The 72,089-nt window shown below is 47.7% G+C and overlaps 1 protein-coding gene across 1 annotated transcript; it reads left to right on the forward strand.

Moving 5' to 3' along the window:
• The first annotated feature begins 9,123 nt into the window (after positions 1 to 9,123).
• LOC147972232 (uncharacterized) lies at positions 9,124 to 30,538 on the forward strand. The gene is given in 13 exon segments (XM_087524265.1): positions 9,124 to 9,236; positions 9,450 to 10,150; positions 14,747 to 14,813; positions 14,875 to 15,016; positions 15,718 to 15,814; positions 15,910 to 16,076; positions 16,163 to 16,342; positions 16,468 to 16,584; positions 16,651 to 16,709; positions 16,824 to 17,121; positions 17,207 to 17,302; positions 18,335 to 18,373; positions 30,380 to 30,538. Coding segments are annotated over 13 exon segments (2,235 nt in total).
• The last annotated feature ends 41,551 nt before the right edge of the window (positions 30,539 to 72,089 follow it).

A 72,089-nucleotide genomic window follows, 5' to 3' on the forward strand; every position in this document is an offset into this window, starting at 1 on the left:
ATGAATAATAAACATTTATCATGATTATAAGGAAATATATAATAACTTTATTATTGCCTCTAGGGCATATTTCCTTCAGTCTCCCACTTGCACTAGAGTCAATAATCTAGATTACACTGTAGTGATTCTAACACCCATGGAGCCTTGGTGTTGATCATGTTTTGCTCGTGGAAGAGGCTTAGTCAACGGGTCTGCAATATTCAGATCCATATGTATCTTGCAAATCTCTATGTCTCCCACCTGGACTAGATCCCGGATGGAATTGAAGCGTCTCTTGATGTGTTTGGTCCTTTTGTGAAATTTGGATTCCTTTGCCAAGGCAATTGCACCAGTGTTGTCACAAAAGATTTTCATTGGACCTGATGCACTAGGTATGACACCTAGATCGGATATGAACTCCTTCATCCAGACTCCTTCGTTCGCTGCTTCCGAAGCAGCTATGTACTCCGCTTCACATGTAGATCCCGCTACGACGCTTTGTTTAGAACTGCACCAACTGACAGCTCCACCGTTTAATGTAAACACGTATCCGGTTTGCGATTTAGAATCGTCCGGATCAGTGTCAAAGCTTGCATCAACGTAACCTTTTACGGTGAGCTCTTTGTCACCTCCATATACGAGAAACATATCCTTTGTCCTTTTCAGGTATTTCAGGATGTTCTTGACCGCTGTCCAGTGATCCATTCCTGGATTACTTTGGTACCTCCCTGCTAAACTTATAGCAAGGCACACATCAGGTCTGGTACACAGCATTGCATACATGATAGATCCTATGGCTGATGCATAGGGAACATCTTTCATGTTCTCTCTACCTTCTGCAGTGGTCGGGCATTGAGTCTTACTCAATTTCACACCTTGTAACACAGGCAAGAATCCTTTCTTTGCTTGATCCATTTTGAACTTCTTCAAAATTTTGTCAAGGTATGTGCTTTGTGAAAGTCCAATTAAGCGTCTTGATCTATCTCTATAGATCTTAATGCCTAATATGTAAGCAGCTTCACCGAGGTCTTTCATTGAAAAACTTTTATTCAAGTATCCCTTTATGCTATCCAGAAATTCTATATCATTTCCTATTAGCAATATGTCATCCACATATAATATCAGAAATGCTACAGAGCTCCCACTCACTTTATTGTAAATACAGGCTTCTCCGAAAGTCTGTATAAAACCAAATGCTTTGATCACACTATCAAAACGTTTATTCCAACTCCGAGAGGCTTGCACCAGTCCATAAATGGATCGCTGGAGCTTGCACACTTTGTTAGCTCCCTTTGGATCGACAAAACCTTCTGGTTGCATCATATACAACTCTTCTTCCAAAAAACCATTCAGGAATGCAGTTTTGACATCCATCTGCCAAATTTCATAATCATAAAATGCGGCAATCGCTAACATGATTCGGACGGACTTAAGCATCGCTACGGGTGAGAAGGTCTCATCGTAGTCAATCCCTTGAACTTGTCGAAAACCTTTCGCGACAAGTCGAGCTTTGTAGACAGTAACATTACCATCAGCGTCGGTCTTCTTCTTGAAGATCCATTTATTCTCAATTGCTTGCCGATCATCGGGCAAGTCAACCAAAGTCCATACTTTGTTCTCATACATGGATCCCATCTCAGATTTCATGGCTTCAAGCCACTTTGCGGAATCTGGGCTCACCATCGCTTCTTCATAGTTCGTAGGTTCATCATGATCTAGTAGCATGACTTCTAGAACTGGATTACCGTACCACTCTGGTGCGGATCTTACTCTGGTTGATCTACGAGGTTCAGTAGTATCTTGTTCTGAAGTTTCATGATCATTATCATTAACTTCCTCACTTATTGGTGTAGGTGTCGCAGAAACAATTTTCTGTGATGTACTACTTTCCAACAAGGGAGCAGGTACAGTTACCTCGTCAAGTTCTACTTTCCTCCCACTCACTTCTTTCGAGAGAAACTCCTTCTCAAGAAAGTTTCCGAATTTAGCAACAAAGGTCTTGCCTTCGGATCTGTGATAGAAGGTGTATCCAATAGTTTCCTTTGGATATCCTATGAAGACACATTTCTCCGATTTGGGTTCGAGCTTATCAGGTTGAAGCTTTTTCACATAAGCATCGCAGCCCCAAACTTTAAGAAACGACAACTTTGGTTTCTTGCCAAACCACAGTTCATAAGGCGTCGTCTCAACGGATTTTGATGGTGCCCTATTTAACGTGAATGCGGCCGTCTCTAGAGCATAACCCCAAAACGATAGCGGTAAATCAGTAAGAGACATCATAGATCGCACCATATCTAGTAAAGTACGATTACGACGTTCGGACACACCATTACCTTGTGGTGTTCCGGGTGGCGTGAGTTGCGAAACTATTCCACAGTTTTTCAAATGTACACCAAACTCGTAACTCAAATATTGTCCTCCACGATCAGATCGTAGAAACTTTATTTTCTTGTTACGATGATTTTCAACTTCACTCTGAAATTCTTTGAACTTTTCAAATGTTTCAGACTTATGTTTCATTAAGTAGATATATCCATATCTGCTCAAATCATCTGTGAAGGTGAGAAAATAACGATATCCGCCACGAGCCTCAATATTCATCGGACCACATACATCGGTATGTATGATTTCCAACAAATCTGTTGCTCTCTCCATAGTACCGAAGAACGGTGTTTTAGTCATCTTGCCCATGAGGCACGGTTCGCAAGAACCAAGTGATTCATAATCAAGTGGTTCCAAAAGTCCATCAGTATGGAGTTTCTTCATGCGCTTTATACCGATATGACCTAAACGACAGTGCCACAAATAAGTTGCACTTTCATTATCAACTCTGCATCTTTTGGCTTCAACATTATGAATATGTGTATTACTACTATCGAGATTCAATAAGAATAGACCACTCTCCAAGGGTGCATGACCATAAAAGATATTACTCATATAAATAGAACAACCATTATTCTCTGATTTAAATGAATAACCGTCTCGCATTAAACAAGATCCAGATATAATGTTCATGCTCAACGCTGGCTCCAAATAACAATTATTTAGGTCTAATATTAATCCCGAAGGTAGATGTAGAGGTAGCGTGATGACCGCGATCACATCGACTTTGGAACCGTTTCCCACGCGCATCGTCACCTCGTCCTTAGCCAATCTTCGCTTAATCCGTAGCCCCTGTTTTGAGTTGCAAATATTAGCAACAGAACCAGTATCAAATACCCAGGTGCTACTGCGAGCATTAGTAAGGTACACATCAATAACATGTATATCACATATACCTTTGTTCACTTTGCCATCCTTCTTATCCGCCAAATACTTGGGGCAGTTCCGCTTCCAGTGACCAGTCTGCTTGCAGTAGAAGCACTCAGTTTCAGGCTTAGGTCCAGACTTGGGTTTCTTCTCTTGAGCAGCAACTGGCTTGCCGTTCTTCTTGAAGTTCCCCTTCTTCTTTCCTTTGCCCTTTTTCTTGAAACTAGTGGTCTTGTTGACCATCAACACTTGATGCTCTTTCTTGATTTCTACCTCCGCAGCTTTCAGCATCGCGAAGAGCTCGGGAATAGTCTTGTTCATCCCTTGCATATTATAGTTCATCACGAAGCTCTTGTAGCTTGGTGGCAGTGATTGGAGAATTCTGTCAATGACGCAATCATTTGGAAGATTAACTCCCAATTGAATCAAGTGATTATTATACCCAGACATTCTAAGTATATGCTCACTGACAGAACTGTTCTCCTCCATCTTGCAGCTATAGAATTTATTAGAGACTTCATATCTCTCAATCCGGACATTTGCTTGAAATATTAACTTCAACTCCTGGAACATCTCATATGCTCCATGACGTTCAAAACGTCGTTGAAGTCCCGATTCTAAGCCGTAAAGCATGGCACACTGAACTATCGAGTAGTCATCAGCTTTGCTCTGCCAGACGTTCATAATATCTGGTGTTGCTCCAGCAGTAGGCCTGGCACCCAGCGGTGCTTCCAGGACGTAATTCTTCTGTGCTGCAATGAGGATAATCCTCAAGTTACGGACCCAGTCCGTGTAATTGCTACCATCATCTTTCAACTTTGCTTTCTCAAGGAACGCATTAAAATTCAACGGAACAACAGCACGAGCCATCTATCTACAATCAACATAAACAAGCAAGATACTATCAGGTACTAAGTTCATGATAAATTTAAGTTCAATTAATCATATTACTTAAGAACTCCCACTTAGATAGACATCCCTCTAATCCTCTAAGTGATCACGTGATCCAAATCAACTAAACCATGTCCGATCATCACGTGAGATGGAGTAGTTTCATCGGTGAACATCATTATGTTGATCATATCTACTATATGATTCACGCTCGACCTTTCGGTCTCCGTGTTCCGAGGCCATATCTGTATATGCTTGGCTCGTCAAGTATAACCTGAGTATTCCGCGTGTGCAACTGTTTTGCACCCGTTGTATTTGAACGTAGAGCCTATCACACCCGATCATCACGTGGTGTCTCAGCACGAAGAACTTTCGCAACGGTGCATACTCAGGGAGAACACTTCTTGATAATTTAGTGAGAGATCATCTTATAATGCTACCGTCAATCAAAGCAAGATAAGATGCATAAAAAGATAAACATCACATGCAATCAATATAAGTGATATGATATGGCCATCATCATCTTGTGCTTGTGATCTCCATCTCCGAAGCACCGTCATGATCACCATCGTCACCGGCGCGACACCTTGATCTCCATCGTAGCATCGTTGTCGTCTCGCCAATCTTATGCTTCCACGACTATCACTACCGTTTAGTAATATTACATCGCGATTGCATTGCATACAATAAAACGACAACCATATGGCTCCTGCCAGTTGCCGATAACTCGGTTACAAAACATGATCATCTCATACAATAAAATTCAGCATCATGCCTTGACCATATCACATCACAACATGCCCTGCAAAAACAAGTTAGACGTCCTCTACTTTGTTGTTGCATGTTTTACGTGGCTGCTACGGGCTTAAGTAAGAACCAATCTCACCTACGCATCAAAACCACAACGATAGTTTGTCAAATAGACTCCGTTTTAACCTTCGCAAGGACCGGGCGTAGCCATACTTGGTTCAACTAAAGTTGGAGAGACAGTCGCCCGCAAGCCATCTATGTGCAAAGCACGTCGAGGGAACCGGTCTCGCGTAAGCGTACGCGTAAGGTTGGTCCGGGTCGTCTCGTCCAACAATACCGCCGAACCAAAGTATGACATGCTGGTAGGCGGTATGACTTGTATCGTCCACAACTCACTTGTGTTCTACTCGTGCATATAACATCAACATAAATAACCTAGGCTCGGATACCACTGTTGGGTTTCGTAGTAATTTCAAAAAATTTCCTACGCACACGCAAGATCATGTGATGCATAGCAACGAGGGGGAGAGTGTTGTCTACGTACCCAACGCAGACCGACTGCGGAAGCGATGACACGACGTAGAGGAAATAGTCGTACGTCTTCACGATCCAACCGATCAAGCACCGAATCTACGGCACCTCCGAGTTCGAGCACACGTTCAGCTCGATGACGATCCCCGGACTCCGATCCAACAAAGTGTCGGGGAAGAGTTCCGTCAGCATGACGGCGTGGTGATGATCTTGATGAACTACAGCAGCAGGGCTTCGCCTAAACTCCGCTACAGTATTATCGAGGAATATGGTGGCAGGGGGCACCGCACACGGCTAAGGAATAGATCACGTGGATCAACTTGTGTGTCTTTGGGGTGTCTCTACCTCAGTATATAAAGGAGCCAAGGGGGGAGGGGGCACCGGCCAAGAGAGAGAGGCACAGGAGGAGTCCTACTCCTTCCGGGAGTAGGACTCCCCTCCAATCCTATTCCAACTAGGATTCCCCAAGTGGGAAAGAGGGGGAAGGGTGGCCGGCCACCTCTCCTAGTCCTAATAGGACTAGGGGAAGGGGGGAGGCGCGCAGCCCTAGTGGGCAGCCCTTTCACCTTTTCACTAAGGCCCATGAAGGCCCATATGGCTCCCGGGGGTTCCGGTAACCCTCCCGGTATTCCGGTAAAATCCCGATTTCACCCGGAACACTTCCGATATCCAAATATAGGCTTCCAATATATCAATCTTTACGTCTCGGCCATTTCGAGACTCCTCGTCATGTCCGTGATCTCATCCGGGACTCCGAACAACCTTCGGTTCATCAAAATGCATAAACTCATAATATAACTGTCATCGTAACCTTAAGCGTGCGGACCCTACGGGTTCGAGAACAATGTAGACATGACCGAGACACGTCTCCGGTCAATAACCAATAGCGGGACCTGGATGCCCATATTGGCTCCTACATATTCTACGAAGATCTTTATCGGTCAGACCGCATAACAACATACGTTGTTCCCTTTGTCATCGGCATGTTACTTGCCCGAGATTCGATCGTCGGTATCCAATACCTAGTTCAATCTCGTTACCGGCAAGTCTCTTTACTCGTTCCGTAATACATCATCTCACAACTAACATATTAGTTGCAGTGCTTGCAAGGCTTATGTGATGTGCATTACCGAGAGGGCCCAGAGATACCTCTCCGACAATCGGAGTGACAAATCCTAATCTCGAAATACGCCAACCCAACATCTACCTTTGGAGACACCTGTAATGCTCCTTTATAATCACCCAGTTACGTTGTGACGTTTGGTAGCACCCAAAGTGTTCCTCCGGCAAACGGGAGTTGCATAATCTCATAGTCATAGGAACATGTATAAGTCATGAAGAAAGCAATAGCAACATACTAAACGATCGGGTGCTAAGCTAATGGAATGGGTCATGTCAATCAGATCATTCAACTAATGATGTGACCTCGTTAATCAAATAACAACTCATTGTTCATGGTTAGGAAACATAACCATCTTTGATTAACGAGCTAGTCAAGTAGAGGCATACTAGTGACACTTTGTTTGTCTATGTATTCACACATGTATTATGTTTCCGGTTAGTACAATTCTAGCATGAATAATAAACATTTATCATGATTATAAGGAAATATATAATAACTTTATTATTGCCTCTAGGGCATATTTCCTTCAATGTGTTGCTAGAGATCCATGCTGCGATAGAAAGAAAAAATACGAAACGTTATTTCCACGATAGCCGCTTTATTATTAGTGAAAAGATTATTAGTATCACCTCGTTTATATTACAATTTTGTCTATACAAATCATAAAAACGTATTATGACATGAGAAGAAAGTGTATTGTGACGGTGAATCCACGGAGTCAATTCGTGCTTTATTATTAAGGAAAGATAGAGAGAGATAAAGAAAGGGCTGATCCTTTCCTTTCCGAAACCATAGTTTTTGGACAGGGCCGGAGCCAGATCTATGTTTTTTTTGCTGAAAAAATAATATGTTTTTTGTTTTGTTTTGGAAAAGGTGTTTTTGCATATGTCTATAACATTTTTTTTAGCAACTGCATATGTGTATAACAGAGAGTGACAATGTGGTCTCTAAGAGTGTGGCTGAACCTCTAAAATCCTTGAAATTGTGGGGGAAAAGAAGTACACACACTATCGGTCTACCGGTCCACCACTGCGCTCGGCCTCCACACCTGGCCCAAGTTACCACTTGGGCTGTGGGCCTTAGCCTGGTTACATTCCATTTCAGTGTCAGAGTCTGAATCCACCCATGCCACTCATCTCACTGATCCGGCGACACTGGAGGCTCTGGCTATTCGAGAGGGACTGGCTCTGGCAGAAGATTTGAATCTAAATCAAATACAGCTCGCTTCAGACTGTGAAGGAGTGGTACGAGATGTGAGGTGTGGAACTGCTGCTGATTTTGGAGCGATCATCAAGGAAATACAATTAAATTCAATGTCTTTCATTTCCTGTAATATAGCCTATGAAAGTAGGAACTCAAATATTGAGGCTCACAATTAGCGAAACACGCATTAAGGTTAGGGCTTGGTCGTCATGTTTGGTTGAGCCAACCCGATGGTATTTATTTCATACCTGTAAACATTATGATGGTTTGAATAAAACTTCGCGAGATTGTCTTAAAAAAAATCTCACCCCTCCGCAGGGAAAGCAAAAAAACCTTCTCGTGCGCCATTGCGCCGCACCAACTCTCGCCGGCGGCCGGCAGATCGTAGCCCGTGTCCGTGAGTCCATCGCAAGCAGTATCTTTTACTTTTGTTTATTATCTATAAATCCCCTATTACTAATACTATTCCTTATTGTAGTTTTTGTAAATTACTACTACTCGGTCTGCAATCTGACTAGATTATCAAATACATCCACCTCTCACTTTACTTATCTGTACTGAGATTTACACCTTGTTCTGTATTTTCTCTAGATAGATTGACATGTTACCTACCGTTACAAGAAACAGTTTGTATTGTGCATCTGTAATTCTGTATGCATTACATCTTGCAGTCAAAGGATTGAGTACTATGAGTACTGATCAGGAAATCATGTGCCCACCATTGCATTTCAGGTGCCGAACGATCTTGCCGAATGCGCCGGCCTCCTGCTGAAATTTGAGATGGGCTCTAGGCCCATATAGCAATTTCTGAAAAATTTCTAAGGGCCCATGTGGGTTATATGGCACTAGGTGTAGTGGGAAATTTAGTTCCACCCCGCTAGTGGGAGGAGAGTTGGAGTGGTTTATAAGGGTTTCTCTTCTGCATGCTATTGGAGCTTGAGAAGAGAAGAGGCCCTCGCGCACTCCTCCTCCGCCGCCCGCCTCAGCGCGCCGCGCCGCGGGTTGCGGGATTGAGCCGAGCCGAGCCCACACCTACGCGCTTATTTTTGCCAGTCACTAACGGAGATTTCTCTGACAACATCGGATCGTAGGCTGTCACGGACTCGGACGTGGGTCGAGCCCACTGCGTCTATATAAGTGTGCGGTGTCTCCTAACTCTAGACGCCACGAACAGATCACATCTGCTCACGCCCACCCTTATTCCCTTGCTGCTGCTGCCGCCGGTGACTCCATCCCGTCCGCCGCGTACACGGTCGACGGGAGAGCAGGTCTCCGAAACCACGCCCTTCTGGTTCCTGTACGGGGGGAGGGGCGAATAGGTTTTTGGGCAGCGATTACGCGACTGCTCGCTTCCGATCGTCTACTTCCTCTACGTCCGCGTCGCCTTCATCATCACCATGTCCACCGACACCGAACGTGCCGCCGCCGAGAAAGCTGAAGCCGACAAGAAGGCCGTCGAGGACGCCGCTGCCGCCACCAAAGCCGCGGCCTCTGCATGGCCTACTGGAGGGTATAACTCGTTTATCCCGCTCCTACTGTTTTCTGTTTTAGCCATGCTAGCGTTATACGTAGATCTTTCTGCAATTAGCGTAGTATGTGCTAGCTTGACTGAATATCAGTATGTGTTTATTTGTGTCAATGTCGTGCTAGTGATTTACTCGCGGATTAATTTAATCGAGAAATTGCCTATTTACTCAACAATCCAAAAACCTATTCTGTGTAGGAATTTTTCGGCAAGTGGCTTTGCCGCTGCACTGAAACCGGATAAGTTTACCGATACATACTTTAAGCGTTGGCAGACTAAGACCACGTTATGGCTCACGGCTATGAACATGTTCTGGGTCACCGGTGTCTCCACGGGAACGATTGCTTCTGAACAGGAGAAGGCGTTCAAGGAGGCTACCGTTGTGTTTCTCGGAGCAGTTCTTAGCGTGATCGGAGATAAACTGGTCGATGCATATTTACATGTGCATGTCGCCAAGGAGTTGTGGGAGGCGCTCGAATCTAAATTCGGGGCCGCCGATGCAGGGAGCGAGATGTATATTATAGAGCAGTTCCACGATTACAAGATGGTTGAAAATCGTCCTGTATTGGAGCAGGCTCATGAGATAATATACATTGTTAAGGAGCTTGAACTTCTTAAGTGCGAGTTACTAGGCAAGTTTGTCGCGGGCTGCATAATCGCTAAGCTCCCTAATTCCCGGAGGAACTTTGCCACCACTCTGAAACATCAGAGGCGTGAATTCTCTATGGAGGATGTCATTGGCCATCTGAGTGTTGAGCAGAATTCGAGGGCAAAAGACTCGCATGGAAAAGGGACCGAAGGGACTTCTGTCACCAACATGGTGAACCAGAGGAACCATAACTCCCACAAGCCCAAGGGAAAGAACGGTGTCCAACAGAATACCGACTTTAAGAAGAAGGGTAAGAAAACCTTCAAAAAGAACAAGAAGGATGAGGGCTACTTTACTTGTGGTTCGGTTGAACATTGGGCCAACAAGTGTCCAAACAAGTACAAGAAGCCAGGACAGGACTCCAAGTCTGTCAACATGATTGTGGGCAACAATGAGAATGGTGCATCTGGGTACGGTAATTTATTTACTGTTTTTTCAGTGTTTCAACCCAACGATTGGTGGGTGGACACAGGTGTAGGTGTTCATGTGTGTGCTGACATTTCATTGTTCACTTCTTACCAGGTCATAGGTCACGGGTCCATATTGATGGGGAATGGCGCGAGTGCTTTTGTTCATGGTGTTGGCACGGTCAATCTGAAGTTTACTTCGCGAAGGATCGTGCAGCTGAAGAACGTGCAGCATGTCCCCGCCATCAAGAAGAACCTCGTTAGTGGCTCCCTTCTATGTAGAGAAGGGTTTAAGTTGGTTTTCGAGTCTAATAAATTAGTTGTTACGAAATATGGACTCTTTGTTGGAAAAGGTTATGAGAGCGGAGGGATGTTCCGCCTTTCCCTCGTAGATTTTTGTAATAAAGTCGTGAACCATATTCATTCGAATGTTAATGAATCTGAAGTTTGGCATTCACGTCTTTGTCACATTAGTTTTGGTGTTATGACGCGGCTAGCCAAGTTGGATTTAATCCTGAGTTTCACCTTAGCCAAAGGTTCTAAGTGCCTTTCATGTGTGCAAGCTAAGCAACCTCGCAAGCCTCACAAGGCCGCGGAGGAGAGACACTTGGCACCATTAGAACTCATACATTTTGATCTTTGTGAGATGAATGATGTGTTGACTAAAGGTGAAAAGAAATACTTCATGACATTGATAGATGACTCCACTAGATATTGCTATGTGTATCTGTTAAACACTAAAGATGAGGCTCTACACTACTTTAAAATCTATAAGGCAGAAGTTGAGAAACAACTTGAAAAGAAAATTAAACGAGTCCGGTCAGATCGTGGTGGAGAGTACTTCTCGAGTAAGTTTGATTCTTACTGTGCGGAACATGGCATTATTCATGAGAGGACGCCTCCCTATTCACCTCAGTCAAACGGGGTTGCCGAGCGGAAAAACCGTACTCTAACTGATTTGGTTAACGCCATGTTAGATACATCGGGTTTATCCAAGGCATGGTGGGGGGAGGCTATATTGACGGCATGTCATGTCCTGAATAAAGTTTCGACAAAGGATAATGAGATCACTCCCTATGAGAAATGCGCAAAGAGAAGGATAACACTCTCGTACTTGCGTACTTGGGGCTGTTTGGCGAAAGTCAATGTGCCGATCCCCAAAAAGCATAAGCTTGGACCAAAGACTGTGGACTGCGTTAATTTGGGTTACGCTAAGAACATCGTTGGCTATAGATTTCTATTAGTGAAATCTGTGGTACCTGACCAGAAGGTTGGTGCAATTATGGAGTCTAAGGATGCTACATTCTTCGAGGATATTTTTCCTATGAGAGATATGCAAAGCACTTCTAGACAGGAATCTGAGGAGACTCCTGAACCTGCCATTACTATGGAATATTATGAACAAACACATTATGAAAATCCTGAGGAGGATGACGAGGAAACCCTTGGTAGGGGCAAGAGACAAAGGGCTGCAAAGACCTTTGGTGATGATTTCTTCATGTACCTCATGGATGATACTCCCACTTCTATTTCAGAAGCGTATGCCTCTCCAGAAGCTGACTACTAGAAGGATGCGGTCCGTAGCGAGATGGATTCCATCATGGCTAACGGGAAATGGGAGATCACTGATCGTCCCTATGGTTGCAAACCACTGGGGTGTAAGTGGGTGTTCAAAAAGAAGTTTAGGCCCGATGGTACTATTGAAAAGTACAAGGCTAGGCTTGTGGCCAAGGGCTATGACCAGCAAGAAGAGGAAGATTTCTTCGATACTTATTCACCTGTGGCTAGACTGACCACCATTTGAGTATTACTCTCGTTGGCGGCCTCGCACGGTCTTCTCGTCCATCAGATGGATGTTAAGACAACTTTTCTAAATGGAGAGCTAAAGGAGGAAATCTACATGCAACATCCTAATGGCTTTGTGATAGATGGTCAGGAAAGAAAGGTGTGTAGGTTGATAAAATCTTTATATGGCCTGAAACAAGCACCTAAGCAATGGCATGATAAGTTTAATACAACTCTGACATCTGTTGGTTTCGTTGTTAATGAGGCTGACAAATGTGTATACTATCGCCATGGTGGGGGCGAAGGAGTTATACTGTGCTTGTATGTTGATGACATACTGATATTCGGAACAAACCTCAAAGTCATTGAGGAGGTCAAATCGTTTCTATCTCAGAACTTTGAGATGAAAGACCTTGGTGTGGCTGATGTTATCTTGAACATCAAGCTACTGAGAGATAATGAGGGTGGAATTACACTTATGCAATCCCACTATGTTGAGAAGGTGTTGAGTCGTTTTGGATATTCGGACTGCACTCCATCTCAAACACCATATGATCCTAGCGTATTGATTCGAAAGTCCAAAGGCATGGCTAAAGATCAATTGAGATACTCTCAAATCATTGGTTCACTGATGTACCTAGCGAGTGCAACGAGGCCTGACATCGCGTTTGCTGTGAGCAAACTGAGCCGATTTGTTTCCAAACCGGGTGATGTACATTGGCATGCTGTTAAGAGAGTTATGCGCTATCTGAAAGGTACTATGAACTATGGACTTCACTATACCGGATACCCGTCGGTACTTGAAGGGTATAGTGATGCGAATTGGATCTCTGATGCTGATGAAGGCCACAACTGGGTATATGTTTACTCTTGGAGGTGGCGCTGTTTCCTAGAAGTCTTGCAAGCAAACGATCTTAACGAGATCGACAATGGAAGTAGAATTAACAGCATTAGACACATCTGGTGTTGAAGCGAGATGGCTTCGAGATCTTTTGATGGACTTGCCATTGGTTGATAAACCGGTTCCGGCTATCCTTATGAACTGTGACAATCAGACTGTCATCACCAAGGTGAAGAGTTCAAAGGACAACATGAAGTCCACCAAACACATAAGAATGAGATTAAAAGCTGCCAGAAAATTAAGAAACTCCGGAGTGATAGCGTTGGACTATGTCCATACGGCTAAGAATCTGACAGATCCCTTTACGAAAGGGCTATCACGTGTTGTGATAGATAATGCATCGAGAGAGATGGGTATAAGACCCACATGAGTTGCCATGGTAGTAACCCAACCTATGTGATCGGAGATCCCGTGAATTAGGATCTGGGAAAACAAGCCAGTGGTGAACTGAGGAGAGTAACTATACTAACCCACTCCGTTGGAGATGCAATACTCTCGATACTGTATGGTAGGATGACTATTGTCTTAATGTGTTCCAAAGCTTATGTAAGCAAGATGCTATCCTACAAAGCGATCTTTGGAGGAACACACCTATGTGAACCCGACTGCTGGTCACAGTCTATGAGATTGGGGTGATCTCTAGTAAGCTCATGAATAGGCCAGGAGTGTGACTTATATGCTCCACCCGAGGGGTCAGCCTTCGGCAGCCTAGTACTAGTAAGACATGTAGTGAAACTTCTTTACGCCAAACTGACAATTCAAGGCATAGTCCATTGTTCAGTTGTGAAGAAGTGTAGCTACCTGCTCTACGTGAAGTTCAACCTTAACAGGTCTTCACTGACACACTGGTATATCAAAATAACAATTGGAACAGAGGACACAATGGGCCCTCAAGATCTGGTGGGGGATTTCTGAAATTTGAGATGGGCTCTAGGCCCATATAGCAATTTCTAAAAAATCTCTAAGGGCCCATGTGGGTTATATGGCACTAGGTATAGTGGGAAGTTTAGTCCCACCCCGCTAGTGGGAGGAGAGTTGGAGTGGTTTATAAGGGTTTCTCTTCTACATACTATTGGAGCTTGAGAAGAGAAGAGGCCCTCACGCACTCCTCCTCCGCTGCCCGCCTCGCCACGCCACGCCACGCCTCGTCACGACGCGCCGCGGGTTGCGGGATTGAGCCGAGCCGAGCTCACACCTACACGCTTATTTTTGCCAGTCACTAACGGAGAGTTCTCTGACAGCTGGGCCACGATCTGAGACGTCGGATCGTGGGCTGTCATGGACTCGAACGTGGGTCGAGCCCACGTCTCTCCACGCGGCTGCGTCTATATAAGTGTGCGGTGTCTCCTAACCCTAGACGCCACGAACAGATCACATCTGCTCCACGCGCACGCCCAGCGTCGTTCCCTTGCTGCTGCTGCCGCCGGTGACTCCATCCCGTCCGCCGCGTACATGGTCAAGGGAGAGCAGGTCTCCGAAACCACGCCCTTCTGGTTCCTGTACGGGGTGCGGGGCGAATAGGTTTTTGGGCAGCGATTACGCGACTGCTCGCTTCCGATCGTCTACTTCCTCTACGTCCGTGTCGCCTTCATCATCACCATGTCCACCGACGCCAAACGTGCCGTCGCCGAGAAAGCTGAAGCCGACAAGAAGGCCGCCTAGGACGCCGCTGCAGCCACCAAAGCCGCGGCCTCTGCATGGCCTACTGGAGAGTATAACTCGTTTATCCCGCTCCTACTGTTTTCTGTTTTAGCCATGCTAGCGTTATATGTAGATCTTTCTGCAATTAACGTAGTATGTGCTAGCTTGACTGAATATCAGTATGTGTTTATTTGTGTCAATGTCGTGCTAGTGATTTACTCGTGGATTAATTTAATCGAGAAATTGCCTATTTACTCAACACCTCCGTGAGGATACACTTGTCCGTCTCCGCATTTACGACAAACTTCCCACGGCAGATTTTGTTGCGATCAAGACCAATGACCTGGTGCCGGTGTGCACCTCAGCACATCTTGCCAATCAGGTATGCTAACCAGCAACCCCTTTGATCATGTGCAAACATGGCAACTTTCATATGCAAAACAGAGTCTACATGGAGAATTTGGGCAAGATAGTCTTCTCTTTATGTCATATATATAGTAATGGCCACTGGAAATTTTAGGATATGCGCATGAATTTGATTATTATTTTTCTAAGTAGAAACAGCTAAGGATATATGCAGGACTTTGAGTTGAAGAAGCCAAGTGAGTAGGGTGCAGCTTTCAGGGTCGAGGCGTAAGGACCGACATTAGAGAAACATGTTAGTTAGTGTTCATCTAAAACAGAACTGTAGGTGCTACTAGTTTTTATCTTGCTTCAGAAAGTTAGTTGCTCCAAGCTAAGCTGCCATGTAGAACATTCACAACTTTCCCAAAGCTGTTATTCGTTTCCTTGCATCTAGATCAATATTAATGGCACTGCTAGATGAAGCTTGCATGTCACAAAATACAAAATCATGAACACTATTCCTACACATAGCAGCTTCTACAGTACATTGAGTGCATCGAACCAATTTACTCTGTTGATAAAGTAAACAATCCAGAGTGTCGTTAACGTATATGTGCATAATAGAGGAAAACTTGCATATCATTTCTTGGGTGATTCAAATGGTATGCTCAAGTTTTAGTCTCCACTTTGTGCTTTTTTTTTGGTGTGTGACGAGGATCTCCACTTTGTTGTGGCCAGGTTGGGATTGCTTATCTGAACATGCAGTTTCCCTTTGTGATAAATGGGGTAAAATCAGGAGAGTTCAGAGTGATTGCTACATTGCCGATGACTACAGGTAGCTATAGTATTTATTGTTTCAGTTTATCATCCGACTGTGTGTAACGACTTTGCAAATAACACAGTACAATGCTTCTTTTTTTGGAATTCAAGCCATGTTTTCGACAAGCACAAAGATAGAGGTGAGGCAAGGTAATGAAGTCAGTCAGATGGGAATCGGGCTTCATCACCCCATCTTCCACCCAACTGTTCAAAATCCACCCGAGGCAGCTACAGTAGGTTTGGAAACTGTGTCTCAATTGATAGCTCATATTTCCCAGGTAAATGGTTGCTGTACATAGAGATACACAATATGTGCAATTACACACATGTAAACTAATGAGTATGTGCTTTTCTATTTGTGTAGAAATTTCTGAGTTACAGGAACTCCAAGAGGCCAACGCACGGCAAGTGCTCGGTGGTTCTTTACGGGCCTTACCAGAACAAGGAAATTGCGAGGGGGGTCGCTCACACTATGAACATGATATTCGAATACACTGATGCATCAAAGCTGATAAAAGATTACCCAGATGATTCTATAGCAGCCGTAAGATTTTTTTTCCGTATCCCATATATTCTACCTGACAGCATATTCTCTTTTCGAAAGAAAAAAAGAAATCTTGACAACATAATTAACATTATGTTCTACTTTTTGTTTATCACATATTTTAGGTGGACGAGCTGTTTACAGGGAGGGGCCCGCGTGTATTATTCATTGACACATTTGATAATGTCGCACCTGAAGTAGGAAGAGGTTACAGCTACATCACTGATGTGATAGCTGCCAAGGTAGGCATTGGCAAATATTCTTCAAATTGACCATGATTCACAGAGCTAATCTGATGTATGTTACAGCTTAAGCTCACTTTGGACGAGCCAATGGAGAACCATGTCTTTATCATTGCAGGAGCAAGGTTAGAAAACTGCTTTCATATCTTCTTAATTATGTATTGGTGCATCTTAGAAAATTCTCCACATACAAAAACACTTCTAACCAAATGACTGAATTTTTTTAATTCATTTTTAAGGTGGAGATCCTTCGTAGAACCTGGTATTCATTCACGTGTGAGTGATGTACTATTCTGTAGACCACAAGAAGAACAGCAGGAGTGGGACAGTGTTGGGACGTGTCTCCGGCGCTTGATGACTCTGCCATACAAAGGGGAGCATAGCCGTTGGAGAACACCTAGTGTTGTTCTGTATGGATGGAACTCTTCTCAGATGTGGAACGTTGCCAGCTCGTTTGCTGCGTGTCGTTCTCTCAAGCTTGTGAGAGCTGAAGCATCACATCTTCTCAGGATGTACAACCGCGTTGGACATGCCGCGGTGAAGATATAGCTTATTTGATAACTTCTTCATATATTTAATGTAAGTTTCGATTGATTCTAACTCGGTCTGCTTAAAATTTTAGGTAGCAGACCTTTTCCTGAGAGCGACGTGTGAGGGGCCAGCCTTGTTATTCGTTTACAGTTTCGACACAGTTGGAGATCATGCCATGATAAATGAGGTAAATCTATTCTCTTATTCTTTACTGTATACCGGTAAGTTATTTCATTCCTAGCGAGATGAGCAGCATGTCATTGGCCTACCCAGGATAATGACCAAATCATCCTAAACCCATTGCTCTCACCACTTGCAAAAATTACCAAAATCCACTTAAATTACATTGTTAATTGTCAAAATCATGTGGCGAAGCAAGTAACACATGCTTCTTGCTAAGTAAGCATATGCCTCTAAGTGCACTATAATTGTGTTCCAAATTATCCGGTCTCATGTCCTGGTGGTTAGTTTTAACATGTTCATGTGTGCTTGTAGACAATTGTGGAAAAACATGATCATCACCAAATAGCATAGTGGTTGCAGAGTAATGTGTCCTTTTATTTTCTGCAGATGATTTATTACCATTTAGTGCTGGTAAAACATGGTTGTTTGTCCTTTTACAAAGGTGGTAAAACAGGTTAATTTTGGGAGGGGTAGAGAGCATAAATTGTGAACGTTTTGATTATAAGTTTATTTCCCCTTCATCTTAGAGAGAGACATCCCCATGCCTCTTGAAGTTCTCACAGAACGAGTAGCCTCATTTGGTTTGTAGGAATTTTGTAGGTATTCTATAGGATAGGATTTTCAAAAGAAAAAAACAAAGTCCTTTGAAGCCTAGCCTAGACTCAATGGAAAAATTCCTATCCTAAAGTACACGCTTACTAGCCTAATATTCTGTGCATCCTATATATGAACATATGTTCAGAGTGTCAATAAGGATCAAAGAAATTCAAGTTGAAATGTACGCACTCTGTATATAATAACTAAAATCAATATAACTAAGATCTGATATAAATAGTAGTAACTCATATGATGCATGACTATTTGCTTATGAGAAAAAAAGAAGTTAAATATCTCATAGAAATTCCCGAGGAATGATATTGTTCACTCTCAATTTAGTAGAACTCATGACAAATGCAAATTTTGCTCTTGCTAAATATGGTACGCCCAATTTTACATATTGACTAGTCTTTTCTCTCTTTGATCTTTTCTTTTGCAGCTCCGTGTCCACCTGGACAATATGGACAGGCAGGTCCATGTGTTTTTTTTGACGAAAATGCTGTCAGCGCAGCTTTTCATTGAAAATGTGGGGGTGTGGGGGAACAACATACAGAGAAGTTACAAGAGCATCAAAGGAGAGGCCTAAGATGCCAATCACCATTAACTACCGCTAGTACTGCCCCCTAGTCAGGTTCTCTAGGTCTAAACATCAACAAGCTAGCCCTACGGCGACCTGCAGTATGCCAAGTTCTTGATTCCTCGATCATCCTTTCCAGCACTGCTGAAACATTCGACGATTGATTTTTGAAAATTCTGGCATTGCGCTCGTTCCATATAGTCCACCAAGCTAGTTGCACAAGGGAGCTCCAGTTCTTCTGCTCCGCTCCGGTGATCATGGCGGTGGTTTGCTCCGCCCATTGTGCAATAGATGTGGTGGTTGGTGATGGTGCTATGTCTAGTCGTAGGTTGCAATAGCGCAGAACCGCGTGCCAAATTTGTATCGAGAAGGGGCATGTTGCCAGTAAGTGTAGCACATCTTCCATTGGTCCGTTGCAGAGGGCGCAAGTCGCATCATGTGGCCACCCCTTTTGTGCAAGCACATCAGCAGTGTTGCATCTTCCAAGCATGGCTAGCCAAGCAAAGATTTTGCATTTTCCTGGGGCATCAGATTTCCATATGAAGTTGCCGAAACCCGCCCTGATGCAGCCTTGAAACTGAATTAGGCAGGCCGATTTGGATGAAAACTCGCCATTCGCCGTCCACTTCCAGCTCACACGGTCAGATTCGTCTCGGAGGACAGTATTGTTGATGGACGTCCATAAGGCAGTGAATTCTCTTGTTGCTTGTGCCGACAGGTTACGTTTTAGGTGTCTGATCCATCTTCCATCCCCAATAGCCTGCGCAACCGTGAGGTTTTTCCGTGTGCAGTGTCCGAAGAGCTCGGGGAAAGCGTGCTGCAAACTAACTCCGTGATGCCAGGGCTCCTTCCAAAATAAAATCCGTTCTCCGTTGCCAAGATGGAAAACAACAGAGGCGTTGAAGAGGGCCGTCACCTTGGTGTCAATAGGGAGGTCGAGCCCTTGCCATGGCTTGTGCTGATCGTTCCATGATTGCCAGAGCCATCTCATTCTGAGAGCCAAACTTTGGGCCGATAGGTTGGTGATTCCTAGGCCCCCAAATTCCTTTGGCCTGCATACCAACTTCCAGTTGACAAGACACTTCCCTCCAGCTGCCACCTCACTGCCCGCCCAAAGAAAACCCCGGCGAACTTTGTCGATCAATTTTGCCAGCCATACTGGCAAATGAAGTGCTATCATTTGGAAAACTGGCATCGCCGATAGGACGCTCCTGACTAGGTCCAGTCTCCCATCAAGGGACAACAACGCTAGTTTCCATCCTTTCATCCTCCCCAAAATTTTGTCACGGATCGGCTGCAAGTCCCCCTTTTTAAGATTGGAGTCGGATAGAGGCATGCCAAGATATTTGCATGGGAAATCCTTGATTGGGCAGCCAAGGTCTTGTAGCAGGTCTGTAAGGGTTATCCCGTCGCAGCAAATAGGGGTAACTGAAGATTTCGCCAGGTTGGTGTGCAGCCCTGCGGCGTCTCCAAAAAGCCGTAGTAGTTGCATGACCAGGAGCACCTCTCTTCTGGCCGGGTTGATGAATGTAATCGCGTCATCAGCATACAACGAAGTTCTGAAGGAATGTTGTGTTGCCCAATCGGACCCAGGATCCCCATGCTCACTGCTTTGTCAAACAGCACAGCTAGGCAGTCCATCACAAGGACGAACAAGAGCGGGGAGAGAGGATCTCCCTGCCTTAGGCCCCTTTGTAAGCTAATTCTCTCCGATAGCTCTCCATTAACCAAGACTTTAGTGGATGCCGATCTGAGCAGAGCAGCCAGGCAATTTGTGAATTTTCTTCCAAAGCCCCTTGCCACAAGTAACTCGAGTAGGAACTCCCAGGAGACCGTATCAAAAGCTCATTGAATATCTATTTTGAGCATCAGTGCTGGTGTTTTGGATTTGTGAAAAGCCTTCGCCATGCCATTGACGTAACAAAAATTGTCTTGAATGGCCCGGCCTTTGATGAAGGCATTCTGACATGGTCTGATTAGGTCTTTCATCCTTCTCTGCAAACGTGTTGCAAGAATTTTGGTTACCAACTTGGCGAAGCTACATACTAGGCTGATGGGCCTGAAGTCTTTGGCGTGGATGGCTTCTGGAGTTTTGGGCAGCAGCACCATGGTTGCCTGATTCAGACGATGGAGGTTGGCCGTGGAATCTTGCTGTACGGCCTTGACGGCAGCGACTAGGTCGGTCTTGATAATGGGCCAACATCTTTGGTAAAAGAATCCTGTGAAACCATCAGGTCCCGGCGCTCGGTTCCCATCCAGTTCCTTGATATTGGCGAGGATCTCTTCTTCAGTGATAGGTTCATCCATATCGGTCATGTCAATCCTCTCATATCCAAGCATCGCCAGATTGAGACGTCTTTTTCTGCTTTCTTTCACGCCGAAGATCGGTTCGAAGAAGTTGTGCATGGCTTTCACTTTGGCATCTTGGTCAGTGATGATTACCCCGCCCACCATCAGCCGGATGATGTAGTTCTTACGGCGCCGCGCTGATGCTTTGTTCTTGAAGAAGCGGCCCCCTGCATCCCCCTCTTTTATTCCCTGAACTCTTGATTTTTGCCTCCATATAGCTCGGTCAAGCGCAGCATACCCAAGCCGTTGCACCTTCAGAAGTGCTCTGAATTGCCTTTCCTCTGTTGTCAGACTTCTAACGTCCATGTCTTTGTCCATCTGTCCGATGGGCTCACTTGTGATCGCCGCTTTCAATTTGATGTCGTTGCAGAATTGAGCCTGCCATCGTCGAAGCCCTTTTGCCGTGGCGTCGAGCTTCCCCGCGAATGTGGCAATCGGGTCGCCAGAGGTTGGTGCCGTGTTCCAAGTGTTGCGAACAGTTTCCTCGAACCCCTCCAACTTCAGCCAGTGGTTCTGAAATCTGAAACTCCGGTTGTGTTTGAAAGCCATCTCACAATTCAGTAGTAAAGGACAGTGGTATGAAATTTCAGATGACAGTGCCTGGAGCATGTAGTTTGGCATCGCCTCCTCCCACTCCCCATTTATCAGGATCCGATCAAGCTTCACCATGGTTGCACGCTCCTGCTCATTGCTCCATGTGTACCTATGCCCGTGTAGGTAAAGGTCTTTCAGCTGCAGCTCATTGATGAAGTTCTGAAACGCAGCGAGGCATCTTCGGTTTATCCGTGAGTTGCTCTTGTCATCGGCCCGTGCAATGAGGTTGAAGTCGCCAACGAGTGCCAGGGCCGTGCCAGGGCTGCAGGAAGGTGATTTTTTGTTCCCAACCTTGCGGCCCATACACTGTGATAATCCCCATGGGCTCCCCTTGTGCTGTCTCCCCTACAACAGTCACTGAATTGTCTTGAATCGCAATGGTGGAAAAGGTGTAATGATCCCCTTTCCAAGCCATCAGGACACCACCTCTAGTCCCATCAGCCGGCAAGTAGGCAAATTCAGTGAAGTCGGCGCCACAACATTGATGCACAACAGCCCGATCAATGAAGGATAATTTCGTCTCTTGCAAACACACTAGAGTTACATTGTTACGATACACCAACTCCTTGACTACCGTCCTCCTAGCTGGGTTGTTAAGCCCCCTGACATTCCACACTAACAGGTTGTCTTCCATTGGGACACATGATCGACGCACTGCCCGCGGTGCTGCCTATGCCGAAACCGGCATCGGCAGAGCACCCCTTTTGCCAGCCCTAGCCAAAGCAGAGAGAGCTTCCAGTTGGACTGGCGAGAGCGGTTCCTCGAACGCCTTTGAGTAGGCCAGAAGGCGCTGGTGTTCTGACTCGCCCCGCTCCAGGATTGCAAGCCCGCGCTTGGACATGACCAGGCGCCTTGCCTACCTCATGATGTTCCCCTCGGCCTCCGGGAACAGTTTCTTCTTACAGCTCAGACGGTAGCTGCATCGAGTAGCCGTGGTCGGAGTCTTCGCTGGGCGGCGCGGTTGACCACGCTTCAGCTTTGGAGCTTGCAGGAGAGCTGGCTCTAGCGGCGCAGCGACGAGTTCCAAAAAACGCGCCGTGGCTTGGTCATGTGTCATCAGCAGCTCGCAGGCTTCGCCACCTGCCAAGCCCAAAGACTGCATCCCACTTGGTGTATCCGCGGCCCCAAGCGGCCCTGTCCCGCCCCTGATGGCATGGGCCTCGCCATCTGCCAAGCCCAACAGTTGTATGTCAGTTGGTGTAGTGGTGGCCCCGAGGAGCCCGGCGTCATCCAAGCTGGCCTGCACGGTCATTAGCAGCTCGTCATCAGCCGGTCCCACCAGGACTGGTTTCCCACGCCCCGCAACCGGCGAGTCAGCCTGTGTGATAGGGCAAGTAGCAGCGTCTTCCCGACCAACCGACAGCGCCATCACCGCCTGCACCAGACAAGAGGGAGCTGCACCTGTCAGATCCGAGGCCTCAGGCGTGCAGCACAGGCCAGTCGACATTGGCGGGGAAGTGGTGGCCCGCGTATCTCCGCTACCAGTGGAAAAGGAGGCAGCCTTCTCTAGCTGCAGGGGCAGGCTGGCTTGAAGGGCCCCCTCGTTAGTCCGTCCTGCGTCCTCTAGCGCTTGTCGGGGCATAGCTGGGCTCACCCATGCTCGCAGGACCGAGGAGGAGGTCAGCGGTCCCACGTGCCCAGCATGCATTGGGGTGACCGCATGCGACGTACCCGGCAGGAGCGCATGGGCCAGCCCCTCCGTTGCGGCTTTGCCAGCGCCGTCGTCGATGCCCGCCTCCTCGTCGGCAGGACCGAAGGCGATGTCCGCCAGCACCATTGCCGTCTTGGCGAAGCGTTCCTCTAGTTGCAGCACCCCTGGGACTCGGCAGTAGTTGCCGGAGTATGGGCGCCCATTGCGGCGGCGCCCTCTCTGCTCAGCCAGGGAGAGGCCAAAACCAGTCCTGCCCCTGGTCACCTCGTCGGAGACCCCATGCTCCCATGGATGCGGCATCTCCTCAGGTGGCGGCGCGTCGTCTTCTTCGTCCTCGTTGCCCCCTTCACGGCGGACCGCGTACTTCGGGCGGGGCGGGTAGTAGGTGACCGTGTCGACGTGAACGAGCACGGGGTAGTGCAGCTTGCGGGGCAGATGCTCGGTGCAAGCGCAGGTCTCGTTGCCGCCCCCCTCCAGCCCAAAGCCCGACGGGAGGGAAACATGAGTCAGCGGGTCGGGACAGTGAGTCCGGGGCCGCACAGTGAGCACCGTCTCCGTCGGGATCTCGTCGGGGTCTCCCACCCACACGCGTGCGACGAAGTAGGAGAGGTCAATCTTGTCGAAGGACTCGATTGCCACCTGGTAGATGAGGCATTCGGGCAGTAGATCTTGCGCTGTTTGAAGGGTGAACTCTTGAGGTGGGATGCCCTGGATGAATAGGCGGCCGCTGTATCTGCACTTGATGGAGGTGGAGAAGGTGAGGCGGTTCCACCGGCGTACCAGCAGAGGAGTGCCGTGGAGGTGCAGCATGTCGAAACCGCGGACCCCATCGAACCAACGCCGGTGGGAGAAACACACGAAGAAGGATCCTGGCTGCATCAAGGAGACCTGGAAGCCGTTGGAGGGAACCTCGGATAACTCCGAGCGGATAGCCGCCGCGATGTCAGCCGGCCCCAACGCAGGCCGCGAGCCCGCCACCGTGATCACCAGGGCGGAGTTGTGGAGGCGCGCCTCTTCATCAAGCGCCTCCTACGTCTCCTCGATCAGGCAAAGGGGCAGGCTGAAGCGGTAGCCAAGGCCCAGAGGGAGGCGGCTCCCGCAGAGACGGAGGCGGAAAGCTCGCGCAGCCAGCCTCCGCTGCTCGCCGTTCCTCTCCGAGCCGTGGCCCCCGACACCCCGTTGCCCTTGGCGGAGGAGATCATCCAAGACCCGCTGCTGTTGGAGAGGGAGGAGGAGCCCGTGGCCTTGGCCGGGAGAGCGCCGCCTGCGGCGCCAACCGGAGCGGGCCAAGGCGGTCAATCGTCAGCGGCGCCGGAGGAGCCGGCCGGAGGTGAGCCAGAGAGCAGGGCCGGCCTCAAGGTGCAGCTGGCGACGGGCTGGCGTGCTGGAGGAGGCGCTGCTCCGCCGGAGTTGCGCCGAGCCGCGGGCGCAGGCCAGCCGGCTGGAGATCTGGAGGCGGCCAGCACCGCCGTGTCCGAGTGGACTCCCAGCGGGGGGACCAGCGAGCTGGATGCAGCGGCTCAAGGGGTCCGGAGCCGGCTACAAGCTCAAGCCGCCCTGTTGCAACAGCTCAACCAAGAGTTCTTGTCAACGTGAACCACTATCCGGGTGAGTCCTTCGCTCTTAGCTGCTTTGCTTTCTTGATTTCTTCCGTGAGGGCGCGTCAGCGCACCCACTGGGTGTAGTCCCCGAGATCCGGGCCGACTGCTGCGCAGTCGGGTCGGATCTTTCTCGACGGCCACCTTACTTTGCTTTCTTTCTAAACTTTCAGGAATACCACAACCTTCGTGCTGCCGCCTTCGACTCCCAGGCTCGAGAGTTGAGCCGGCGGACCGACGACCTGGCCGACAGCCGAAGTAAGTACTTGGTTTTGTTTATCTCCTGTGGGGGCACGTCAGCGCACCCACTGGGTGTAGTCCCCGAGATTCGGGCCGACTGCTGCGCAGTCGGGTCGAATCTTTCTTGACGACACTTTTCTTATTGATCTTTCTTCTTTCTTTGTCTTAAGGGGCCAACGCCGACTTGAGGAAGGAGCTTGGCGAAGCGAAGGCCGCCCTTTACGCCAAAGAGGCCGAGTGCACTGCCTTGGCCCAGGAACGGGATCGCCTGGCCAAGAAGCTGGCCGATCAAGAGGAAAGCCACAAAGCGGGAAAGTGAAGACGCCTTGATGGCGGAGTATGAGATGGCGGCGGCGACCTGGTCTGAGACCCGGCGAGGCCTGGACGAAGGCTTCGGCCGGATCGAAGACTTGATCGACGGTAAGCTGCCTTCCTCGGCCCTCTCCTGCCGCTTGCCGCTTGGGTTTTTTGACTTATCCTGAGCTCTTGCTTGTTGTTTCTTGCAAATTACTTCCCAGGCTACTCCGCCTTCGCCGCCCAAAGCATTGAGGCCCATCGCGAGGCGCGCCGGCAAGCGGGGGCCGACATCGCGCCGGATGCAAACCGGACCCTTGAGGAGCAGCTTCTGGCTGTCCAGGCATGGTTGCAGCCGGCTCATCGGACGCTTCGCCGGCTCCAACGTGCCGGGGCGCAAGTGCTGGCCGCCCTCTGGCCCGGCAAGATGATCCCCCGCACTCTGAGCCGAACTGCCGACTGGCTGGAAGTCGCAGTTGGTCGCTTCGAAGCTTGGAAAGCGTCAGCGGCCCGCCTCGGAGCCGGGCGGGCGTTGGAATTCGTCCGGGCTTGGTACCCAGGGCTGAGCCTGGACCAGCTGCGCACTTGGCGGATGGAGGCCGATGCGGAGCTGGAGGCGGTGAGGCCGGCTATCGCCCAGCGGGCTTCAACGATCGCCGAGTGCACCGACATCAGCGTTTTCGCACCCGAAATCAATGATGACGGTGTCGCGCAGCCGGAGGAGTGGTTCGGGCTGAACCCGGCGGTGGGCGAGGACTCGGCGGAGGAGATCGCCTGCAGCGACGAGGGCGAAGAAGACGAAGACGACGACGGCGGAGACATCGAGCCGGCTGGTGGAACAACCAGCCGACCTCAGGCCGACCGTGCCTCCAGCAACGAGGTGCGTGGAAGCGCGCCCTCTGCGGGAGGCGGCGACCAAACCGAAGTTCGTCAGCCGGCCGCTCCTTCAGCCGGCGCGACCGTCTCCGCCAACCAGTCGGCCGCTCCGCCAGCTTGACCTGCCATCTTTATCTTTCCTGCTTTGTTGTCTTTGAACAATCTTTTGTTAAGTTTTGCAGTTCCACCCACTGGGGGTGTATCCAAACTATGTTGAATGCTGGCCTCTAGGAGGTCTTTTTGTGTAAATATTATCATGTGCATGTTTGGTTTCCATTCGCGTATGCTTGTTTATCCTTAGGCTTTTTCCTTTGCCGCCTTCCCTCTTTGGGGAGGCAAGTACTTGAGCTTTCTTGGATTTAAAGTAAAGTGAATGGAAACCGGCCGTCCGGCTACTCTGGTAGCCGGTCGGCGGTGTGGGAAAAACCGGCTTTGTTATATTAGTCCGTTAGTCCCTAGCCGTTTTTCGTGTGGGCGGTCGTTCCTACCTTTAACCCTTGCCAGCCGGACAGCCGGTTCTTCGAACTGCGACTTTTGGCAAGGGAAGGCTTGAGAGCTGGCACACTACTTGTCTGACTGCGGGTAGGACTTCTAATATAACTTCAGTCGGCCAGTCCCCGAGCCGACTAGTCGGACTCGGTGCCGGACGGAATAAGTAAATGATACGACAAGCATGATATTTTTCATTCATAAATAAGGGATGGCAGTCCCCGAGCCCTCCGGGTCGTGTGGTTGGACGGCTTCGCGCCGCTGTGGAACTTGCAAGGGGCGTCAAGGGTTTGCTCGTAGGAGAAGGCGGGCTGCCAAGCCGGCCTGCCGCCCTTGGGCTTCTTGGGCGCCGGTCGTTCTTCAGGCGGCGCATCTTCGACCGTGGCCACCTGCCGGCTAGCGGGAGGTGGCGCGGGGCCCTTGCGCTTGTTGTCGTTCGAGTTGGGGTGTCGGCCGGGTTCTCCAGCCGGCGTCTTGGGCGCCGGGTTGAGCACCTTTCCGGACGCGTCTACCCGAAGCTCGGTCTTCATCGAGGAGTCGGCGGTAGCGTACTTGTCCGCTATGTCCAGAAGCTCGTCGAGAGTAGCCGGCTCATCGTAGAGGAGCTTGTGCTTGAGGAGGGTGCCTTCTCAGCATCCGGCTGTGAAGTACTCTATGGCTTGTACCTCGTGCACCCCTTCACAGGAGTTGCGGAGCTCGGCCCAACGCGTGAGGTAATCGCGAGTGGACTCGGCGGGGCCTTGCACGCACAAGGAAAGCTGTCTGGGCTTGGGAGCCCGCTTGTAGGTGCTGGTGAAGTTGCGGATGAAGGCTTCTGTGAAGTCTAGCCAGCTGTTGATGCTACGCGGCTTGAGGCTGTTGAGCCAGGTCCGCGCCGTGCCCTGCAGCATGAGGGGCACGTACTTCACGGTGACGCGCCGATTGCCATTGGCGATGCTAACTGCGGTGGAGTAGTCGATCAACCAATCTTCCGGTTTCACGGAGCCGTTGTACTTGGGCGTGTCTCTTGGGAGCGAGAACCCTTTGGGAAAGGGCTCGTCGCGGATGCAGGGGCCAAAGCAAGGCGGGCCGACATCGTCTTCTTCTTCCAATGCCAGGGATCGCGCCAGGCGGTCGATCCGATGACGGGCGTCGTTCTCGCCGATTCCTTCGCGGCGGCCCAGCCGGCCGCTGAGAGTCGGGTGCGCCACTGGCGGTGAGGCGGGATATCTCTCTCCACGGGGCGGAGGCGGAGGCGGGTCGCCCCGCCACTCCATGGCTCGGGGATGACCGTCCGCGTCCCGCTCGATGGAGATCCGGGTCCGGCTGCGGCTGGTAGCCGGCTCCTTCTCGCGTCGCGCGCGGGTATCGCTCGTAGTCGGCGTCCGGGACGTCGCGCCGTGCTCTCGGCGCGGGGGAAGGCTTTCCGCGCGAGCGTCGGCTTCGTGCCGCCGTGTGGCGGCGTCAATCAACTGTTGGATGCGCCGGGTCATGTGGGGAAGGTCTTCGGCTTCCAGGCCGTCCAGCTCGTCTACGGCCGCCTGGGCGGCACGCAAGTTCTCGAGTGGAGTGGCATAGACCGGGCGGTCGACTCCCAGTGTGTCGGCGATGACGGCGCCGCGTTGCTTGACAAGGCCGGCCCGGCTTGGCCCGCCCGGGGCCGGCGTGCCGAAGGCGGCGCGGTCAGCCTCGCGCCGGTAGGCCTCAGTGAGGCGTCTTACGGAGGCCATCCTCTGGCCCTCTGCGAGGAGGGCGAGGCGGCGTGCTTCCAAGGCTTCGTCGTCGGCGTCGGCCGGGAGAGGAGCGGACAAGTCGTGGGCCGCCGCGCGCGAGGTGTCGCGGGCGCTCTCGTCGGCCGGGCCGCCGTGGCCGACAACCATCACTTCGGCGGCGACAGCATCGTGGCCGTCGGCTCGAGGAAGCGGGTCGTTGTAGATCGCGACGTTGGTGGGGAAGGCGTCGTAGGAGGCCGTGTCGGAGTCGACAGGCATCGGGTCGGTGGAACCAACCGACTCCAGGTCCGCAGCGGGCTCGCTGGAGACATGGAGCTGGCCGAGAAGGTTGGCGAGGCAGTCAGTGCCCGCATCGGAGGCGAGCTCGTCGGGGATGAAGGTCTCGTCGGGGAGATCGGCGAGGCCGCTTGCCGCGCAGATGCTGGTGACGCCTTGCAGCGCGTCGTGGCAAGCGCCATCGGGCGTGCCGGGCTGGCTACGCTCGCTGGGGAGGAAGAGAGTTCCCGTCCAGAACAGGTCTCCGGACGACGGTGCGCCTGGCCCCACGGTGGGCGCCAACTGTCGTGGTTTTTCTCACGGGGGGCTTGCGAGTCGATAGATGCCATAAGGGCTTAGTGTGTGGGTAAGACTGCTGCTGATAGGCCCGGGAGCGGGTATGCGAGTAGCACGCGGTGGTTTACCTAGCTTCGGAGCTCTCCAGAGAGATAATACTCCTACTGCTGCATGTCTGAGTGTATCTGATATATCTAGTACAAAGTGCTCCTGGAGCTGTATCTGAGATCAGTACCATGGGTATCTGACTTGGTGTATGCCTGCATGAGACATGCTCTAGTGGCCGGCTATGCCCATGGCCTATGGCCGAATGGATATGTGTGAACTCATGCGTCTGTGTGTGTGGATGGATGGATGGGTGTGTGCCTTATATAGGCATGGCTAGCTTAGCATGTAAGCTATGTGGTGGCATGGGAGCAAGGGGGTATGGTGGGGTGTCATGCTTGTCCCCTGAGTCACTTCATAAATAGTGCCAGGGGACAAGTGACACTATACATGATGGCATCGAGGTACAGCCGTCTCGTCCGCGGTATGGCCGCCACGTCGGGGTTTTGTCGGTGTCGGGCTGCAGTCGGCAGCCGACTGGTTGGCGCAGTCGGCAGCCGGCTGGTTGGCGCAGTCGGCAGCCGGCTGGGGAGCCGGCGGAAGCGGCCGGGCAGTCGGACTGAGGGGCTTTGCCAACCCCGATGTCTTGAAATATCATCTTGCCGTCTTCGGGGTATCCGTGTCCAATTACTCCGACAGGTCCAGTGGAGGAGGTGGTGTGGCTGGTGGGAACACAACCCTTGAAAGGGCAGGCGCGCGGTGGTGGTCTGGGTGCTCCGGGGGGAAGACCAGGCGAGAGTGCACCGGTGCAGGCGGATGGCGGGGCGGTGGCGGTGGAAGGGGTGGGCAGCGGCGTGGCTCCTCAAGGGAGGATAGGGGAACACGCGGGAGGTGGCGGGACGGGCACTTGTGGGTGGTGTGACCTAGGACCAGGCAGTGGAGGCACCGGACTTTGCTCTTGCAGGAAGCGACCCTGTGGGAGGAGCTCAGGCAGCGAAAACACCTACCATGAAGGTCTGCCTTATAGCCTGAGGTGCCATGATTGTGGTGGGTGGGGTTGGTGGTTCGGCACAGAGCGTTAATGGCGTCGGTGCTCCCCGAGGGTTGGCCGCGCCCTCCCTTCTTGCCCTTGTGTCTGACCTCTTGCCATTCCGATGAAACGGCGTGGCCATGCTCCTGTGAGCTCGCAGGCACGCTCGGAACAGTGGCCCTGCAGCACTCGCCCACCACCACAATAGATTGAAGGCGCGGCCGTGGCTGAGCCGGCATTGAAGGCGCCGGGGTAGGCATCGTAGGCACCGGGGCGGGCATTGAAGGCGCCGAGCGAACCATATTGGCAAAAGATCTTGCCGGTGAAGTACGGGGGACCCCTCGTCCGAGAGGCACACCCGCTCAGAGAAGGCGTGGCTAGGGGGGGATGCCATGGCGTCCATGTGTTTGTTGCTGTTAGGTTAGTTCAATCACATAGCTAATCAATGCAATAAAATGTATTTCCCATCCGAAGTAGTGCTAAATTGCTAAATTTTGCAGGTGGTGGTAACTGATGAGTCCGCAACTCCTAGAAGCTGGCAGACTCGATAAGCAGGTGTTCTGTGGAACAGCCACAACGAAGGTGCTATGGGACTATGTTGGGAACCAACTGCTTCAGGTAGATGATAATGAATAGCTGGCCATTTTTTCCAGCTAATTGTTACCGTTGGTACCTGTGTTTTCAAGGGAGCTAGCTAGTTTGATATAGGCTGGCTCATTCCTTTTAATTTCCTTTTCCCAGACCATTGTTGATGTTTAATTCAGCTCCTTTGACTTAATATTAACATGTACTTCAGCTTTTCTTCTATGTCTTGGAACATGGTTCAGTAATTTGGTTCTAACATAGTATGGAAATGATGATTGATACATCATCAGCAGTCCAGAGGACCATAGGCTGCAACCTGTCCAAGTACCCTTTCAGAACAGACAGGCAATCAATGGATGATGATGGTTTGTGTGAAGATTGATTGCATCAGATTAAATTTCTTGTATCATACTTTCAGTGCAATACAATCGCTGCCTTTTGTGGTTATGTTCAATGCCTGAATTCGCTGTGTTTGATCACTAATTCTGTATAAACTTGGAGGGTTATCAGCCACCAAACAATTTGGGCATAGATGTGTTAATTATGAATGCTTTATTTCAGACCATTATTATTCTCATGCTAACTTTTGTGCCCTACTGTTTGATGCATTCTTTCTTTGCGAAAAGTAGGTGGGGGCTCACATGGCCATACTTACAAGATCCTAAATCATTACTTTTGTGATACAGGGATCACTAGAACTCTAGTTTTGTAAATTTTATGAAAAATATGAAACCACCGCCCTAGTAAAATTTGAATTGTATTCCAGGTGAGCATGAGTGAGCCGGTGGCCACCCCAACCACGGCGGCAGCCTTAAGCCGCCAATCCCGCTCCAGCACCCATGACGGGGACCTAAGCCTTGTCTCTGGCTCCTCTGCTAACAGATTCGGGCGATAACGTGGGTGTCATTTGGTTCGGTTTGCACTACGTCCTCATCAGGAAGACACCGCCGCTCTCCCTGTTAGCGTTCTTCGGGGATCTCACGGCCAACCAGCGGCCCTTCGCTTCATCCAGATGCCAACTTCCCCAACCACGATGCCGCCACGACAAGGGGACCTCCCACCATCGCTCCACCACAACTGATGACGTTGTTGTTGCTCGTGCCACCCAATTGTGATGCACAACATCGCACACCTCTCCTTCGTCCTTGGGGAAGGGCGCTTTTGCTTCCATCACCGTGTCTCTGGTTTAGCCTCTAGTTGCTGTGTGCATTTCGCATCATGTTTTCATTAGTGTTTTTGCACTGTAGTGGTAGGGGTTTTCGTATCTTATAGCTGTTGTTTTTCCCTTTTGTCACAACTTCACTAAGAGTACAAAATCGCTTTAACTATTGATCAGACACCTAAAAGTAAAGTTAGGGTCAGTCAATTGTTAGGATAAAGAATATGGCGAAGAAAAACAACAAACTCTTCATATGCGCAATCAAGAAGTTATCAGTCAACTATAGGATGATACTAACTATCTTACCTTGTCTTTTTTTTATGCACACCATTTCAATACTTAGTAAACATATTTAGTTGGATAGGTTTCGGACGTGGGCCTAGATGAACCCGGACTTAGTTCATTGATTGAGCTTACAACACCCGGACGTAAATTAAAGACCACATGTTTGAAGGAAATATGCCCTAGAGGCAATAATAAAGTTGTTATTTGTATTTCCTTATATCATGATAAATGTTTATTATTCATGATAGAATTGTATTAACCGGAAACATAGTACATGTGTGAATACATAGACAAACAGAGTGTCCCTAGTATGCCTCTACTTGACTAGCTCGTTAATCAAAGATGGTTAAGTTTCCTAGCCATAGACATGGGTTGTCATTTGATCAACGGGATCACATCATTAGAGAATGATGTGATGGACAAGACCCATCCATTAGCTTAGCATAATGATCGTTAAGTTTTATTGCTATTGCTTTCTTCATGACTTATACATGTTCCTCTGACTATGAGATTATGCAACTCCCGAATACCGGAGGAACACTTAGTGTGCTATCAAACGTCACAACATAACTGGGTGATTATAAATGTGCTCTACAGGTGTCTCCGATGGTGTTTGTTGAGTTGGCATAGATCGAGATTAGGATTTGTCACTCTGTGTATCAGAGAGGTACCTCTGGGCCCTCTCGGTAATGCACATCACTATAAGCCTTGCAAGCAATGTGACTAATGAGTTAGTTGTGGGATGATGCATTATGGAACGAGTAAAGAGACTTGTCGGTAGCGAGATTGAACCAGGTATAGTGATACCGACAATCGAATCTCGGGCAAGTAACATATCGATGACAAAGGGAACACCGTATGTTGTTATGCGGTTTGATCGATAAAGATCTTCGTAGAATATGTGGGAGCCAATATGAGCATCCAGGTTTCACTATTGGTTATTGACCGGAGATGAGTCTCGGTCATGTCTACATAGTTTTCGAACCCGTAGGGTCCGCACGCTTAACGTTCGATGACGATTGGTATTATGAGTTTATGTGTTTTGATGTACCGAAGGTTGTTCTGAGTCCCGGATGTGATCATGGACATGACGAGGAGTCTCGAAATGGTCAAGGCATGAAGATTGATATATTGGAAGGTTATGTTTGGACACCGGAAAGGTTTCAGATAGGTTCGGGCATTTTCCGGAGTACTGGGAGGTTACCGGAACCCCCCGGGGGCTTAATGAGCCTACATGGGCTTTAGTGGAAGAGAGGAGGAGGTGGCCAAGAGGTGGGGCGCACCCCCAAAGCCCAATCCGAATTGGGAGGGGGGCCGGCCCCCCTTTCCTTCTCTCCCTCTTCCCTTCCTCCCCCCTCCTAGTTGGACTAGGAAAGGGGGGAAACCTACTCCTAGTAGGAGTAGGATTCCCCCCTTGGGGGGCGCACCATGAGGCCGGCCGGCCCCTCCTCCCCTCCTTTATATACGGGGGAGGGGCACCCCATAGGGACTCAATATTTGTCTTAGCCGTGTGCGGTGCCCCCCTCCACAGTTACACACCTCGGTCATATCGTCGTAGTGCTTAGGCGAAGCCCTGCGCCGGTAACTTCATCATCACCGTCACCACACCGTCGTGCTGATGGAACTCTCCCTCGGTCTCAACTGGATCAAGAGCTCGAGGGACGTCATTGAGCTGAACGTGGAGGTGTCATACGTTCGGTGCTTGGATCGGTTGGATCACAAAGACGTTCGACTACATCAACTGCGTTACTAAACACTTCCACTTTCGGTCTATGCGGGTACGTTGACACACTCTCCCCGCTCATTGCTATGCTTCCCCTAGATAGATCTTGCGCGATCGTAGGAAAATTTTGAAATACTACGTTCCCAAACAATGGCATCCGAGCCAGGTCTATGCGTAGATGTTATATGCACGAGTAGAACACAAAGAGTTGTGGGCGATAATAGTCATACTGCTTACCAGCATGTCATACTTTGATTCGGCGGTATTGTTGGATGAAGCGGCCCAGACCGACATTACATGACCGCGTTCATGAGACTGGTTCTACCACCGTGCTTCGCACACAGGTGGCTAGTGGGTGTCTGTTTCTCCAATTTAGTTGAATCGAGTGTGACTATGCCCGGTCCTTGTTGAAGGTTAAAACAACACATTTGACAAAAAATCATTGTGGTTTTGATGCGTAGGTAAGAACGGTTCTTGCTAAGCCCATAACAGCCACGTAAAACTTGCAACAACAAATTAGAGGACGTCTAACTTGTTTTTGCAGGGCATGTTGTGATGTGATATGGTCAATACGTGATGATATATAAATTGTTGTATGAGATGATCATGTTTTGTAAAAGTTATTGGCAATTGGGAGGAGCCTTATGGTTCTCTCTTTATTTTATGAAATGCAATCTCCATGTAATTGTTTTACTTTATCACTAAGCAGTAGCGATAGTCGTAGAAGCAATAGTTGACGAGACGACAACGATGCTTCGATGGAGATCAAGGTGTCAAGCCGGTGACGATGGTGATCATGACAGTGCTTTGGAGATGGAGATCAAAGGCACAAGATGATGATGGCTATATCATATCACTTATATTGATTGCATGTGATGTTTATCCTTTATGCATCTTATTTTGCTTAGTACGGCAGTAGCATTATAAGATGTTCTTTCACTAAATTTCAAGGTATAAGTGTTCTCCCTGAGTATGTGCTACCTCTTGAGCACTGCGTTGGCTTTCCCTTGAAGAGGAAAGGGTGATGCAGTAGAGCACGTAAGTATTCCCCTTAGTTTTTGAGAAGCAAGGTATCAATCTAGTAGGAGACCACGCGCGAGTCACCTCGTACCTACACAAACAAATAAGAACCTCGCAACCAACGCGATAAAGGGGTTGTCAATCCCTTCACGGCCACTTGCAAGAGTGAGATCTGATAGAGATAATAATAATAGGATAAATATTTTTGGTATTTTTATGATATAGATTGAAAGTAAAGATTGCAAAATAAAATAGATTGGAAACTTGTATGATGGAGAATAGACCCGGGGCCATAGGTTTCACTAGTGGCTTCTCTCAAGATAACATAAGTATTACGGTGGGTGAACAAATTACTGTCGAGCAATTGATAGAAAAGTGAATAATTATGAGAATATCTATGTATGATCATGTATATAGGCATCACGCCCGTGACAAGTAGACCGACTCCTGCCTGCATCTACTATTATTACTCCACACATCGACCGCTATCCAGCATGCATCTAGAGTATTAAGTTCATAAGAATAGAGTAACGCCTTAAGCAAGATGACATGATGTAGAGGGAAAACTCATGCAATATGATATAAACCCCATCTTTTTATCCTCGATGGAAACAATACAATACGTGTCGTTTCCCTTTCTGTCACTGGGATCGAGCACCGCAATATTGAACCCAAAGCTAAGCACTTCTCCCATTGCAAGAAAGATCAATCTAGTAGGCCAACCCAAACTGATAATTCAAAGAGACTTGCAAAGATAAACCAATCATACATAAAAGAATTCAGAGAAGATTCAAATATTGTTCATAGATAAACTTGATCATAAACCCACAATTCATCGGATCTCGACAAACACACCGCAAAAGAAGATTACATCGAATAGATCTCCAAGAGAATCGAGAACTTTGTATTGAGATCCAAAGAGAGAGAAGAAGCCATCTAGCTACTAGCTATGGACCCGGAGGTCTGAGGTAAACTACTCATACATCATCGAAGGGGCCATGGAGTTGATGTAGAGGCCCTCCGTGATCAATGCCCCCTCCGGCGGAGCTCCGAAAAAGGCCCCAAGATGGGAGCTCTTGGGTACAGAAGGTTGCGGCGGTGGAAATAGGGTTTCGTGGTGCTCCTGGATGTTTTCGGGGTATATGGATATATATATAGGAGGAAGAAGTAGGTCGGTGGAGCAATGAGGGGCCCACGAGGGTGGAGGGCGCGCCCAGGGGGTAGGCGCGCCCCCTGCCTCATGGCCTCCTCGATTGTTTCTTGACGTCCACTCCAAGTCCCCTGGATCACGTTTGTTCCAAAAATAACACTCCCGAAGGTTTCATTCCATTTGGACTCCGTTTGATATTCCTTTTCTACGAAACACTAAAATAGGAAAAAAAACAATTTGGGATGGGCCTCCGGTTAATAGGTTAGTCCCAAAAATAATAAAAAAGTGTAAAATAAAGCCCATTAACATCCAAAACAGCATATATAATAGCATGGAGCAATCAAAAATTATAGATACGTTGGAGACGTAGCAGCATCCCCAAGCTTAATTCCTGCTCGTCCTCGAGTAGGTAAATGATAAAAACAAATTTATTGATGTGGAATGCTTCCTAACATATTTCTCAATGTAATTTTTCTTTATTGTGGCATGAATGTTCAGATCCGAAAGATTCAAGATAAAAGTTTAATATTGACATAGAAATAATAATACTTCAAGCATACTAACTAAGCAATCATGTCTTCTCAAAATAACATGGCTAAAGAAAGTTATCCCTACAAAATCATATAGTCTGGGTATGCTCTATCTTCATCACACAAAATATTAAAGCATGCACAACCTCGATGACAAGCCAAGCAATAGTTTCATACTTTTGTTGTTCTCAAACCTTTTCAATTTTCACGCAATACATGAGCGTGAGCCATGGATATAGCACTATAGGTGGAATAGAATGGTGGTTGTGGAGAAGACAAAAAGGAGAAGATAGTCTCACATCAACTAGGCGTATCAACGGGCTATGGAGATGCCCATCAATAGATATCAATGTGAGTGAGTAGGGATTGCCATGCAACGGTGCACTAGAGCTATAACTGTATGAAAGCTCAACAAAAGAAACTAAGTGGGCGTGCATCCAACTTGCTTGCTCACGAAGACCTAGAGCAATTTGAGGAAGCCCGTCATTGGAATATACAAGCCAAGTTCTATAATGTAAAATTCCCACTAGTTTATGAAAGTGACAACATAGGAGACTCTCTATCATGAAGATTATGGTGCTGCTTTGAAGCACAAGTGTGGAAAAAGGATAGTAACATTGTCCCTTCTCTCTTTTTATATCATTTATTTTATTTGGGCCTTCTCTCTTTTTTTTTGGCCTATTTTCTATTTTTTTGTCCGGAGTCTCATCCCGACTTGTGGGGGAATCATAGTCTCCACCATCCTTTCCTCACTGGGACAATGCTCTAATAATGATGATCATCACACTTTTACTTACAACTCAAGAATTACAACTCAATACTTAGAACAAAATATGACTCTATGTGAAGGCCTCCGGCGGTGTACCGGGATATGCAATGAATCAAGAGTGACATGTATGAAAAAATTATGAACGGTGGCTTTGCCACAAATACGATGTCAACTACATGATCATGCATGGAAATATGACAATGATGAAGCGTGTCATAACAAACGGAATAGTGGAAAGTTGCATGGCAATATATCTCGAAATTACTATGGAAATGCCATAATAGGTAGGTATGGTGGCTGTTTTGAGGAAGGTATATGGTGGGTTTATGGTACCGGCGAAAGTTGCGCGGTACTAGAGAGGCTAGCAATGGTGGAAGGGTGAGGGTGCGTATAATCCATGGACTCAACATTAGTCATAAAGAACTCACATACTTATTGCAAAAATCTATTAGTTACCAAAACAAAGTACTACACGCATGCTCCTAGGGGGATAGATTGGTAGGAAAAGACCATCGCTCGTCCCCGAGCGCCACTCATAAGGAAGGCAATCAATAAATAAATCATGCTCCGACTTCATCACATAACGGTTCACCATACGTGCATGCTACGGGAATCACAAACTTCAACACAAGTATTTCCCAAATTCACAACTACTCAACTAGCATGACTCTAATATCACCATCTCCATATCTCAAAACAATCATCAAGTATCAAACTTCTCTTAGTATTCAATGCACTTATATGAAAGTTTTTATAATGACTAAAAGAAAATTGCCATGTTGTTCTAAAGGACTCTCAAAATAATATAAGTGAATCATGAGAGATCAATTATTTCTATAAAATAGAACCACCGCCGTGCTCTAAAAGATATAAGTGAAGCACTAGAGCAAAAACTATATAGCTCAAAAGATATAAGTGAAGCACATAGAGTATTCTAATAAATTCCGATTCATGTGTGTCTCTCTCAAAAGGTGTGTACAGCAAGGATGATTGTGGTAAACTAAAAAAGCAAAGACTCAAATCATACAAGACGCTCCAAGAAAAACACATATCATGTGGCGAATAAAAATATAGCTCCAAGTAAAGTTACCGATGAACAAAGACAAAAGAGGGGATGCCTTCCGGGGCATCCCCAAGATTAGGCTTTTAGGTGTCCTTGGATTTACCTTGGGGTGCCTTGGGCATCCCCAAACTGATAATTCGAAGAGACTTGCAAAGATAAACCAATCATACATAAAAGAATTCAGAGAAGACTCAAATATTGTTCATAGATAAACTTGATCATAAACCCACAATTCATCGGATCTCGACAAACACACCGCAAAAGAAGATTACATCGAATAGATCTCCAAGAGAATCGAGGAGAACTTTGTATTGAGATCCAAAGAGAGAGAAGAAGCCATCTAGCTACTAGCTATGGACCTGAAGGTCTGAGGTAAACTACTCACACATCATTGGAGGGGCCATGGAGTTGATGTAGAGGCCCTCCGTGATCAATGCCCCCTCCGGCGGAGCTCCGGAAAAGGCCCCAAGATGGGATCTCTTGGGTACAGAAGGTTGCGGCGGTGGAAATAGGGTTTCGTGGTGCTCCTGGATGTTTTCAGAGTATATGGATATATATATATATATAGGAGAAAGAAGTAGGTCGGTGGAGCAACGAGGGGCCCACGAGGGTGGAGGGCGTGCCCAGGGGGGTAGGCGCATCCCCCTTCCTCGTGGCCTCCTCGATTGTTTCTTGACGTCCACTCCAAGTCCCCTATATCACGTTTGTTCCAAAAATAATGCTCCCGAAGGTTTCATTCTGTTTGGACTCCTTTGATATTCCTTTTCTGCGAAACACTAAAATAGGCAAAAAACAACATTTGGGCTGGGCCTCCGGTTAATAGGTTAGTCCCAAAAATAATATAAAAGTGTAAAATAAAGCCCATTAACATCCAAAACAACATATATAATAGCATGGATCAATCAAAAATTATAGATACGTTGGAGACGTATCAGTATGCACCATTGCGACAGTTCGTCGTGCCGAGACACCACGTGATGATCGGGTGTGATAAGCTCTATGTTCACATACAATGGATGCAAGCCAGTTTTGAACACGCAAAATACTCAGGTTAAACTTGACGAGCCTAGCATATGCAGATATGGCCTCGGAACACTAAGACCAAAAGGTTGAGCGTGAATCGTATAGTAGATATGATCAACATAGTGATGTTCACCATTGAAAACTACTCCATCTCACGTGATGATCAGACATGGTTTAGTTGATATGGATCACGTGATCATTTAGATGACTAGAGGGATGTCTATCTAAGTGGGAGTTCTAAATAATATGATTAATTGAACTTTAATTTATCATGAACTTAGTCCTGATAGTATTTGCATAACTATGTTGTAGATCAATAGCTCGTGATGTAGCTCCCCATTTATTTTTGATATGTTCCTAGAGAATAATAAGTTGAAAGATGATAGTAGAAATGATGCGGACTAGGTCCGTGATATGAGGATTACCCTCATTCCTGCACAAAATAATTACGTCCTTGATGCACCGCTAGGTGACGGACCTATTGTAGGAGCAGATGCACACGTTATGAACGTTTGACAAAGCTCGGTATGATGACTACTTGATAGTTTAATGCACCATGCTTTACGGCTTAGAACCGGGACTTCAAAAACGTTTTGAACACCATGGAGCATAAGAGATGTTCCAAGAGCTAAAATTGGTATTTCAGTCTCATGTCCGAGTCAAGAGGTATGAGACCTCTGACAAGTACTTTGCCTACAAGATGGAGGAGAACAGCTCAACCAGTGAGCATGTGCTCAGAATGTCTGAGTGCTACAATCTCTTGAATCAAGTGGGAGTTAATCTTCCAGATAAGATAGTGATTGACAAAGTTCTCTAGTCACTGTCACCAAGTTACAAGAACTTTGAGATGAACTATAATATGCAATGGATGACGAAAACGATTCCCGGGCTCTTCGTGATGCTGAAATCAGCGAAGGTAGAAATCAAGAAAAGCATCAAGTGTTGATGGTTGACAAGACAACTAGTTTCAAGTAAAAGGGCAAAGGGAAAGAAAGGGAACTTCAATAAGAATGGAAAGCAAGTTTCCACTCCCGTGAAGAAGACCAAAGCTAGACCCAATCCTGAAACTGAGTGCTTCTAGTGCAAAGGAAATGGTCACTGGAAGTGGAACTGCCCTAGATACTTGGCGGATAAGAAGGATGACAAAGTGAACAAAGGTATATTTGATATACATGTTATTGATGTGTACTTACTAGTGTTTATAGAAACCACTCGGTATTTGATATTGGTTCAGTTGCTAAGAGTAGTAACTCAAAACGGGAGTTGCAATATAAACAGAGACTAGTTGAGGGCGAGGTGACGATGTGTGTTGGAAGTAATTCCAAGGTTGATAAGATCACCATCGCACACTCCCTTTACCTTCGGGATTAGTGTTGAACCTAAAATAAATGTTATTTGGTGTTGGCGTTGAGCATGAATATAATTGGATCATGTTTATTGCAATACGGTTATTCATTTAAGTCAAAGAATAATTGTTTCTCTATTTACATGAATAAAACCTTCTATGGTCATACACTCAATATAAATGGTTTATTGAATCTCGATCGTAATGATACACATATTCATAAATATTGAAGCCAAAAGATGCAAAGTTAATAATGATAGTGCAACTTATTTGTGGCACTGCCATTTAGGTCATATTGGTGTAAAGCGCATGAAGAAACTCCGTGCTGATGGGCTTTTGGAATCACTTGATGCTTGCGAACCATGCCTCATGGGCAAGATGACTAAGACTCCGTTCTCCGGAACAATGGAGCGAGCAACTGACTTATTGGAAATAATACATACTGATGTATGCGGTCCGATGAGTGTTGAGGCTCGCGGTAGGTATCGTTATTTTCTGACCTTCACAGATGATTTGAGTAGATATGGGTATATCTACTTGATGAAACACAAGTCTGAAACATTTGAAAAGTTCAAAGAATTTCAGAGTGAAGTGGAGAATCATCGTAACAAGAAAATAAAGTTTATACATCTGATCGCAGAGGTGAATATTTGAGTTATGAGTTTGGCCTTCAATTAAAATAATGTGGAATAGTTTAACAAACTCATGCCACCTAGAACACCACAGCATAATGGTGTGTCCGAACGTCATAACCGTACTTTATTAAATATGGTGCGATCTATGATGTTTCTTACCGATTTACCACTATCGTTTTGGGGTTATGCATTAGAGACAGCTGCATTCACGTTAAATAGGGCACCGTCTAAATCTGTTGAGACGACACCGTGTGAACTATGATTTTTCAAGAAACCTAAGCTGACGTTTCTTAAAGTTTGAGTTTGTGATGCTTATGTGAAAAAGCTTTAGCCTGATAAGCTCAAGCCCAAATCGGAGAAGTGCGTCTTCATAGGATACCCAAAAGAAACTGTTGGGTACACCTTCTATCACAGATCTAGAGGCAAGATCTTTGTTGCTAAGAATGGATCCTTTCTAGAGAAGGAGTTTCTCTCGAAAGAAGTGAGTGGGAGGAAAGTAGAACTTGATGAGGTAATTGTACCTTCTCTTGAATTGGAAAGTAGCTCATCACAGAAAACCGTTCCCGTGATGCCTGCACCAACTAGTGATGAAGCTAATGATAATGATCATGAAACTTCGGATTAAGTTACTACCGAAGCACGTAGGTCAACCAAAGCACGTTCCGCACCAGATTGGTATGGTAATCCTATTCTAGAGGTCATGTTACTTGACCATGATGAACCTACGAACTATGAAGAAGCGATGATGAGCCCAGATTCCGCAAAATGGTTTGAGGCCATGAAATCTGAGATGGGATCCATCTATAAGAACAAAGTGTGGACATTGGTGGACTTGCCCGATGATCGGTGAGCCATAGAGAATAAATGGATCTTTAAGAGGAAGACGAACACTGATAGTAGTGTTACTATCTACAATGCTCGAATTGTTGAAAAAAGGTTTTCGATAACTTCAAGGTGTTGAATACGATGAGATTTTCTCACTCGTATTGATGCTTAAGTCTGTCCGAATCATGTTAGCAATTGCCGCATTTTATGAAATTTGGCAAATGGATGTCAAAACTGCATTCCTTAATGGATTTCTTAAAGAAGATTTGTATATAATGCAACTAGAAGGTTTTGTCATTCCAAAAAGGTGCTAACAAAGTGTGTAAGCTCCAGTGATCCATTTATGGATTGGTGCAAGCATCTCGGAGTTGGAATGTACGCTTTGATAGTGTGATCAAAGCATATGGTTTTATACAGACTTTTGGAGAAGACTGTATTTACAAGAAAGTGAGTGGAAGCTCTGTAGCATTTCTGATATTATATGTAGATGACATATTGTTGATCGTAAATGATGTAGAATTTTCTGGAAAGCATAAAGGAGTGTTTGAAAGGAGTTTTTCAATGAAAGACCTTAGTGAAGCTACTTACATATTGGGCATCAAGATCTATAAATACAGATCAAGACACTTGATAAGACTTTCAATGAGTACATACCTTGATAAGATTTTGAAGGAGTTCAAAATGGATTAGTCAAAGAAGGAGTTCTTGCCTGAGTTGTAAGGTGTGAAGTTGAGTAAAGACTCAAAAACCCGAGCACTACAGAAAATAGAAAGAGAATGAAAAGTCATTCCCTATGCCTTAGTCATAGGTTCTATAAAGTATGCTATGCTGTGTACTATACCTATTGTGTACCTCACCATGAATTTGGATAGAGGGTACAATAGTGATCCAGGAGTGGATCACTGGACAACGGTCAAAATTATCCTTAGGAATAAGGACATGTTTCTCGGTTATGGAGGTGACAAAAAGTTCGTCGTAAAGGGTTACATCGATGCAAGTTTTGACACCGATCCAGATGACTCTAAGTCTCAATCTAAATACATATTGAAAGTGGGAGCAATTAGCTAGAGTAGCTCCATGCAGAGCATTGTAGATATAGAAAATTTGCAAAATACATACGGCTCTGAATGTGGCAGACCCGTTGACTAAAATTCTCTCACAAGAAAAATATGACCACTCTTTGGGTGTTAATCACATAGTGATGTGAACTAGATTATTGACTCTAGTAAACCCTTTGGGTATTAGTCACATGGATATGTGAACTAATAACATAAAGATGTGAACTATTGGTGTTAAATCACATGGCGATGTGAACTAGATTATTGACTCTAATGCAAGTGGGAGACTGAAGGAAATATGCCCTAGAGGCAATATTAAAGTTGTTATTTTTATTTCCTTATATCATGATAAATATTTATTATTCATGCTAGAATTGTATTAACCGGAAACTTAGTACATGTGTGAATACATAGACAAACAGAGTGTCCCTAGTGTGCCTCTACTTGATTAGCTCGTTAATCAAAGATGGTTATGTTGGGGAACGCAGTAATTTCAAAAAAATTCCTACGCACACGCAAGATCATGGTTATGCATAGCAACGAGAGGGGAGAGTGTCATCCACGTACCCTCGTAGACCGTAAGTGGAAGCGTTATGACAACGCGGTTGATGTAGTCGTACGTCTTCATGATCGACCGGTCCTAGTACCGAACGTACAACACCTCCGCGATGTGCGCACATTCAGATCGGTGACGTCCCAGGAACTCACGATCTAGTAGATCTTCGAGGGAGTGTTCCGTCAGCACGACGGCGTAATGATGGTGTTGATGAAGCTACCGATGCAGGGCTTCGCCTAAGCACCGCTACGATATGACCGAGGTGGATTATGGTGGAGGGGGGCACCACACATGGCTAAAAGATCAACTGATCAACTTGTGTGTCCATGGGGTGCCCCTCCCCTGTATATAAAGGAGTGGAGGAGGGGGAGGGCCGGCCCTCTAGTATGGCGTGCCCTGGGGAGTCCTACTCCCACCGGGAGTAGGATTCCCCCCTTCCATGTAGTAGGAGTAGGAGAAAAGGAAAGGGAAAAGAGAAGAGAAGGAAGGAGGGGGCGCCGCCCCTCCACCTAGTCCAATTCGGACTAGGCCTTTGGGGGGGGGGGCGCAGCCTCCCCTCTCTATTTCCCCTAAAGCCCAGTAAGGCCCATATACTCCCCGGCGAATTCCCGTAACTCTCCGTACTCTGATATACCCGAACCACTCAAAACCTTTCCGATGTCCGAATATAGCCTTCCAATATGTCGATCTTTACGTCCCAAACATTTCGAGACTCCTCGTCATGTCCATGATCTCATCCGGGACTCCGAACAACCTTCGGTACATCAAAACACATAAACTCATAATACCGATCGTCACCGAACGTTAAGCGTGCGGACCCTACGGGTTCGAGAACTATGTAGACATGACCGAGACTCATCTCCGGTCAATAACTGAAAGTGCATTATATCGACTAGAGGAGGGGGGTGAATAGGCGATTTTTATGAAAGTCTTCAAAACATGGAAGTTATGAAGACAAACTATAGAAATAAACCTATTACCATGCAGCGGAAGGTAGACTACACTAGACAAGCCATAGTCAAGTATTCAATGAAGTGAAAGCACAATGACTTAATAGCAGCAATGTAGTAAGGATCAGGTAGGAAGATATTATGAAGCCATACAGAACATGCAGTCACTCAGTGAAGACAAAAGATAGTGCAAACATACAATGACTTCACAAGGAGCAACAATATGTAAAGGGAAGGGAAGATGAAACCAGTGACTCGTTGAAGACAATGATTTGTTGGACCAGTTCCAGTTGCTGTGACAACTGTACGTCTGGTTGAGGTGGCTAGGTATTTAAACCTTAGGACACACAGTCCCGGACACCCAGTCCTGAACACGCAGCTCAGGACACCCAGTCCTCACCGTATTCCCCTTGAGCTAAGGTCACACAGACCTCGCCCAATCACTCTAGTAAGTCTTTAAGGTAGACTCCCAAACCTTCACAGACTTCGTTCACCGGCAATCCACAATGTCTCTTGGATGCTCAGAACGCGACGCCTAACCGGCTGGAGGATGCACAGTCCTCAAGTGTAATAAGTCTTCAGATCACACAGACAAGAAGACTTAAGTGATGCCCAATTCTCTCTGGCTCTGGGTGGTTAGGGCTTTATCCTCGCAAGGAATTCTCTCTCAAAGGCTTCGAGGTGGGTTTCTCTCAAACGACAAAAGCCATACTCTCAATCTGAGCAGCCAACCATTTATGGTTGTGGGGGGGGGTGGGCTATTTATAGCCACTTGGCAACCCGACCTGATTTGTCCGAAATGACCCTGGGTCACTAAGGAACTGACACGTGTTCCAACGGTCAGATTTCAAACTCACATGGCAACTTTACTTGGGCTACAAGCAAAGCTGACTTGTCCGACTCTGGACAAGATTCACTCTCATAGTCTTCACTCGAAGACATAGGTGTTTTTGGTTAGGCATCACTTCAGTCATTCTGACTGGTTCTCTTGGACCCCACTTAACAGCACGGTGGTTCCTATGACTCAACACAAAAGAAAAAGAACTACGAAAGATCTAAGTCTTCGAGCTCCATAGGCTTCATGTGGTGTCTTCTCTTGTCATAGTCTTCAATGTGAATATCTTCATATACCACCTTTGACTTCAATGTCTTCATACATTTTTAGGGGTCATCTCTGGTAGGAAAACCGAATCAATGAGGGACTTCTACCTGTGTTATCCTGCAGTTCTCACAAACACATTAGTCCCTCAACTAGGTTTGTCGTCAATACTCCAAAATCAACTAGGGGTGGCACTAGTTGCACTTACAATCTCCCCCTTTTTGGTGATTGATGACAAACTAGTTGAAGTTTTCAACGGGGAATATAATCTGTGAAATTTTAAAGGATAAGGAATTGTCTTCATAAGTTGCAAGGGCTCCCCCTGAAGATGTGCATATAGGTAATTTGCTTTTGGAATGCAAATGCACATGGCAGGTTGTACTTGTGGAGATCCACTTCAACTTATGATGACAATCCACTATGCATGTGAAAGTATATGAAGATAATGACATGCATAATGGAAAATGGACGTCTGCAGAATGATCTAAGTGCGGAATTTATCGTCGCACATGCGGAATTTATCATCGCAAAACAAAGTGGCAGATAAGTAGCAGACAACCATCGAGTTTAAGTGTTACAACTCAAAGAACCAAATGTAGCAAAACGAGAGTTGTAAGCACGAAGCAAAATATAAAGCACCCGCCCATATGGACCCGCTTGAAGACTATCAACCTCATATGCTTCTCCCCCTTTTGTCAGTAAGGACCAAAAAGGTTTGAAGACATAGAGCATCTACTCGTTACCAGGCGGAGTAGGTGAAGTAGCAGGGTCGTTGGTGGTGTTTGGCGGTACTGAAGAGCTTGGAGCAGAGTTGACGCGTGATGAAGGAGGTGGTGGTGAAGTAGCATCATCTTCATCCTCGATAACTCTGGCAGTCACTGTTGCAGCAGATGAAGAGAACTCAGAGTCTTCAAGGGATGGAGTTCCTAGCAGCACAGCTCTTCGAGGAGGTGTGGAGTTAAACTTGAATCGCTCAGTGAAGCCATCCTCTTGGAGATCATCTTCAGAACACATCATCATTAGCCCTTTCCATGTACGGCGACAAGTTTCATGGGCAACGAAAGCATTCTTGGTGGCAAGATTGTGAATGCGATTAACTTCCACCAAGAGGCTTTTCATCTGACGCTTCAGCCAGTTATGATGCCTATCCTGTTTCTGATGAAGAGCCACAAGAAGCTCTCGGTCGTTGAGAACACGAGTGCGCTTCTTGGGTCTTGGAGCAGTTGTACTATCAGTGGCTTCAGTAGACGCAGGGTGTGGTGCACGTGTAGTGCCAGCCAAAGGATACACCCGAGTGACTGCTTCAACTCCTTCAATGTTCTGTGAGAAACTCTGATGCTCTGCATTCTGAAGACTTAGAGGTTCCTTTGCAGGCTCAGGATAGATGGCTTCAGTAGAGATATCCACATCAGGCAGAAAAATCCTATGACTGCGAGCAGATGGCTGATATGAGATATCGGAGTGAAGTTTAATTAGACGCATTACCCATGGGGTGTAGAACTTCAAGCCAAACAGATCAAAGCCCGAGGCGGCAAGTTGGCGGATGAATAAGTCCTGTGCATTGAAGCATTTTCCATGAAGAATATAGAAGACCAAAGTCTTCATTGCACCCTCAAGCTTGGCATTTGGAGAGTGCCCTTTGATGGGCCAGAGAGTTCGCCTGATGATGTGATAGATGGTTCGTGGCAGATACTCAAGGTCTTCAACGAAGAACTCTGTTGGATAAGCAGCATCTCGGGGAAATGGCTTCATCATGCTGAGCATCTGACTCATATCAGGTTCCGGCCTCTTAAAGATGCTCTCAATAGCTTCACTATGCAGCTGACAGCCATGCTCGTAGAGATCGCCAGGAGTGGGCAAACCAGTGAGCTCAATGATGTCAAATGCATTGGCTTCGTGATGAACATTTCCGGTCATCCACTCCAGGACCCAAGTCTTCGGATCTCTGCTGTACCCGCGGATGTGAAGTGTGGCATAGAATTGGAGCAGCAGCTCTTCATTCCAATGCTCTTGGTCAGTAACGAACGGCAGCAGTCCAACTTCCTTGAAGCAATCCAAAGCTTCTTCCAGACAAGGCAGACCAGCTATGGCTTCAATGTCAAGGCGCTTGTGTGGGAAGATGCGACCTTGGTTGTAAAGAATGCATGAGTAATAGCTTCGCTGAGGATAGCTCCAGAACCGATCAGATGATATCCTTTCCCTTGAGTAGGGGTTCCTGGAGCTATCGAAGAATGTGTTGTCTTCCTGAAGCCATTGATATTGAAGGAGCCAGGTGCTGATGCAGGACCTGGGAACCTTGGCAATCTTGAGATTGGCTTCTGTACCTGAGGCCTGTGCTCTACATGAAGATTTTCATCCTCCACTTGACGAGCTGGAGGGTCGGTCACAGGCACGTTCTCCTTGAGAACTGCTTCTTGGTGGGACAGTGGAGTGACAACTTGTGGGACTTCATCTTCCGCGGCTGATGCAGCCGGATTGTCTTCAACAGAGACTTGAGGCCTTGGACCTTTGCGAAGCCTGCGCAACGCGGGCGACGCCTGTGGAGTTGGAGTGGGCTGGGCCTCGAAGTCTTCTTCCTCTTGTGGGCGATCCGCCCATGAAGCATCCTATGCAATTGGCGTCAGTGGACGACCAATGCTGATGAGTTCGCTGTTCTGAGGAAGGACTGCACCATCTTCTACATTGTCATGTTGACCAATGTCTTCAGCAGCGATGGAATCAGCTGTTGGAAAGTCTTCAGCTTGATGAGCCTCTGTGGAAGCAGGCTCATGGATGGTCAGTTGGCGTTCAGCTTCAGGATAGACCATAGAAATGGGTTCAACTATCAAGGGCTCTGTGGGAGCTGCCCGATCTTTCTTGGTCTTCCTCTTCTTCTTGGAGGGGGCAGTTGGAGAGGCTTCAGAATGTTTCCTCTTCCTAGCTTTAGCCTCAGCAGTCCTTGTCTTCTTGAGCTCTGAAGCTGTTGACCGACTTTTTGGCTTCGAGCCAGTCATTTTAGTTGGGAAGACAATAGGAACTGCTTCCTGCCTTGGTGCGTCAGGTTCAGCCGTAGCAGGCTTCTTCTTCTTCTTTGCGGCCATCCTGGGGTCGATGCCAGGACGCCCAAGGGCCTTGCGCTTCTCAGCTTCATTGTAGGCTTGCACACATCTGTCAGCCAGAGTCTTCATGCGCTCACACGAACCCTGAGCTTCTGCACGTTTCTTTACAAAAGCTTCCTTGAGCTCGTGCATCATACTCTTGAAGTTCTTCACTTCCTGTACGCTGAGCTTGGCCATATGCTTCTTGAACTGAGCCTTTTCATAGTCAATATTTTGCTTCAGTTCAACAATGCGCTGGGTAATAGCGAGTTCTGAAGCAATGGCACCTTGGAAGGCGACACTGAGGCCAATTGGTAGCTGCAGATCTTCAAAGCTGATGTTTGGCGTGTCAAACCACTCGTCAATGAAGTTGTGGATGATGGTCACATCAAAGAGAGGCAGATCATTGAAGATTTCTGCTTCTTCTTTGCTCTTGATGAGTTGCTCAAGAGCGTCATCTGCTAGATCTTCATCACTTGACAGATCAATGTCGTCATTGCGCAGAATGGCAGCAGCAGTTAGCTCTTGTCCGGTGTGAGGCAGAGGCATCTTGACTTTCTGGGGCTTGGAGATGCGAGATAAGTCTTCGGACTGCACACTGTCTTCAGGAGGTGCAGTTGCCAGTGGCTTCGCCCTTGAGATTTTTGGTGAGGGGGCAGGCTTTGAAGCTTTAGGCTTCTTCATCTTCTTTGTCTTCGGCGCTGCAGGAGTTTCTTCTGCTACAGCGTCAGCTGCAGGCTCATTCACTGCAATCCCTTGAACTAAGATGCGGGTGATGAGGCCTTCAAGGTTGTGGAAAGGACCAATGACATTGGGTTCTGCATCTCGTGTGCCATCTGCCCTTGGTGTTGAGGGACCAGGGTTGAAGTCTAGACCCAAAGTCTTCTTGTTCTGCTTCGCTGAGTTCTGGGCAAACTGGAAGTTGCGCTTGAACAGATTGTCGTCACGACACCATAGTAGTGACGATGGGTGTGCATCAGCAGGCTGTGGCCCACGGACCATGCAGGGATAGAAGCCTTGAGCAATGGCTTCATCTCTGGACCTGGGTAGAAGATTTTTGTATTGGATGTCTCCCCACGGTCTCTTGATGGCATTTTTCTCAGTATATTCTTGGTTTAGAAATTGGTATTTGAACCATTGTTCTGCCCAATATCTTCGAATCCATTGGATTCGGGTCTTGCGCTGATTGTAATCCTCTTCAGGATCTGTCTTGTATAGTTCTGAGAGTTCATCTGGCAGATCTCTGGATGTTTCTCCACGACGCTTTCTGCCACCCTTCCTTGCTGCTTTCTCTGAAGCCATAAACTTTAACTTGAAAGGCTTCAACACGTTCAAGGGCTTCAAAGGTTTTCGCTTGCTGGACCAACAGGAACTGGCTTCGGGAGAATTAATGTGATGCTATAAGAATTCTGCAAATGAATGCAGACTATGAGAACCAAAGGATTCTCCCACGGACATGTACCTGTGACAGCATTAAGGTGCGAGGGAAGGGGAAGAGGTCATATGCATTCTCAGAAGATTTTGAAGATAAATCAGTTTAGAAGACATTGACCTCATTTTGCGAAGACATTCACTCATAGATAAGGAGTTGGTTCCAGATTTGTACGAATCCACAGATCAGTACAAGTGAGGAATCTAACTACTTTGTGAAGCATAAGTGAATATACTAGGCATGTTATGAGATGTAGTATGAGAGAGATCTAACTTGTGTGAATAGAAACTGCTTGTGGTAGAAAGTGACAAATCCATAGGATCAACGGTGCTGTAAAAAGGAAGTTTTATTTACCACACTAAGAGCTGCTAGACGAAGTGGAAGATGAGGCCGAGCAGTTCGATCTTCCGTGCCCTAACTTGGCGACGGAGGACACCTACGGTGATGGCGGAGAGGACGATGTCCGCGGTCGGCGTGAAGACGGCGTCGGAGAGGTTGCGGCAGCGAAGCGCTTCGTCGCCAGCGTCGTCGAGGGCTAGTGGTGGCGCTAGGGTTCGTGCGAGAGTGGAAGAAGAGATAATGACCGCTGTGAAGTGTGTATTTATAGGTACATGGGCGGCACTACGCTATTACACAGGTGCCCCTGGCGGTTCGCATCTGAGGAACACGTGGCCATTATGCAGAATTTTGGGGTTTGTTCCACGTCCCACGCACGCCTTGATTGTCGAGTGGTCGTTCCTACTTCTCCGGGTTTCATGTGGAGGAATGAGCATTGAAAACAGACTTAATGGTTGTCTCTGTATCTTCTGCTGACAAGGACGCAGAGAAGACATCCGACAGTTTCAATAGAATGCATATGATTTGGAGAGATAGAATTTGAGATAGAAAACATAGAGAGGTTAGGGTCCGATCACATTCACTTAGTTCAAAAGATTCAACAATGAAGACATAGCTATAAGTGAATGCTGTAGAGGACAGAACACTAATATATATATATATATCTATATAATCAACATAGTGAAGATAATCATGAAGATATGTTGAGATCGAAGCCAAACCAAATGTGAAGACATTGGAAGGTAACGCCATGAGTGAAACACTTCAAAATAGAACATTTGGTGGTGGCGTTACCCACCGTATAGGAAGTATTAGACCCAGACACGGTGCACAATTATCGTGGCGCTCCGAAGTCAAATTCCACATTAATGTATTCACACTTAGAATGTATGTCTTCATTGATTGAAGATATACTTTACTTCGTGTGTTGCACATCTAAGTCATCAATATGCATAAGGGTTAGGATGTGTGCCTGATCACAGGACATTTGAGGATTCCAGGATATTTAGCTCACACCGTAACTTGCAAAATCTCTTCTCATCCAAGGGCTTGGTGAAGATATCTGCCAATTGCTCTTCAGTGTTGACGTGTATGATATCAATATCTTCCTTCACAACATGATCTCTGAGAAAGTGATGACGAATTTCAATGTTCTTTGTCTTCGAGTGCTGAACTGGGTTGTTTGCGATCTTGATGGCGCTTTCGTTGTCGTAGTAAAGTGGCACTTGCTTCAGATGAATGCCATAGTCCTTGAGTGTTTGCTTCATCCACAAAAGCTGAGCGCAGCAAGATCCAGCAGCAATGTATTCAGATTCAGCAGTGGAGAGAGATACACAGTTCTGCTTCTTTGAAGACCAACATACAAGTGATCGTCCCAGAAAGTGACATGTGCCTGATGTGGACTTGCGATCAACTTTGTCACCAACATAATCAGCATCCGAGAATCCAACCAGATCAAACTCTGAGCCCTTTGGATACCATAATCCTAGAGTTGGGGTGTGAGCCAAATATCGAAGAATTCGCTTCACAGCTAAGTGATGCGACTCCTTTGGTGCCGCTTGAAATCGAGCACACATGCAAACACTAAGCATAATATCTGGCCTAGATGCACATAGATAAAGTAAAGAACCAATCATGGAGCGGTATACCTTTTGATCAAACTCTTTACCATTGTCATCGGGACCCAGATGATGTTTGGCTGGCATTGGTGTTGTGAAGCCTTTGCAGTCTTGCATACCGAACTTCTTCAGGCAATCTTTGAGATACTTCTCTTGAGATATGAAGATGTTGTTGCGTTGTTGTCGTATTTGAAGACCGAGGAAGAACTTCAGCTCTCCCATCATGAACATCTGATATTACTCTTGCATCATATATCCAAACTCTTCACTGTACTTCTGATTGGTGCAGCCGAAGATAATGTCATCCACATATATTTGGCACACAAACAGTTCACCATCATATGTCTTCGTGAAGAGAGTGGGGTCTAGGGAACCAGGTATGAAGCCTTTGCTCTTCAGGAAGTATTTGAGTGTGTCATACCAGGCCCGAGGGGCTTGTTTGAGGCCATATAGTGCCTTGTTGAGCTTGTATACCATGTCAGGATGTTTTGGATCTTCAAAGCCAGGCGGTTGTGCAACATACACTTCTTCTTCAATCTTGCCATTGAGAAAAGCACTCTTCACATTCATTTGATATAGAAGTATGTTGTGATGATTTGCATAGGCCAGCAGTATGCGTATGGCTTCAAGTCTAGCCACAGGAGCAAATGTTTCAGCGAAGTCAATGCCTTCCACTTGAGTATATCCTTGAGCAACGATACGAGCTTTGTTTCTGACAACTTGACCATGCTCATCTTGCTTTTTGCGGTATATCCATTTGGTGCCTATTATATTATGCTTCCGTGGATCAGGACGCTTAACTAGTTCCCATACATTATTCAGCTCGAACTGTTGAAGCTCTTCTTGCATAGCTTGAATCCATTCAGGTTCCATGAAGGCTTCTTCAACTTTCTTGGGTTCTGTTATTGAGACGAATGCGAAGTGCCCACAGAAATTTGCTAGCTGAGTTGCCCTTGAACGAGTGAGTGGACCGGGTGCATTGATGCTATTAATTATTCTTTCAATCTGCACTTCATTGGCAACGCGAGGATGTACATGGCGAAGACTTTGCTCTTGCTGATAATAGTCGTTGTTAGAAGGAATGTCTTCAGGCTGAGCATTGTCTTATGTTGATCAGGTGCTGAGATGATAAGTTCTTCTTCAGGATGAGCTTCAGAAGGTATAATTTCTCCAGTTCCCATTAGCTTGATTGATTCACTGGATGGAACTTCATCTAGCACATTTGGCAGTTGCTCTCTTTGTGAACCATTGTCTCATCGAACCGCACATCCACTGTTTCAACCACTTTGTAATGAAAGAGATTGAAGACTCTGTAGGAGTGCGAATCCTTTCCATATCCAAGCATAAAACCCTCATATGCTTTTGGTGCAAACTTTTAGGTGTGATGTGGGTCCTTGATCCAGCACCTTGCGCCAAATACTCTGAAGTAACTGACATTTGGCTTCTTGCCAGTAAGGAGCTCATAGGATGTCTTGTTCAGAAGCTTGTGAAGATAAACACGATTGATTGTATGGCATGCAGTATCAATGGCTTCAGGCCAGAATTTTCTTGGGGTCTTGTATTCATCTAGCATCGTTCTGGCCATCTCAATGAGTGTTCTGTTCTTGCGTTCGACGACGCCATTCTGCTGTGGCGTGTACGGGGCTGAGAATTCATGTGTGATGCCCAAGGTATCAAGATATGTATTAAGGCTAGTGTTCTTGAATTCAGTGCCATTGTCACTTCTGATGTGCTTTATCTTGGCGCCATAATTGTTCATAGCTCGATTGGCAAAACGTCTGAAGACATCCTGCACTTCAGTCTTGTAATGGATTATGTGCACCCACTATGAATAATCCATTCTGAAGACGCTGGTGTCGTACCCTACAGTGCAGTTAGGGGGATAGGCTTCACCAAGAGCATTGTGAAGCAAAAACATTTGACGAACCAATGGGTTATGAAAGCTTAGATCCAGATTAGGACTAATAGGGAGAGTAGCAAGCGATTCAGGAACGAAGTACATAGTAAGACCATTCGGGCATTTGATCTTGCGCCCTACAAGATGTTTAAGGTCCCCAGCAATGGCGTCAGACGATTTTTGGTTTTCTGTTGGAGACCTTTCCCTGCAATAGAGAGTTAAGCTTTCTTAGCCACCCACATCTTCAAGGGTGGCTGAGAAGCAATAAGTCTAAGTGCAGCATCAGAGAATTTTGGCTTTGGATCCCTAGCAAACAGTCTTGCAGGCGGACAATAGTACTCATAAGAATAAGCAGAATAGTTCTTGGTCTTATGAACATGGCGGTTTGATGAACCGCTCTCATATTCATATGCCTGAGTATGGTTTCCCTGCAAAACATTTGCGTTAGTGCGACTCAGGTGAGTCCTCTGTCTGTATGAAGCCTTTGGACCGTATGAAGCCTTTGGTCTGAGGTTTGTCTTCTTCACGTGAGGTGTCATGATGACATTCACAGGAAGATTCTCCAGACACCTTTTCGGAACCCAGATCTTCTTCATAGGCGGTCCATTCCTACAGTTAGTACCAATGTACCTGGCAAACACTTCACCATTCTGATTCTTAAACAGTATATAGTTTGCATCAAAGGATTCATCAATGATAATGGGGTTAGCACAGGTGAAGCCAGATAGATTGGATGGGTCTGCTAAAGGTTCCTTTGCAGCAACCCACATGGTTTTGGGGTACTGCTCAGGTTTCCAGTAAGAGCCATCATCACTCATTTTCCTTACGAACCCAACACCCTCTTTCCTCGGGTTTCGGTTCAGAATCTATTTTTTGAGGACATCACATAGTGTCTGATGCCCTTTAAGACTTTTGTACATCCCTGTTTCAAGCAATGTCTTCAACCTAGCATTCTCATCAGCAATAGCAGTGGTATCCTCAGCAGAGGGGTTAGTTACCACATCAACAGTTGAAGATATTGCAACAATAGTAGCAGTAGAACATTCAGCAACAGAAGTAGCATTATCATGCTCAATGCATTTAAGACATGGTGGTTCAAATCCTTCCTGAGCGGGACTGATCTGTTTGGAGTGAAGTGACTTGTTTTCCTTTTGAAGATCTTCATGAACCGCTCTCAATTTCTCAAGATCTTGTTTCCTTTGAAGATAATCATAGGAAAGCTTTTCATGAGTTGTTGAGAGAGTTTCATGACGACTTTCAAGTTCCTGATACTTAACATGAAGATTTTTTATGTCTTCAATTAAGGATTCAGATCGAGTCATTTCAGCACCTAACAGATCATCGTTTCTGTCTAACAGTTTTTGAATATGTTCCATAGCTTTCTGCTGTTTAGTTGCAATTTTAGCAAGTGTTTTGTAGCTGGGTTTTGAATCACAATCAGAGTCATCGTCACTAGATGTTTGATAGTGAGTAGTGCATGTGTTTACCTTGGCACCGCGTGCCATGAAGCAGTAGGTAGAAGCGGAGTAGTCCTTGTCATTTGCATCGGTGTCGGTGACGAGGTCATTGTCTTCAGTATTGAAGATGGACCTGGCAACGTATGCTGTAGCCAGACTTGCGACGCCTGAATCAGACTCCTCCTCAGACTCCACCTCTGCCTCCTCAGAAGCGGACTCCTCCTCCGAGTCCATTTCCTTGCCAACAAACGCACGTGCCTTCCCAGATGAGCTCTTCTTGTGTGATGAAGACTTTGAGGAAGACTTGGACGAAGACTTTGAGTATTTCTTCTTCTTCTTGTCGTCAGAGTCATATTCCTTGCTCTTCTTCTTATTTTTGTTCTCATTTTCCCACTGTGGACACTCTTAGATGAAGTGGCCAGGTTTCTTGCACTTGTGACATGTTTTCTTCTTGTAGTCGTGAGCAGAAGCTTCATCATTCCCTGAGCTTGATCGGGAAGACTTTCTGAAGCCTTTCTTCTTGGTGAATTTTTGGAACTTCTTCACAAGCATAGCAAGTTCCCTTCCAATGTCTTCAGGATCATCAGAACTGCTGTCAGATTCTTCTTCAGATGAGGAGACAGCTTTTGCCTTCAAGGCACGAGTTCGCTCATAGTTTGGACCGTAGATATCTCTTTTCTCAGAAAGCTGAAACTCATGTGTATTGAGCCTCTCAAGTATGTCAGATGGACCGAGTGTCTTGAAATCAGGACGTTCTTGAATCATCAGGGCTAGGATGTCAAACAAACTATCAAGTGATCTCAGTAGTGTCTTGACGACTTCATGTTTGGTGATCTCAGTAGCATCGAGGGCTTGAAGCTCATTTGTGATGTCAGTGAGTCGGTCAAAAGTGTGCTGGACATTCTCATTGTCATTTCGCTTGAAGCGGTTGAAGAGGTTGCGAAGGACACTGATTCTCTAATCTCTCTGGGTTGAGATGCCTTCATTGACCTTGGAGAGCCAGTCCCAGACTAGCTTAGATGTCTTAAAAGCACTCACACGGCCATACTGTCCTTTGGTCAGGTGACCACAGATGATATTCTTGGCAGTAGAGTCCAGTTGAACAAATTTCTTGACGTCAGCAGCAGTGACACCTTCTCCAGCCTTGGGAATGCCGTTTTCGACGACATACCATAGGTCGACATCTATGGCTTCAAGATGCATGCGCATCTTATTCTTCTAGTAGGGATATTCAGTTCCATCAAAGACGGGGCAGGCAGCGGAGACTTTAATTATCCCTGCAGTCGACATAGCTAAAACTCCAGGTGGTTAAACCGAATCACATAGAACAAGGGAGCACCTTGCTCTGATACCAATTGAAAATGCGTTATATCGACTAGAGGGGGGGGTGAATAGGCGATTTTTATGAAAGTCTTCAAAACGTGGAAGTTATGAAGACAAACTATAGAAATAAACCTATTACCATGCAGCGGAAGGTAGACTACACTAGACAAGCCATAGTCAAGTATTCAATGAAGTGAAAGCACAATGACTTAATAGCAGCAATGTAGTAAGGATCAGGTAGGAAGATATTATGAAGCCATACAGAACATGCAGTCACTCAGTGAAGACAAAAGATAGTGCAAACATACAATGACTTCACAAGGAGCAACAGTATGTAAAGGGAAGGGAAGATGAAACCAGTGACTCGTTGAAGACAATGATTTGTTGGACCAGTTCCAGTTGCTATGACAACTGTACGTCTGGTTGAGGCGGCTAGGTATTTAAACCTTAGGACACACAGTCCCGGACACCCAGTCCTGAACACGCAGCTCAGGACACCCAGTCCTCACCGTATTCCCCTTGAGCTAAGGTCACACAGACCTCGCCCAATCACTCTGGTAAGTCTTCAAGGTAGACTCCCAAACCTTCACAGACTTCGTTCACCGGCAATCCACAATGTCTCTTGGATGCTCAGAACGTGACGCCTAACCGGCTGGAGGATGCACAGTCCTCAAGTGTAATAAGTCTTCAGATCACACAGACAAGAAGACTTAAGTGATGCCCTATTCTCTTTGGCTCTGGGTGGTTAGGGCTTTATCCTCGCAAGGAATTCTCTCTCAAAGGCTTCGAGATGGGTTGCTCTCGAATGACAAAAGCCGTACTCTCAATCTGAGCAGCCAACCGTTTATGGTTGTGGGGGGTGGGCTATTTATAGCCACTTGGCAACCCGACCTGATTTGTCCGAAATGACCCTGGGTCACTAAGGAACTGACACGTGTTCCAATGGTCAGATTTCAAACTCACACGGCAACTTTACTTGGGCTACAAGCAAAGCTGACTTGTCCGACTCTGGACAAGATTCGCTCTCATAGTCTTCACTCGAAGACATAGGTGTTTTTGGTTAGGCATTACTTCAGTCATTCTGACTGGTTCTCTTGGACCCCACTTAACAGTACGGTGGTTCCTATGACTCAACACAAAAGAAAAAGAACTACGAAAGATCTAAGTCTTCGAGCTCCATAGGCTTCATGTGGTGTCTTCTCTTGTCATAGTCTTCAATGTGAATATCTTCATATACCACCTTTGACTTCAATGTCTTCATACATTTTTAGGGGTCATCTCTGGTAGGAAAACCGAATCAATGAGGGACTTCTACCTGTGTTATCCTGCAATTCTCACAAACACATTAGTCCCTCAACTAGGTTTGTCGTCAATACTCCAAAATCAACTAGGGATGGCACTAGATGCACTTACAATAACCAATAGAGGAACCTGGATGCTCATATTGGTTCCTACATATTCTATGAAGATCTTTATCGGTCAAACCGCATAACAACATACGTTGTTCCCTTTGTCATCGATATGTTACTTGCCTGAGATTCGATCGTCGGTGTCTCAATACCTAGTTCAATCTCGTTACCGGCAAGTCTCTTTACTCGTTCCGTGATGCATCATCCCGCAACTAACTCATGAGTCACAATGCTTACAAGGCTTATAGATGTGCATTACCGAGAGGGCCAAAAGATACCTGTCCGATACTTGGAGTGACACATCGTAATCTCGATCTATGCCAACTCAACAAACACCATTGGAGACACCTGTAGAGCACCTTTATAATCACCCAGTTACGTTGTGTCATTTGGTAGCACACAAAGTGTTCCTTCGGTATTCGGGAGTTGCATAATCTCATAGTCATAGGAACACGTATAAGTCATGAAGAAAGCAACAGCAACAAACTAAACGATCATCGTGCTAAGCTGACAGATGGGTCAAGTCAATCACATCATTCTCTAATGATGTGATCCCGTTAATCAAATGACAACTCATGTCTATGGCTACGAAACTTAACCATCTTTGATTCATCGAGCTAGTCAAGTAGAGGCATACTAGTGACACTTTGTTCGTCTATGTATTCACACATGTACTAAGTTTCTGGTTAATACAATTCTAGCATGACTAATAAACATTTATCATGATATAAGGAAATATAAATAACAACTTTATTATTGCCTCTAGGGCATATTTCCTTCAGTCTCTGCTACCTCTTGAGCACTGCGTTGGATTTCCCCGAAGAGGAGAGGATGATGCAGCAAAGTAGCGTAAGTATTTCCCTTAGTTTTTGAGAACCAAGGTATCAATCCAGTAGGAGGCTACGCGCGAGTCCCTCGTACGTACACAAAAACAATAGCTCAACGCAACCAACACGCTTAGGGGTTGTCAATCCCTTCACGGTCACTTACGAAAGTGAGATCTGATAGAGATGATAAATAATATTTTTGGTATTTTTAGTATAGAGATGCAAAGTGAAAAGTAAAAGGCAAAGTAAAAAGCAAAGCAATAATAAAGTGATGGAGATTGATATGATGAGAAAGAGACCAGGGGGCCATAGGTTTCACAAGTGGCTTCTCTCAAGAGCATAAGTATTCTACGGTGGGTGAACAAATTACTGTTGAGCAATTGACAAAATTGAGCATAGTTATGAGAATATCTAGGTATGATCATGTATATAGGCATCACGTCCGAGACAAGTAGACCGACTCCTGCTTGCATCTACTACTATTACTCCACTCATCGATCGCTATCCAGCATGCATCTAGAGTATTAAGTTAAAAACAGAGTAACGCCTTAAGCAAGATGACATGATGTAGAGGGATAGTTTCATGCAATATGATAAAAAAAACCCATCTTGTTATCCTCGATGGCAACAATACAATACGTGCCTTGCTGCCCCTTCTGTCACTGGGAAAGGACACCGCAAGATCGAACCCGAAGCTAAGCACTTCTCCCATGGCAAGAAAAACCAATCTAGTAGGCCAAACCAAACTAATAATTCGAAGAGACTTGCAAAGATAACCAACCATACATAAAAGAATTCAGAGACGATTCAAATATTATTCATAGATAGACTTGATCATAAACCCACAATTCATCGGTCTCAACAAACACACCGCAAAAAGAAGATTACATCGAATAGATCTCCATGAGAGAGGGGGAGAACATTGTATTGAGATCCAAAAAGAGAGAAGAAGCCATCTAGATACCAACTATGGACCCGTAGGTCTGAAGGAAACTACTCACACTTCATCGGAGGGGCTTGGATGATGATGTAGAAGCCCTCCGTCATCGATGCCCCCTCCGGCGGAGCTCCGGAACAGGCCCCAAGATGGGATCTCGTGGATACAGAAAGTTGCGGCGGTGGAATTAGGTTTTTGGCTCCGTATCTGATCGTTTGGGGGTACGTGGATATATATAGGAGGAAGAAGTACGTCGGTGGAGCAACAGGGGGCCCACGAGGGTGGGGGGCACTGTCGATGTACTAAGGTAGGGGTACCTTAGTACCCCGAACTTGTGCACGGGCAGTCACAGCATCCCCGCGGCAAGGCTTGCCGGGTGACCGCCAAGACCCTCCGCGGCTACTTTGAAGACCATCCAAGAACAAAGTACCCAAGACAAGACCCCGGCGAGAGGAGCTCGCCGGGAAGGCCAACCAAGGCCCCGGCAAAAGGAGCTTGCCGGGAAGGAAACAAGCCCCGGCAAGAGGAGCTTGCCGGGAAGGCCACTCAAGGCATTTTCAAGAGACTTGCCGTGACGCACCACGCGTCCCGGCAAGGCCCCACTCAAGGCATTCCCAGAAGACCTGCCGCGGCGCGCCACGCGTCCCGGCAAGACCCGGTGAGCGACAAGCTCCCGGACGCGACAAGACGAGGACCGCGGCGAGGAGTTTGCCGCGGGAACCGCCTCTCCGAGCCCGCGCCCCAGCACAACCACCACGTGTCGCTCTGGGGGCCTCCCCCAAGCACACGTGGCAGGAGGTCGCGCAGCTAGGGGTGCGAGGTGGCGAGCAGGCGCTGACGAGATAACCACTGTGGCTAACGGTGGCTTCTCTAGCAAGCCCCTTTCGGTACTGTTCAGGCGACACAGACGGGCATTTAATGCCCTTGTCCCCTGCCGTCAGGGTTAGGTATGATAGCACTGTAGAAGGTAGCTGTGCCTGCTACAGCACCTAGCTGCCCCTACTGCAGCGCCTTTTTCCATTTTTACCCTTAACTCCCGTTGCCCCATGTCGGTAACCCCTTGAGTATAAAAGGAGGCCCGTCTGCAACGTAGAGGGGGGTCGGCCATTCTGAGAGCCACGCTCGGTCTTGCTAGCTGCTGGAGTATACTGTAGCACTCCGCGCTCCCGAGCTAGAAATCAATACAACACCACAAAGCAGGAGTAGGGTTTTACGCATCCGTGTGGCCCGAACCTGGGTAAATCGCTCGCGTGCTTCGCCTCGATTTACTTTTCGCACGACCAACCGCCCGCGAGCTTCGCCTCGATCTGCTCTTTGCGCAACCTCCGCCCCCCGCCGAACCAAAAGGGACCCGGTCCGCCGGTCCCATAGGTGTCCGTGTATCAGAAACCCCGGCATCTCTGGCGCGCCAGGTAGGGGGCGTCGAAGTTGTGTGAATCGGATCCGGCGTTCTCGCGAGCTAGATCTTCGCCTTCTTCATCAACATGCCGCCGAAGAAGAAAGTTTCGGAAGCAGCCGCTCTGTCCGCGCCGAGGGCAAAGATAAGTTGCCAAAGCCTGAGCAACCAGATCTCTAATTTTTAAAGTTATCTCCCCTGGACGGCCGCGCTTTGTATGGAAAACCTGTGCGCGGAGGAGCCAACTCGTAGCTGGCTGCGCCCTTGCGTTGTTTCGAGCTCGCTCAACAACATTAGGTGAGCTGTGGCTAGTTGCTACACTAGCCGCGCCCTTGCATTGTTTTGAGCCTGCTCAACAACGTAAGTTAGCTGCGGCTAGTTGCTTAACTAGCCGCGCCCTTACTTTGCTTCGAGCCCCGCTCAGCAACCTAAGTGAGCTGCAGCTGGCTGCGACAAGGTTTCTTGCCGGTAGCGGCACCGCCTGTTCCGCGCCCAGCGCTCGCGGTTCGGATGCCTGCACCGGCAAGTTCCCTAAAAGCGTAGGGTAAAAACATACAAAAGTCGACGTCGAAATGGGAAGGCCCTTACTGGGTGAAACGAGTCACTAGGCCTGGCGCTGTCCGCCTTGAGACCGAAGACGGCTTTCCGGTGCGCAACTCCTGGAACATTGAGCCTCTTCGTAAGTTTTACCCGTAAGGCGCGGTTGTCGGACCCTGTTCGGCAACCACCATTTTGTACAGAGTCTTGCCGCTGTTGCATGTAATCCTTTGTACAAAGCCGGGCGCAGACCCCGTGCACAAGCAGAGCTCGCGTGCTCCGCGCATTTTGTCGATTTTATGCTTTCTACTTTCTGGCATATATGATCTGACATTTGTGCAGCACCAACCCCACGGTAAGCGATAACGAGCCGCAAGGCTCTATATCTTTATTTTCTCTTCTTTCTTTTCTTCCAAGGAAAGAAAGGTTCCCTCGCCCACAAGTTTGCCGGGGGGGAAGGGAGAAGAAAAGGGTATGGACCAGGCGTCGTTCAAGAATTTCGTCTTGCCGGGAAGCAAACGACAGAAAAGATAAGTTGCCAAAGTTTGAGCAATCAGATTTTTAAAAAAAATTTAAAGTTATCTCCCTTGAACGACCACACTTTGTATGGGAAACCTGTGCGCGGAGGAGCCAACTCGTAGCTGGCTGCGCCCTTGCGTTCTTTCAAGCTCGCTCAACAACATTAGGTGAGCTGCGGCTAGTTGCTACACTAGCCGCGCCCTTGCATTGTTTTGAGCCTGCTCAACAACGTAAGTTAGCTGCGGCTAGTTGCTTAACTAGCCGCGCCCTTACTTTGCTTCGAGCCCCGCTCAGCAACTTAAGTGAGCTGCAGCTGCCTGCGACAAGGTTTCTTGCCGGTAGCGGCACCGCCAGTTCCGCGCCCAGCGCTCGTGGTTCGGATGCCTGCACCGGCAAGTTCCCTAAAAGCGTTGGGCAAAAACATACAAAGGGAGGAATCAAGCAAAGGGAATAACATTGCAATAGCTGCCCAAGATAAAGTTATATTACAAAATAGCTTGTCGCAGCCCTAATAAATGTTTTCTATGACATGGCTAGCAGCGGCGAGGAAAGAAGGAAGCCGGCGGCCTAGTCGACGCGGTCGCCCTCGACCCTCTTGATCTCGCTCACCTTGTCCACAAAGGGTGCGACAAGGGCCTTGAGCTCTTCCTGATCGATATCAGGCGGCAAGGACCTGAGGACGTTGTGGAGGCGGAGGCCTGGATTGCGGAAGGCCACCTTCATCAACACCTTCTGAAGGGCTCCCGCACAGATCTCGCGCGACTCGTCGGCCAGCCGCTTCGGGATCTCATCCCGGAGCCGCTGGAGCACCGTCGCCACGCCTTGGAAGAACATAGTGAGCTTGGCGCTAGGTTGGAGGTTCTCGTCGGAGGAGTATCCGAAGTCCTCCACCCCCAGCTGCGCCAGCTCCTTATCGATGTCCCCGGCGGCGTTCACAAGGTTCTCCGTCCAGTGCTCCACCGTATCCCTAAAGGCGTTTTGGGTGGTGGCAGCACTCTCCAGCAACGCCTTGTCGGCATCGATCTCCTTCTTCAGGGCCGCCTCCCGCTCCTTGGCGCCGTCCAGCGCCTTGGTCAAAGCGACCAGCCTCGAATCGAGGGCAACGTTGGAGTCCTTGGCGGCGCTGAACTCTTGGCCATATGCTTTACGGTCAGCCTCCAGTTGCACCACCTTCATTTCCAGCAACTTTTTGGCAGCCTCGGCAGCGGCGGTGGCGTCCTCCGCTTGCTTGAGGGCCCTGCCAAGCTTCTCCTCGCGAACGGCAAGCTCCTCCTCGTGGGCGTCGAGGTTGACCTTCCGCTGCGCCTGCTCGCCCTCTTCCGCGGCTAGCTTCACAGCGGCCAGTCGCTGCAGCTCTTCGGCTTCGGCCTTCTCAAGGAGAAAGGCCTTCCTCGCTTCAGCGAGCTGCTCCCGCTCCTCCGCCAGGGATCAGAGGGCTTCCCGGTGGAAACCCTCGAGCTCGTCTGCGCGCTTCTCGATGTCCGCTCCCGCCTTCGCGACAAGCGCCTCGCGGGACTCCAGCTTGGCTTGTCGCGCGCGGTAGAGCGACATCAACCTACGCAGCAGCCGCTCTTCTTCGGGCTCGTTGCTGCTGCCGCTTGGCGCATCGACCAGCTTCAGCCCAGCGGAGGCGAGCACTTCTCCGTCGAAGACCTCCCCCTCGACCGGCGCCCTGGAGCTTGACGCCCAGGGGAGGTTGATGAAGACGCCTTCGCCGGCCTTCAAGTAAGCGCCCGGCTGGGGCTCCTCGGTGCTTGGCGCAGCGGCTTCGGCGGACGGGTCAGCGGTCGGTGTAGCGTCCGGCGCTCCTGCGGCCTCCGGGCCGTCAGTACGATCGCCAGATCCTTCGCCAGTCGCCGCGGCGCCAGCCTTGGCGGCCTCGGCGCCAGCGGCGTCTCCAGCACCGGCAGCTTCGTCGGCGGCGACCTCTGTCTCCATCCGCCCCGTAGCGGATGGATCTGACGGCCGGTGAAGGGGAAAGGAGTCAAGCAAAATCCAGCAAGAACTCAAGAAGATCAAGAAGAGAAGAACCCAAGGGAAACTTTGAAGCAGGGAGATTACCTGCGCTGGGCTCGGTGGCCATGGTCTCCGCCGCTGGGGGAACGCTGGAGCCGTCCCTTGGCGGAGAGCTTCCCCTTGCCGGAGAACCGCCTCTTGCCGGAGAGTCCCTCGCCGGAGAATCTCTTGCCGGAGAAATTTCCCTTGGCGGCGTAGTTGTAGCAGATGGCATGCCGGGGGCTGTCTCAGGACGCTCCTGGTGGGGCTGCTCTGCTCCTACATAAGTCAACAAGCAGATATCAGGAAGGACAAGTACCCATGCACGCCTCGCCGCGGAAAATAATTCACACACTTATGCCGGGGGCTGCCATGGAGGAAAGTCGCCAGATCCGGCAAGGTCGTCTCGGGCGCGCCACCTGTTGTCGCAGTGGGCTCGTCCTCGATGATGACCGCCGGGGCCTTAGCTCTCTTTGTCGCTCTCTGGGCCAGAGTCCTAAAAAGGAGCAGGTTCAGGGAAAAGCAATTGAGAAACAAGAACAACAGCAAAAACCGAAGAAATGCAAGTATAACAAGAGAAGCTTACTCTCCCTCTTCTTCCTCGTCGGAGCTCAGCGCGGAGAAGTCGAACCCGGGCGCGCTCCCAGAGCGAGGAGGCGGAGGAGAAGCTTCCCTTGGCCGCTTAGCGGGAGCAGCGGAGGCGGTCTGAGAGGACCCCGCTCCGGCTGTCGGCGCGGCACGAGAAGCGGCAGGGACCGAAGCGGTGGTCCGGCTGGACCCCGCTCCAGTTGCCGTCGTAGCATGAGGCGCTCCCGCGGCAACGGTGTTTGCCGTGGTCGAGCGCGTCACGCGACGTGGCGACTGTTGACCCGCTTGCCGCTCTGCCACATCACCAACCTTGTGGAGGCGCCTCCTTGGTGGGGATGGAGGCCCTGCTACTGGCGGGCTGTCCGGAGGCAGGGAGGAAGAGGAGTCGATTTGCCACGAGCTGCCCGTATCTTTGGTAGGCTCGCTCGGCTCGGCGTCTTGCCCGGCAAGCCCCTTCTCGCCGTCAGGCCCCCCTTGCTCGCCACAGCTCGCCACTTCTGCCGCATCTGCTTCCGCGGTGGTGAACCCAAACTCGCCCGCGGCCGCGGCTGCCGCCGCCTCCTCCAGCCTGGTGGCGATACGCGCCACCTCCGCGTCAGTGGTGTCGCGGGTGAGGCCGTCCTTCTCGTCGGGGCGGACTGCCACCTCCACCAAGTCATCGAAGAACTGCTGCACGACCTCGTCGGCAGGCTCCCGCCAAGTTGGCACAATCCCGTGCGAGTCGCACTCCGGCATCATTGCACGGATGCGATCGAGCGCGGAGTTGTTGCACAAAGGCACGACGCCCCCCGGCAACCTGAGCACCTCAGGATGCTGGGGGTCATATTTGAACAGCTCCTGCAGCATCGCGTGGAGCTCCAGAACTGTGAAGTTATAGTTGAGACCCGGCCGCAGCCTCATAATGTCTGCCGCGTTCTTGAACTCCCAAGTTGGCCTCCCCCGCTCTTGCAGGGGGGCGATGCGGCGGCGGAGGAAGTCTGCGCCAACCGCGCCGACAGTGAGCCCGGCATTCCGGAGGCGCAGGATCCTAGTGACGGCGATCCCCAGCCTTTCGTCCTCCGGGGCCAGGTCGCTCCAGTCGTCGCCGCGCGCCACCGGGGTTTGGCGCCGGGTGGTGAAAGGCTGCGGACTCTCCTCGACAATCCAGCACCAATCAGCCCTCCACTCCTCCCACTTGCCGCGGAACTCTCCCTCCAGATAGGTCTCCTTCTTGCCGGTCCTCGAGATCCAGGCGATCCCGCCGGATAGAGGCTCTCCTCTCTCTACTTGAGGAGTGAAGAAATGGCGGAAGAGGGCTACGTTGGGAAGAACTCCGACAAAGTTTTCGCAGAGATGCGCGAAAACTGCCATCGTCAGAACGGTGTTGGGGGTGAAGTCGAGGAGGTGGAATCCATAGGTGTTCATGATGTCGCAGAAGAAATCAGAGAAGGGCGGGCAGAGCCCGCAATAGAAGAACAACGCGAAGAAGGCGTACCCATTTGGAGCAGTCTTACAAGCGGCGGCGGGGAGAACCCTTGTGCGCGGATGCGCGTGCGTCTCCGCCGACCAGAACAGAGAATAGTCCGCCCTCAGCTCCTTCGCGCCGAGCATGGGGGGGAAAACGGCCCGCGTCTTCCGCAGCGCCGCGAGCCGCTGTGCCTCGGTCGTCTTCACGGTCTTCCCCCTGTCGGCTTTCGGAGCCATGGCTGAAGCAGTGGAGGGGGTCGACGGCGTTGGTGGTGCTGGCGGCAGTGGGGGGCGAAGCGCTGCTCTCTCTTTCTCTCTGCTTTGGGGAGGCGAGGAAGCGGCGGAGATTTCTGAGATTGGGAACGGCAACGGGCGAGTGGCCCAACTGCCCCTGTTTCCCCTGCTTTTAAAGGGGGGAGGGGGCCAGACGTTCCACATTTCGAGAAGAGGAACCCCCACGACCTCTCCCACGACGCCTCATTCAACGCGTGCCGTTCGGGGGGAGGGCGCGGCAGATACGGAGGAAGATTCGGCGTGACCTAGGCCGCGCGTGCCCGTGCACTGTCTTGGGCCTGGCCCAACAGCGCTCGGCACCGTGTCTGGCCCAGGCCCGGGGGCTCCTGTCGGTGTACTAAGGTAGGGGTACCTTAGTACCCCGAACTTGTGCACGGGCAGTCGCAGCATCCCCGCGGCAAGGCTTGCCGGGTGACCGCCAAGACCCTCCGCGGCTACTTTGAAGACCATCCAAGAACAAAGTACCCAAGACAAGACCCCGGCGAGAGGAGCTCGCCGGGAAGGCCAACCAAGGCCCCGGCAAAAGGAGCTTGCCGGGAAGGAAACAAGACCCCGGCAAGAGGAGCTTGCCGGGAAGGCCACTCAAGGCATTTTCAAGAGACTTGCCGTGACGCACCACGCGTCCCGGCAAGGCCCCACTCAAGGCATTCCCAGAAGACCTGCCGCGGCGCGCCACGCATCCCGGCAAGACCCGGTGAGCGACAAGCTCCCGGACGCGACAAGACGACGACCGCGGCGAGGAGTTTGCCGCGGGAACCGCCTCTCCGAGCCCGCTCCCCAGCACAACCACCACGTGTCGCTCTGGGGGCCTCCCCCAAGCACACGTGGCAGGAGGTCGCGCAGCTAGGGGTGCGAGGTGGCGAGCAGGTGCTGACGAGATAACCACCGTGGCTAACGGTGGCTTCTCTAGCAAGCCCCTTTCGGTACTGTTCAGGCGACACAGACGGGCATTTAATGCCCTTGTCCCCTGCCGTCAGGGTTAGGTATGATAGCACTGTAGCAGGTAGCTGTGCCTGCTATAGCACCTAGCTGCCCCTACTGCAGCGCCTTTTTCCATTTTTACCCTTAACTCCCGTTGCCCCATGTCGGTAGCCCCTTGAGTATAAAAGGAGGCCCGTCTGCAACGTAGAGGGGGGTCGGCCATTCTGAGAGCCACGCTCGGTCTTGCTAGTTGCTGGAGTATACTGTAGCACTCCGCGCTCCCGAGCTAGAAATCAATACAACACCACAAAGCAGGAGTAGGGTTTTACGCATCCGTGCGGCCCGAACCTGGGTAAACCGCTCGCGTGCTTCGCCTCGATTTACTCTTCGCACGACCAACCGCCCGTGAGCTTCGCCTCGATCTGCTCTTTGCGCAACCTCCGCCCCCCGCCGAACCAAAAGGGACCCGGTCTGCCGGTCCCATAGGTGTCCGTGGATCAGAAACCCCGGCAGGCGCGCCTGGGGGGGGGGGGGCAGGCGCGCCCCCTACCTCGTGGCGTCCTGTTAATTTGGCTTGATGTAGGGTCCAAGTCTCCTGAGTTGTATTCGGTGAGAAAATCACGTTCCCGAAGGTTTCATTCCGTTTGGACTCCGTTTGATATTCCTTTTCTTCGAAACCCTAAAACAGGCAGAAAACATCAATTCTGGGCTGGGCCTCCGGTTAATAGGTTAGTCCCAAAAATAATATAAAAGTGGATAATAAAGCCCAATAATGTCCAAAACAGTAGATAATATAGCATGGAGCAATCAAAAATTATAGATACGTTGGAGACGTATCAAGCATCCCCAAGCTTAATTCCTGCTCGTCCTCGAGTAGGTAAATGATAAAAACAGAATTTTTGATGCGGAGTGCTACTTGGCATAATTTCAATGTAAATCTTATTAATTGTGGTATGAATATTCAGCTTCAAAAGATTCAAGACAAAAGTTCATGTTGACATAAAAATAATAATACTTCAAGCATACTAACAAAGCAATTATGTCTTCTCAAAATAACATGGCCAAAGAAAGCTATCCCTACAAAATCATATAGTCTGGCTATGCTCTATCTTCACCACACAAAATATTTAAATCATGCACAACCCCGATGACAAGCCAAGCAATTGTTTCATACTTTTTACATTTTCAAAACTTTTTCGATCTTCACGCAATACATGAGCATGAGCCATGGATATAGCACTATATGTGGAATAGAATGGTGGTTGTGGAGAAGACAAAAAGAGGGGAAGATAGTCTCACATCAACTTGGCATATCAACGAGCTATGGAGATGCCCATCAATAGATATCAATGTGAGTGAGTAGGGATTGCCATGCAACGGATGCACTAGAGCTATAAGTATATGAAAGGTCAACAAAAGAAACTAAGTGGGTGTGCATCCAACTCGCTTGCTCACGAAGACCTAGGGCATTTTGAGGAAGCCCATCATTGGAATATACAAGCCAAGTTCTATAATGAAAAATTCCCACTAGTATATGAAAGTGACAGAATGAGAGACTCTCTATCATGAAGATCATGGTGCTACTTTGAAGCACAAGTGTGGTAAAAGGATAGTAACATTGTCCCTTCTCTCTTTTTCTCTCATTTTTTGGGCCTTCTCTTTTTTATGGCCTCTTTTTTTTTTCTTTTTCGTCCGGAGTCTCATCCCGACTTGTGGGGGAATCATAGTCTCCATCATCCTTTCCTCACTTGGGACAATGCTCTAAAAATGATGATCATCACACTTTTTATTTTTCTTACAACTCAACAATTACAACTCAATACTTAGAACAAAATGTGACTCTATATGAATGCCTCCGGCGGTGTACCGGGATATGCAATGAATCAAGAGTGACATATATGAAAGAATTATGAACGATGGCTTTGCCACAAATACGATGTCAACTACATGATCATGCTAGCAATATGACAATGGTGGAGAATGTCATAATGAACGGAACGGTGGAAAGTTGCATGGCAATATATCTCGGAATGGCTATGGAAATGCCATGATAGGTAGGTATGGTGGTTGTTTTGAGGAAGGTATTTGGTGGGTGTATGATACCGGCGAAAAGTGCGCGGTATTAGAGAGGCTAGCAATGGTGGAAGGGAGGAAAGTGCGTATAATCCATGGACTCAACATTAGTCATAAAGAACTCATATACTTATTGCAAAAATCTAGAAGTTATCAAAGCAAAGTATTACACGCATGCTCCTAGGGGGATAGATTGGTAGGAAAAGACCATCGCTCGTCCCCGACCACCACTCATAAGGAAGACAATCAATAAATAAATCATGCTCCGACTTCATCACATAACGGTTCACCATACGTGCATGCTATGTGAATCACAAACTTTAACACAAGCATTTCTCAAATTCGCAACTACTCAACTAGCATGACTCTAATATCACTATCCTCATATCTCAAAACAATTATCAAGCATCAATTTTTTTCTTAGTATTCAACGCACTCAAAAGAAAGTTTTACAAATCTTGAATACCAAGCATATTATTATTAAGCAAATTACCATGCTATTAAGACTCTCAAAATAATCTAAGTGAAGCATGAGAGATCAATAGTTTCTATAAAACAAATCCACCACCGTGCTCTAAAAGATATAAGTGAAGCACTAGAGCAAAATTATATAACTCAAAAGATATAAATGAAGCACATAGAGTATTCTATCAAATTCCAAATCATGTATGGCTCTCTCAAAAGGTGTGTACAGCAAGGATGATTGTGTTAGACTAACAAGCAAAGACTCAAATCATAAAAGACGCTCCAAGCAAAACACATATCATGTGGTGAATAAAAATATAGCTCCAAGTAGAGTTATCGATAGAAGTAGACAAAAGAGGGGATGCCTTCCGGGGCATCCCAAAGCTTTGGATTTTAGGTGTCCTTAGATTATCTTGGGGGTGCCATGGTCATCCCCAAGCTTAGGCTCTTGCCACTCCTTGTTCCATAATCCATGAAATCTTTACCCGAAACTTGAAAACTTCACAACACAAAACTTAAAGTAGAAAATCTCGTGAGCTCCGTTAGAGAAAGAAAACAAAATACCACTTCAAGGTACTATAATGAACTCATTGTTTATTTATATGGGTGTTATACCTACTGTATTCCAACTTCTCTATGTTTCATAAACTATTTTACTAGCCATAGATTCATCAAAATAAGCAAACAACACACGAAAAACAGAATCTGTCAAAAACAGAACAGTCTGTAGTAATCTGTAGCTAGCGCAAGATCTGGAACCCCAAAAATTCTAAAATAAATTGCTGGACGTGAGTAATTTATCTATTAATCATCCTCAAAAATAATTAACTAAGTAGCACTCTCCAAATAAAAATGACAGCAGTTCTCGTGAGCGCTAAAGTTTCTGTTTTTTACAGCAAGTTCAACAAGACTTTCCCCAAGTCTTACCAATGGTTCTACTTGGCACAAACACTAATTAAACACAAAAAACACAACCAAAACAGAGGCTAAATAATTTTTTTATTGAATAACAGCAAGGAAAAATATTGGGTTGTCTCCCAACAAGCGCTTTTCTTTAAAGCCTTGTAGCTAGGCATTGGTAATTTTAATGATGCTCACATGAAAGACAAGAGTTGAAGCACAAAGAGAGCATCATAAAACATGTGACAAAGACATCTAAGTCTAACATACTTCCTATTCATAGGCATCTTATAGGCAAACAAATTATCAAGGCAAGCAAAAACTAGCATATGCAAGGAAGCAGAAAGAAACAATAGCAATCTCAACATAACGGGAGGTAATTTAGTAACATGAAAATTTCTACCACCATATTTTCCTCTCTCATAATAATTACATGTAGGATCACAAGCAAACTCAACAAAATAGCTATCACATAAAATATTTTCAACATGATCCACATGCATGCAAAGTTGACACTCTTCCAAAATAGTGGGATTAACATTAACTAAAGTCATGACCTTTCCAAACCCACTTTTATCAAAAATTTCATAAGATTGAACATTCTCCAAATATGTGGGATCTAAAGTTGACACTCTCCCGAAACCACTTTCAATAATATTGCAAACACTATTATCAATCTCATATTCATCATGGGGATTAAATAGATTTTCAAGATCAAAAGAAGAATCACCCCAATCATGATCATTGCAACAAATAGTAGTCATAGCAAAACTAGCATCCCCAAGCTTAGGTTATTGCAAATCATTAACACAATTGACATTAAGAGAATTTATAATAACATCATTACAATCATGCTTTTCATCAAAGGAACTATCAAGTATGGGTGCAATAGCAACGGTCTCATGTGTAACATAAGGAACTATAGCAGATTCATCTTCATAAATATTGGCATCATGGCCACAAG

Source organism: Triticum urartu, chromosome 5A (genome assembly GCF_056163025.1).
Source record: "Triticum urartu cultivar PI428250 chromosome 5A, HENAU_Tu73, whole genome shotgun sequence".
Taxonomy (NCBI): domain Eukaryota; kingdom Viridiplantae; phylum Streptophyta; class Magnoliopsida; order Poales; family Poaceae; genus Triticum; species Triticum urartu.